The 72,089-nt window shown below is 44.4% G+C and overlaps 1 protein-coding gene across 1 annotated transcript; it reads left to right on the forward strand.

Annotated features, from left to right (window-relative positions):
• Positions 1–9,621: 9,621 nt before the first annotated feature.
• Positions 9,622–50,948, forward strand: LOC147641453 (protein THYLAKOID ASSEMBLY 8-like, chloroplastic). Its single transcript, XM_086821692.1, has 2 exons — positions 9,622–10,013; positions 50,181–50,948. The coding sequence occupies exons 1-2, from the start codon at positions 9,648–9,650 to the stop codon at positions 50,559–50,561; spliced, it is 747 nt and encodes a 248-aa protein (XP_086677818.1). The 5' UTR covers positions 9,622–9,647; the 3' UTR covers positions 50,562–50,948.
• Positions 50,949–72,089: the final 21,141 nt, after the last annotated feature.

A 72,089-nucleotide genomic window follows, 5' to 3' on the forward strand; every position in this document is an offset into this window, starting at 1 on the left:
GCCTGATTTTAGTTAGGAAAAAAGCGTTGATTTCTTCAAGTTAAGTCTGTAATAGTCTTCCTTCTATCTGGTTTAATCAGGTGAAGGATAGATTAGTCTCTTGACCCCATTAGAAAATTTGTTAAGAAAATCAAAAAGGTGGAATTGTCGCAAATTTTTGGGCAAGGAAAATTTTCCCAGTTTTCGTTTCGGAATGACCACCAAATTAGTCTCGTGTCCGGACATTCGTGGACGAGGCCCTGAGTGGGAAACCCTGCCTCGCGCAAGAGGAAGCTACTTCCGCTGCTAACAACCAAGAATCCGGTGCACGGAGGGGGCAGAGTCTCACAAAGTATATTTTAAATCCTAGCCATATTCTTGACTAGGATTTGCTCTCAAGAAGTATATTCCAAATCCTATTCATATTCTTGACGATGAGCAGATAACTCTTCCAACTCAAAATCAGATAGAGCTTGAACCTCAATATATTTAGGACGTTCGAGATAACCCTCTTAGAAATAAGATTATACAAGGATATCTTTTAAAGTGAAAATTTTACCCAGTTGAAGATGTAACTTGGGAAAAAGAAGAGAAATTATTGAAGGAATACCCTAGTCTCCGAGATGAGGGCATCTCGAATCTTAAGTGGGGGAGAATATAAGATCCCTATAGGTGTTTCTTAAGTGAAAATTTTATGTAGTTGAAGATGTAACTTGGGAAAAAGAAGAGAAGTTATTCAAGAAATACCCTAGTCTGCAAGATGAGAGCATCTTGAATCTTAAGTAGGAGAGTATAAGATCCCTCTATAGGTATTTCTAGTAAGATCCCTCTATAGGTATTTCTAGTATTTGTAAATAAACTTCTAGTAAGATCCCTCTATAGGTATTTATAGTATTTGTAAATAAACTTCAGTTCTAAAATATTTTACTGAGAGAATATTCAAAATATGTCCATATTCTTTCACAGTTGAGTTGGAAAATTAAGTTGGTAAGATAGATAAATTAGTTTATAAAAGTTAAATGTGGCGGAGATTTATGTCTAGGTCCCATGTATAGATGTGTACCCTAGGAACATTGTAAGGGTAAGATGATTGGCATATAGTCAAACTTTATACAAAGGCTTAAGAAAAATTAATTAAATAACTAGGAAGAACCATAGATAAAAAAATTAGACATGAAGGAGAAAACCTAAATGTGTAAAGATGTGAAAAATGTGCATATGTGCACACTAGTGACACATGTGACCATGCCAAATGTGCATGAAAGTAATGTAATCATGTAGGTACATAAAAATTAATAAAAAGAAAATTAATAAGCGATAAAATCAAGGTGAAGAATGTTTTAACACATGTGAATTTTACCATGCATGTGTATACATATTCATACATACATACATGGACTAAAAATTAATTAGAGCATAGAAAATAACTTAAAATGGGCATGGTCAAGTTTAGTTAATTTTAACATAATATGTTTCTCTCAATGGAATTTTATTATTAAATTTATTAATTTTATATAGCTTTATGGTCTAAACTTTTAGCAAAGGATATGCATAAATGTTTTAGTATGAGATCTCAAAAAAAAATTTCTCCTGGCAAGCAGAGCATACATGGTTGTCATCGTCCTCCATGCAAACAAAGGGACTCTCTCTCTCTCTCTCTCTCTCTCTCTCTCTCTCTCTCTCTCACACACACACACACACACACACTTTTAGCAAAGGATATGCACATATTTTTTTAGTATGAGATTGAAAAGAAATCCTAAACTTTTAGCAAAGGATATGCATAAATGTTTTAGTATGAGATCTCAAAAAAAAATTTCTCATGGCAAGCAGAGCATACATGGTTGTCATCGTCCATGCAAACAAAGGGACTCTCTCTCTCTCTCTCTCTCTCTCTCTCTCTCTCTCTCTCTCACACACACACACACACACACACACATGGTTGTCATCGTCATACAAACAAAGGGACTCTCTCTCTCTCTCTCTCTCTCTCTCTCTCTCTCTCTCTCTCTCTACATGGTTGTCATCGTCCATGCAAACAAAGGGACTCTCTCTCTCTCTCTCTCTCTCTCTCTCTCTCTCTCTCTCTCTCACACACACACACACACACACACACACTTTTAGCAAAGGATATGCACATATTTTTTTAGTATGAGATTGAAAAGAAATCTCACTCATGGCAAGCAGAGGGTAGATGGTTTGTCGTCCATGCAAAAGAAGGGGCTCTCTCTCTCTCTCTCTCTCTCTCTCTCTCTCTCTCTCTCTCTCTCTCTCTCTCTCGTCCATAAATTCTCTTTTTGTGTGTTTGTAGCTCGTAGCTTGCAGGATGCCTCTCTCTTTCTCCATAGCATATCAATCATAGCTCTCTCTCTCTCTCTCTCTCTCTCTCTCTCTCTTTCTCTCTCTCTCTCTCTCTCTCTCTCTCTCTCTCTCTCTCATATGGCTCACAAATTCTCTGTCTGTGTGTGTACAACTTGTAGCTTGCAGGATGCTCTTTCTTTCTCTATAGCACATTAATCAAGTGGAGGAAACAAAATCATATGTATACTTGGGTATTACCTTCAGTAGTAATGGGAGCCGTTTCTCCATGAGACAAGCATCACAGGATAGGCTCACCTGAGGTCATGTTACCCTGACATTGATGGAGAGACAGTGTCATCAGGCTCACTTCCAGGAGCCTTGCAACTAAAGGATGGCTATTTGACACCTTAGTCACCCCAGCTAGGATGTATGCAGCACCGGTATGGGTCCTTAACCTCTCCACATATGATTGGCATCGAATGGATTGATCATAGATCCTCATGATCTCTAACATAATTCGTAGCAAATCATCACTACCACATGAGATTGCTAGGGTAGAGCTTGCAGTGCCCCCCATATGATGGTAGAGACTCTATTTCAAACTATAGCCTACATCAGACGCATCAGAGCCATGGGTCAAGAGAGACTGACCCACTTAGCCACGGAGTCCTTGTTGAAATTTGAGCATAATGATGAGCTATGGTGGATCAAACACTAGAATCAACATCATTAACAAAGTGATTAAGAAATAATTAAGACGTAATTAGTGGGTAATTAGCAGATAGATTAATGTAGGCATGGATACTCAAAAACCAGCAAATTCTCATTAGGGCTATGCCTCAATTTATAGAGTTTACATCAAGCATCAAATCCCATTGATTTCTCCATGATTCACTCCCAGAATATCTCCACCTCTTGCCTGATTCTCTCCACCTCTTCTCTTTTCTCTGAATATCTCCCAGAATAACTCCACACTCCTAAATTCTCTCATGCTACCCATTATTCTCTCCCAGTAGATTCTTCTCACCTTTTCACAGGTTCTTTCACAATTACATCTTCTCTTTTACAGCCTCTATCCAAGAGCTTGTTCCCACACACACCCTATTCACTTGTATATTTCAACACCTCCCCTCAAGTGAATAATCCTAGCACACCTGGACCCTGTATCAAGTTTCCCTCTTACTTGATAGCCCGCGACCAGTGCCTCAAGTCCCTAAACTTCATAGTCCTTGACACTCTCTCTCTCTATGTGTCCAAGGCTACTATAAGTGCCCGCGACCTTGACTAAAGTGCTCACACATACATCTACCACTTGGCCTACATCATCGGTGGCTCAGAGGTGGTTTTACTTTGTTGGGGCAGGTTACATTGGGTTGTGGGGTCTCTCTCTCTCTCTCTCTCTCTCTCTCTCTCTCTCTCTCAGAAAAGATGATCCGACTCCACTTCCCTTGGAGCCTCCATGAAGTTTGCCGATGTCGTTCCTTCTTCACTGGGTTTGCTGTAGCAGTCTCTCGCCATGTGTCCTGGCTTTCCACATTTGTGGCAAGTGAAGGTCCTCCCTCCTACTCTGCCTCTTCCTCGTCCTCGTCCTCGAGAGAATCCTCCTCGGGTGAAGAATGCTTTTTCCTCTCCTGCTGTTGAGTCGAGCCCTTTCTTCTCTTTGCCTCTACTCTCTTGATCTAGTAGAGCTACTTCTATCTCGTGTATCTTCAGTTCAGGTACATTCTTTAGTGTTGCTACAATGTTTTCATAATCTCCTTTGTCCACACTCTTCAAAAGTACAGCTAATGCTTTATCATCTTCTGCCTTTTTGCCAATAGCTGCCAGCTGTTGCTTAATGCTTTTATATTTGTTCAAGTGTGTGATTAAAGGTTCACTTTCCTTCATGTCCAATTTGTAGAATTGCATTAATAGATTTATCTTGGAATTTTTTGCTTATGTACCAAATAATTTATTGAGTTCATCCCATGCATCTTTTGCCCACTGTATCCCTGTGATGTGATGAATGATTTCATCATTTAAACTGAGTGCAATAAGTCCCAATGCTTTTTCATTCCTACTCTTCCACTCATTTTCTCCTCTCTCTGGGCATTCATCTCTCCCTTCAACTAATCCCCACAGATTTTTCCTCATCAGCAAATACATGGTTTTTGTCTGCCATGTATAAAACTGTTCCCCATTAAATTTGGCTATTTCCTGTGCTGAACTCATGGTGATGTGAAGGGGGTCTTACCTCTTGATCCGAATTCAAGATTCAAGGGCAGTGTCTACCCTTTTACAACTCAATCTGGTGTTTAATAGATGATTACAATAATTTTATCAGCATAAAATCACCAGAAATTACACTAAATTAAGGGTAACCAATTTGTACGGGATGGTTAGAGTATCAAACCAACTCCGATTTACAATCTGAAGCTTTAGGGATCTGTATTAGAGACCTAATGGTTAATTTGAACCCTCAATTGCACCAAAATATAGTGATTAGCACTGATTAATCATTGATTAGCAAATTAATGCTCTGTTTTGTGTGCAAAAAACAGAGTATGCGGGGAGTCCAGATCTGGTGCCTTCCACTTCAAATGAGCTCAAATGCTTTCAAAGGCATAAATAGCAATGAGTCTAGTAGAGGATTAAGCCAAGAAACACAAGATTTGACGAAATATTGAAAGCTTAATCTCTGTTTTACCAAAGTCACCTATAGATTTGATGAAGAGCTTTGATCTCAATGTAGACTTGATGAAATTGAATTCTGTCTTCACCAGCTTGTAGAGCATGCTTGATTACCCCTTGGGCTAGGAGGAATTGAAGCAATTTGACTTGATGAGCACAAGATCTGCAAAACTGTCAGAAAAAATTACGTTGGAAAAAACGTCGATTTCTCCTGATAGCACCGGCGGTTTGCTGCGTTTTCTTGATGGGCTTGTAGCCAAAGAAGTTAGCTACCATGTGCTAGAAGCTTGTGCCCTAATTTAGAGTGTGCAAGGTGCTAGAGATCCTCCACCACACTGGCTGGGGGTGAAGGGGAGAAGTGAAAACTCACTAAAGTTTTGATTTTTTGCTAATCTTCTACTAATCCTAATTAATTAACTAATGGGCTCATAAATCTGATTGATTCTAGGCATGGCTCTGATACCATGTTGAAATTTGAGCATAATGATGAGCTATGGTGGATCAAACACTAGAATCAACATCATTAACAAAGTGATTAAGAAATAATTAAGACGTAATTAGTGGGTAATTAGCAGATAGATTAATGTAGGCATGGATACTCAAAAACCAGCAAATTCTCATTAGGGCTATGCCTCAATTTATAGAGTTTACATCAAGCATCAAATCCCATTGATTTCTCCATGATTCACTCCCAGAATATCTCCACCTCTTGCCTGATTCTCTCCACCTCTCTTTTCCCTGAATATCTCCCAGAATAACTCCACACTCCTAAATTCTCTCATGCTACCCATTATTCTCTCCCAGTAGATTCTTCTCACCTTTTCACAGGTTCTTTCACAATTACATCTTCTCTTTTACAGCCTCTATCCAAGAGCTTGTTCCCACACACACCCTATTCACTTGTATATTTCAACAGTCCTCACAGAGTATTGCCATAGTAGAGGGCCATCACCCATCATGGTATGCTATAGTAGATGAGTGGTTCTTAGCACATGGGGTCGACATGGATAGATTCTTGCCCTTCTAGTATGATGATGACTCCCCATACTTCACACTCTCCCAAGATGAGAGGAATAGAGTTCTGAGATAGGATTTGATCCAGATGCACACCAAGGAGACTTGGTCGGGTCCCCTTCTAGTATGATGATGACTCCCCATACTTCACACTCTCCCAAGATGAGAGGAACAGAGTTCTGAGATAGGATTTGATCCAGATGCACACCAAGGAGACTTGGTCGGGTCCCCTTCCCACCAAAATGTAGTACTACAAAGATCATTTCCTTAGATTCACAGAAGATGGATTTGTCAGACGACCAGGCTACATGGATGTACACATGTCTCACGCTATGTGGATGACTATTGGTCAGATCAGAGTTTCCTCTCACACTCTGGAGATTGAGGCAAGGAGAGCATCACAGACCCCAAAAGAGGACAAAGTATGCAAATTATGCCATAGAGAGGTAGAGTTAGAGGTATGTAGATGTCCTGTATATTATGAGGTCAGAGGGAGATACCACTTCTTGTTCAGAGAGGGTTTCAGCCCACTTAGCCGGGTGATGGTGTATCATGATCAGAGATACCTAGGCCTTTTCCTCCTTGAGCTACAATGACATAGAGAAAGGCTTCTACAAGTGTAGAGCCAAAGATTCTAGCTTCTTCAGGCCTATCACAACAACGAGCCACATCCCCCTCCCCCTGTATCATCTACCTCTCGACGAGGGCTCACACTACAAAGAGCCTCGGAGATTAGAGCTGCCAGGAGACCACGACTACCCAGACGCAGACCACCACTACTCCATCAGGCCCAGTCTGCCCAGATCTATGCATGATACCGCAGAGCTATGGAGGAGACAGCTCAGAGGCTACACTAGGGGACAACAGATGTGAGAGTCCTCCTCGCCCCATGTATGATGTACTACACTAGGTGGAATCAGTGATATACCACTTATCATGATTGTACATCTATAGCATGCTAGATAGTGACTGCATAGTAATATACAGTAATATATCCCACCATCTCCCCACTGGGGTGGTGGAATTAGTAATATACCACTTATCATGATTGTACATCTATAGCATGCTAGATAGTGACCTACATATGACTAGGTTTAGCTTTTCATTTGAGTTTTACTTTCCATGATACTCAGGACATGGACTTGTTGTATACAGATTTGTCTCATAGGCCAATCCAGCCTTCCGTAGATGTTAATATATCTTCTCTCTCTCTCTCTCTCTCTCTCTCTCTCTCTCTCTCTCTCTCTCTCTCTAATTCTATTGTGAAGAGACGCGTGCTGTGCCAATGGGGGGTAGGGGGCCACAAGGGCACCATACATATATATTTTTCTAAGCAATGTCAAAAAAATGTATGAATTTAAAATCATAAATTTTATTAATAATAGAACCTTAGGTTAACTCCTCAATCTCCTAGTCAATGCATGCTCAACCCATTGTATTGAGATGTCCATACCCCTTTCTCCGCATATGGGGAGAGAGACAAAGAGTGCTTCTTTACCTACGGGGGGTAGGGGGCCACAAGGGTGCCATACATATATTTTTTAAGCGATGGCAAAAAAATGTATGAATTTAAAATCATGAAATTTATTAATAATAGAACCTTAGTCTAACTCTTCAATCTCCTAGTCAATGCATGCTCAACCCATTGCATTGAGACGTCCATACCCCTGGGCCAAGGTGTACACAAATACACCTTGAGGTTTGGAACCTTAGGCTAACTCCTCAATCTCCTAGGCAATGCATGCTCATCCATGGCATTGAGACATCCATACTCCCCCTCAAGCCAAGCTATCCATTCGAACCTCAAGCTTGGGTGAGAGGATCGATCAATATATGGTCCTATAACCATGATACGCCCTTTAATCTCTTGTAAGCAAGTGATTGTGTACATGAGTGAGAGAGGTAGAGTAGTTACATACTGTGTGAGCACAGAGAGGTAGTGACAATTATGTTATTAGTAATTTAACTATATTAAGTTCAATATCCTTCTAAGTATGCCAGTTTATTAAACTTGCATTTGTAAACTAATCAATTATTTTTGGTATTATTTTATACATTATCATAGTGTTTACTAATGCTTAATGCCTCTAGGATTTCAAAAAATTCTTATCTCCCAAATAGCTATAGCTATGAGAAATCTACTCCAAATATATATTTTTAAATTATGAAGAAAATTCCTATAAATTCAAAAGCGTTATTCTTGTGTCACGTGCATTGCATCTCCCTAGCTCCATCAAAAAAATGTTTGTGAAAAAGCTATGGAAGAATTTCTTTTAAACTATAAACCCACTTATGTTCGTTTGCTATTTGGAATCACTTTCTTTTTTTAATGTGTGTGTGTGTGTGTGTGTGTGTGTGAGAGAGAGAGAGAGAGAGAGAGAGAGAGAGAGAGAGAGAGGTTACAACATTTTAATTACGAATTAATTTTTCTATAATTAAGTTGAACAAAGACATTAATATCAAACTTACCCAAAAGCCATCAATTAATCTAACGAGTATCCATTTGTACAAACATTTATACATTTAACGAGTATCCATTTGTACAAACATTTATACATTTACTCCTTTTATCTTTTCTCTTTGTATAATAATTTACACTCTCTTAAGACTTAGTTTGTATAATAATTTATACTCTCTTAAGACTTAGTAACCTTAGTTAATGACCATTCAAAGAGGTAAGGTTAATGCATTTAATAAACTCTTTTACTTATATGCTTTGATCTTAAAATTGCAACACTTCTTCAGCATGACAATATCTTCTCACTATAACGGACGAAGCACGTTGCCTCTATGCTCTTAGTAGCAATGATGGCTTCTTCCCAAGGCACCGATATGTAGAGGCCTTCTCTCCTTGCAAGGCTTGGTCCCAAGCAGCAGCCTCTCTGCTTTTGGTAGCGATGTTGTCTTCTTCTCAAGACACCTTTATATGTAGAGGCCTTATCTCCTTACAAGGCTTACTCCCAAGCCTTTGATGATTGAGGCCTTAATTACCAGGCACTTCTTTCAATGATGCAACATGGCTTCTTCTATGCCTGCCCATCTCGTTTACATTGCCTGATACATTAATGAATTTCTCTATTATATTGCACAACAATCAGGATTGCATTACATAGGCACCAAGATACTCCTAATCCTCTAACTCTCTTCGAATGGGCTTGGCCCTGATTATAGCCAGGCGATTCTCAAGCGGCCATTGTGATGAGAGAGAGATATCGAAGTTTTTAAATAAGAGGGTTGTAACCTTTCAGTTACTAAATGTAACACTTAACATCTCAGCAAACCATCACAATTAATCTGATGAATTACCATTTTCTACAAATGTTGGGTCCCTATTGTGTGTGCACAGTGAGGTAATGAGACGATTGTGTTATTTGTAATTTAACTAGATGAAGTTCAATTTGCTTGTAAAGGTATGCTAGTTTATTGAAGTTTTTTTTTTTTTTTTTTTTGTAATGCGAGATTTTTTATTTGTACCAAGGAGTGTCCTTACGGATGAGAGCTGGAAGTACTACTAGATCACGAGACCTTACCCCAAACAACACACAAGCTTCACCAATTGCTCTAGCGCACTGCTGGTGAGTTTATTGAAGTTGCATTTGTAAACTAATCAATTCTTTTTGGTGTTATTTTTCATGGTTGCCCGTGTAAGTGTCCTAGGAGTTATCTTTCATCAGGAGGCCACCATGTCTTTGCATGCTTCCATCACATCTCCAGCGAAACTGGACACTGGTGGCCTATCGATCATACCCCCGAGACTGCTGGGATGGGATGAGAAGAAGGTTTGCACGCGGTGGAGGCGCCCTCCCTTGCAGGTGGTGGTGGGCAGCTCGCGGAACCCCGGGCGACCGAGGGCTCCTATCTGGAGGGGCAGAATCCTCTCCAACGAGGCCCTGCGGGTGGTGCAGGAGCTCAAGAGGGCCAGAACCAACGGCGGCGACGACCGCGTCTCCGCAGTCCTTAAATCCAAGGTGGCCCGCTTGCTCAAGCCCGACATGGTAGCCGTCTTGGGCGAACTGCAACGCCAAGACGAATGCGAGCTCGCCCTCAAGGTACACATCCCACTAATTAAAATGCATGCATTTCAAGGATTGCATGGTGTGTGCTTCCCATACTACAACGGCATACACTTCGAGGAATACATGGCACATGAGTAGAGCGAGCTGATCCTTTTGATCGCGGGAATTGGGCATGATTTTACTGAAACATATGGTTTCCAAACTATTTGACCGCCCTTGCAGCATAAATGGTTTCTACTACAAATATTTTTAAGTGGCAAGATGATATCTTATCCATAAACTGGCTCCAATGACATGAACAGGATGCCATAGCATGTCCGACATCATGAATTGATGGTTCAAAGTCTTGTAATTCAATCCCAAAAATGTATTGGCCAGCAGAAGTCTCAATGGCGTTGTAGTGCAGAGTATTTCAAATTATTTAAGATGAGTCAAGAAGGCAAAAGAGACATACAAAATACTTCTACTGGATAACACCTTACCTTGAAAGTAGAGCTCTCAAGATGCTTGTTGGAACAAAGTGAAATTTACTTGCGAATGCTTAGCTGAGTGGGAGGTCTAAAATGCTGGAATTTGGGCTCGAGGGACCCTTTTTTTAAGGTTAGGCCATGCTAGCTAATTTACTGAAGTAGGCTGACATGGTGATAAGTCTACTTCAAGTAGCTCTTGGCTTCATGAAAGACCTGTTAGGGTTAGGGTTACACACACACACACACACAAGAACACAAAGAATCAGCCAGCAAGCAGGAGATGGTGATTGATGCTCACACAAAACGGATTGCATTGGAATGTGTGGAGCTTGGGACTCAACTCCATAGTATCAAAATACAATAAAAGTGATGGTGACCTTTCACACCAAATATTCAAGGGGAAAACTCAAAGGGAGAAAAGTTCCCTTGGTTAGCCCATGTTCACATGTGGCACTACTAATAGCATATATGCCAATAAATCTCCCTTGTAGTAGCAAAGTGAACCTGGACAAGGTCGGCAACAGATCACTCTCTGTAGGAGAGTAAGCCTAAAGCTTTGCGGAAAGCTTCAAACTTCTTTTTAGGCAACGCCTTCGTGAACAGATCTGCAACATTGTCCTGTGTAGAGTAGTAAGATAATGAGATCTCCCCTGCATGAATCCTCTCCTTGACATAATGATAATGAATCTTTGTGTGTTTAGTACGCACGTGAAACATTGGGTTTCGTGCCACGGCTATAGCACTCTGGCTGTCAGTGAGTATGGTGGTGGGTGTCTATTGACACTCACGAAGATAGTCATTAATCTCCTCATCCATACACAATCTATTGTCTATAAAGGCTGCCCCGTACTCAGCCTCACGAGTAGATGTGGCAACAGTGGGCTTCTTTTTACTCAACCATGATATGCATGAATGCTCCAAAAAGAAACAATTCCCATTGGTGGATTGCTGTGTATCATAGTTACTAGCCCAGTCGGAATCACTGTAAGCATGTAATTGCAAGCTACCCCCTGTGGGATATACCAATGCAAGATCTAGGGAGCCCTGAAGATAGCAGAAGATCCGCTTCACTGCTTGCCAATGCTTTGTACTTGGGTTGTGCATAAATTTGCTACACTGGGAAACCCCAAATTGAATATCCGAGCGTGTGTTCCATAAGTATATGTGGCAACCCACTGGTTGGTTGTAAACACTCATATCAAAAGGTTCTCCAACATCATACATGCTCAATTTCAACCCTGGCTCCATTGGAGTAGAGATGGGCTTACAATCTTGAAACCCAAATTTGTGCAATAGATTTTCAATGTATTGTGATTGGTGTACATAAATCCCAACCATAGTTACCAGGGGACGGGGACGGGGACGGGGACGGGGACGGCTAAAGGTAGGGAACGGGGACGGGGGGTGGGAACGGCACTCAAAATTGTTAATTTTAGAGGAGTAAAGAATCAAGATTAATCAATCAATAACAACAAGCTTTCTAACTCCAAAAGTTATGAATCATGATACACATTACATTTAAAATTAAATTACGCTACGAGGTGCAAGAATCAAGAGTCAAGACTTGCAAAGTCGGAAAAGAAAGACTTTAAAGTTGATAACATTAAATAGATATACTCAAAAGATGTTGGGGCCTAGGCCATACAAAATATAAGTCACTCGCTCTCATACTCTGCGCTCCCAATAAGAGAGGTGCTAGCCTCATGATTATGAGTGCGTGAAGTGTGGATGGGGGTTGTGTCATCCGATGAAGGCTCATGATGAGAACCATCTGTCCCACCCTCCTGTGCAATAGTTGTAGCTGCCTCCTCTTGTTCCATCTCCCACTGTGTAAAAGTATCGGCATTGCATCTTGCACTCTTGCCAAGCATGCGCAAGTTTGCGCTAATGAAGACAAGATCATTAGCTCTTTCCACCCCAAGCCGATTTCTTTTCTTTGATGAAATGTGACTGTAGGAGGACCATAATTGCTCTAGGCAAGAAGAGCTAACGGACTAGCTCAAGATCCGGATCGCCAACTGTTGTAGCTCTGGTCCATCTGATCCGAAGTCCTCCCACCATAATGCTGCACCAACCTTGAATCTGTCCTGCTGCGCATCTGCACATCCATATGAGCCTTGAAATGCCCTGTAATTAGAGAGCTGGTCTCTAATTTTGCGCCTGATTTCTGCATCCGGCGTGAGGCGATCCAAGATGAGTCTCCAACCGTTGCTCACCTCTTTATCACCCTCCTGCCCTTTTCCGTGAAATTTTGGGTCCACCATTAAAGCAGCTGCATGTAAAGGAGAGGAATATGAGCTCCATCTCGCCACACAAAGCGAGTGGATCTCCTCATATCTATCTACGTCTGGCTCAAGCTTCTCAAGACTCTCTATCATCTGGTCCATGGCTTCATATACTTTGCCGATGCATGGCTGCATAGCATCAACAATCCTGAGCAAGTGGACAATGGGATGCACCATGGCGTCAGTGCGCTTGAGGTCCTCCCAAAAATCAGCATCGTCGACCTTTTTCTTGCATGAAATCCCTACCTGTGTACGTGCAAAAGATGAGGAGCAAAACTCATCACTGATGAATAGTTGCCGCACGGCACCCTGACAATCCTTCAAGCGATGCAACATAAGAAAGTTGTATGCAAAGCGAGTGTCCGAGTACTTGAGAAGGACCTTTGTGGACCTCTTCCCAAACTCGGATCGAAGGTATGTGTGATTGTTGATGAAGGTCACAATTGCACATGCATCATCAATCACCGATTCAATCCATGACAATTTTCCAATATCTTTCAAAAGATTATTGAGACAAGTGTTGGGATCCACTCCACGCACCCTTTGGCTTGCATTCAAAGCTTGATGGGCGGCAAGCTTTGCAAGAAGCTCCTTTCTTATCTCCGGTGTGACCCGCTCACAAAATTTCACCTCATGACCGGTTTCATGCAGCAAATGGGCCCTCACCCTATTGGCCCCACCCACACGCTTATATGGGCAAAGCTTGCATGTCCATGGACGTGCACCCCCCGCATGAGTAGGAGGCTCGAAGTTGACCTCATCCCACCATGACCACCCATCCGTTCTACTCCTACCGCCCGCACGAGAAGAGGATGCCATGAATAGTTAGTAACTTAGTAGTAGTCTAGTAGAAGAGGGTGGAGAGAGCTTAGAGGGTAGAGTAGGAGAAGAGATAGAGGGAAGATTGAAGTAGTCTAGTAGAAGAGGGTGGAGAGAGCTTAGAGGGTAGAGTAGGAGAAGAGGTAGAGGGAAGATTGAAGTAGTCTAGTAGGAGAGGGTGGAGAGGAAGCTGGAGGAGTAGGAGAGGGTGGAGAGGAAGGTGGTGGAGTAGGAGAGGGAGATAGTGGAGAGGAAAGCTTGAGTAGGAGAGGGAGATGGTGGAGAGCCTAGAGGTACATCATGGAAGGCTTGAGCAATGAGTAGAAGAGGAGTAGCATAAGCCCATTATATTTTTAGAAGTCATCTCCTGTCTAGATTTATACACCAGGGCCTTTGTTGTGGGTGTGCCCGCCCTTATGAGGTGTTTTTCCATTTTTTCCCCACTCTCCGTATTTTTCCCCTATTTTTTCCCATTTTTCTGAGGCTTGGGAGGGCTGCCAGATGATGCCGGGAGCACCCCAGTGCTGGCCGACTGGATCTTCATCAGTCGTGGGCTTCAGGGCTGCTGGCCGACTGCCTTTTACCAGTCGTGGGCATCAGATAGCTGGCCGACTGCATTTATGCAGTCGTGGACCTCTTTCTTCAGTCGTGGACACTTTTAGTGCTGGCCGACTGCCCTTCCAGGGAGGTATATATAGGTCCTCAACCCCCATGCCTTATTTGTATCATATCTCGGGATCTTCTTGTGTATATAGAGCAGAGTTACACACCTACATCTGTCTCTCTCTTGTGCTGTTTTTCTGCCTGCGTTTTTGCTTTTGCTCTTGTGTTCCCAGATTTGGTCATCATCTCCGCTGCATATTCTGACATGGTATCAGAGCCTAGGCTCTAGATAGGTCTTGGGATTTGTGTGAGCAAGAGGGGGACTGTTTTTGTGGCTGATTGGTGGACTGTTTTGGGCTGATCGGGAAGAGGAGAAGCAAGAGGAAGGCGGGCTGATTTGCTGGACAGCCACTTGCAAGTTTTAGTTCTTCTTTGTTCCCACCCACCCACCCTTTTCAGAGTACATCCCCGCTATGGTAGATCTGTTTGAGATGGCCGAGAGACATGTGAAGATCGTGACACTCCCCACGTTCCCGGTGGACCGTCAATTGGACGGGAGCAACTACGGCATATGGAAGGTGATGATGGAATCCGTTCTGGAGTCTTACGACCTCGCCGATTTCGTCGTTGTTGGTGTTCCACGGCCGGAAGTAGAGGAAGGGGAGTTACCGTCAACCCGAAAGGACCGGGAGGCTCAGACACAGATGTGGGATCGTGTCAATGCCAGGGTCCGTTCGTTTATTTTCCTCAACTGCACACCACAGGTAATCAACCATGTAAAGCACATGATGCTGGCCAGAGGTATATGGCAGCATTTGGCCTCACTTTACAACAGGGTATCGCCCGTAAAGAGGATTTCCTTGGAAGTACAGATGCGGGTTATGAGCCCTGCAAAGTCGTCGACGATGCGGGAGCATATTAACAAGCTGCAGGCTCTTCAGCAGGAAGTTCTTCAGGCTGGGAAGGAGATATCGTCAGAGGACATGGCCATCACGTTGCTGTCACATTTGCCCTCTTTGTACTCAGCATTCTACTCGTCGTTGATTACCAGTGGCAGGCTCAGTACCATCACGTGGGAGGAGCTTGTGCCCATGGTCTTGGACCAGGAGGAACGATTCACGAACCCTCCTCAGGGTGGAGGTTCGGAGGCCTTTACTGGCCAACGGTCGACAGGCCGAAACTCGGGCAAAGGGAAGGCTTCATCGGAGAAGACTTCTGAGAAGAAGTCCGACGTTGACCGCGAGAAACTGAAGGCAGAGAGGACCTGTAATGATTGTGGCGAGAAAGGCCACTACTGGAGGCAGTGTCCCAAGCGGAAGACCGAGAAGGGTGAAGACTCCTCAACAATCATGAAGACTCCGGCTTTTGTGCACCTGGAGGTGATGGACACCGATGCTTCATTTTCTTCAGGCAGGGAGGAGATTGGAGGACTCTCCGCAACGGATACTCGGGAGTGGATTCTCGATAGTGGTGCTTCCAGGCACATGACTCCTTCCCGTTCCGGTTTACAGGATCTCTGCAGGCTTTCTGGTCATATTCTTACTGGGGATACGTCCACTATCCCAGTTCACAGTGAGGGCAGGATGGAGATAGTTCCCGATGGCAGAGAGGGGAAGCATTCCTCCCAGGTGTTGTATGTTCCGGCACTTGGTTTTCATCTGTTGTCAGTGCATCAGGTTTGCAAGACTGGCGTACGGGTGGAGTTTGATGAGCATTTTGTTGCTCTCCGGGACAAAGCAACATGCCAAGTGGTTTGGGAAGGTGGAGTGGAGAATGGAGTTTACAGGCTTTCATCACTCTCTCCCCCAGGTCCTCAGGGTTGTGATGAGTGGCAGTGTGGTAATGGCTACTCAAGTGTGGATACGCTGCAGGTGCGGGCTTTCCGAGACCAGTTGGTGGATAGCTTGCCAGTAGAAGGCAGCAGTTGGCAGGAACTTTCCAGTACTGATGTTGGTAGTTCTTGTGTTCGTGAGTCAGAGGAAGCTGAGCAGGTCACTTATGCTCTGATGTCTCGACATAGAACTTCCAGTAGTTGACGATGTTCTTTCCACGGGGACCTTTCGGAAAGCCAGGCAGGTGACAGGTGCTTACTTGCAGAAGGAGGTGGTTTCTCCAGGCTTTGTGGTTTCGGATTCAGAGGGGGTGGTTGACAGGTTTCATCAGGTTTCCAGGACTTGCTTGTGCACCGTAACAGGTGTTGATCCTTGTGAGCAGTGTGATGTCTCTGTGACTCAGAAGCTCTATGGTTCATCGATCTGGTTGATGGACACCGGATTGGACGGGAGCTTCCTGATGAGGCAGTTGAGCTCTTGGTTGCAGATGTCTCTTTGTGAGGCAGGATTGCGTTTCTTGTGGTTTCTGCGGCATGCGAAGGATCATGGACTCTTGTACACAGGAGGGGGATTGTTGGATGGAGTCCGACTCCGCGGTTGGAGTGACTCGGTTTGGGGACGAGATCCGGACACGAGGGGATCTACTTCAGGCCCAGGAGCAGTTTTCCGGAGCAGGAGGAGGTTGCATTGCAGGTTTGGGCTTCCACTGGAGGAACCCATGGTCATCCCGAGGCACGTTGTTCGTGAACAGATCGTTGCTGATGACATCTTGCTGGAGTTCTGTTCGACGGAAGACAGTACGGTGGACCTCTTCACGAAGTCGCTCTCTCAGGACTTGCTCAGGCGGCACCCTAGCTCCCAGTGGTTGGTCACACAGCCAGGAGCTGAGAGGGGGTGTTAGAAGTCATCTCCTGTCTAGATTTATACACCAGGGCCTTTGTTGTGGGTGTGCCTGCCCTTATGAGGTGTTTTCCCATTTTTTCCCCACTCTCCGTATTTTTCCCCTATTTTTTCCCATTTTTCTGAGGCTTGGGAGGGCTGCCAGATGATGCCGGGAGCACCCCAGTGCTGGCCGACTGGATCTTCATCAGTCGTGGGCTTCAGGGCTGCTGGCCGACTGCCTTTTACCAGTCGTGGGCATCAGATAGCTGGCCGACTGCATTTATGCAGTCGTGGACCTCTTTCTTCAGTCGTGGACACTTTTAGTGCTGGCCGACTGCCCTTCCAGGGAGGTATATATAGGTCTTCAGCCCCCATGCCTTATTTGTATCATATCTTGGGATCTTCTTGTGTATTTAGAGCAGAGTTACACACCTACATCTGTCTCTCTCTTGTGCTGTTTTTCTGCCTGCGTTTTTGCTTTTGCTCTTGTGTTCCCAGATTTGGTCATCATCTCCGCTGCATATTCTGACATATATAGCATATGGCAGCTCTCTCTCTCTCTCTCTCTCTCTCTCTCTCTCTCTCTCTCTCAAACTCTCAAACGGCCAGCCGCCAACGGCTAGTAGCCGTTGCCCGGAAAAAAAACGGCTAGATTTTTGTAGCCGTTGCGCCGTTGCAGGCGTCCCCCGTCCCCGGCTGACAACGTCCCGCCGTCCCCTCCGACGGGGACGTCCGTCCCCTTGCCACGTCCCCTCCGTCCCGTCCCCTGGGCCGTCCCGCTTCCGTCCCGCACGTGCAGTTAATCGGGACGGTGTTCCCACGTCCCACGTGGGCATCCCGCCGTCCCCCTGTCACTATGATCCCAACATCTGTTTGCACAAATTGTATGTCCAAATAATAATGCAGCAATCCCAAATCTGTCAACTTAAATGAGAAATATTCTCCATATCATCCCAATTAGCAACATGTCATCCACATAAAGAATGAGCATAATCAAAGTGCCATGATCCTCTTTCACATAGAGAGTGCTCTTTGTTGGACTATTGCAAAAACATTTGGTCAAATAAGTAAGTATCTTCTCATACCAAGCTTGGGGAGCTTGTTTGAGACCATAAAGTGCTTTTCGAAGCTTGCATACTTTGTTTTCATGACCATGCATCACAAAACCAATGGGCTGATTTACATAAACTTCTTCTTACAAATCCCCATTGAGAAAAGTTGATTTTATGTCCAACTGATGCACTTTCCATCCATGATGGGCAGCCAATGCAACAACACATCTAACTGTGGCTATACGAGAAGTAGGTGCGAAAGTCTCATTGTCATGTGCACAGTGTGTATCTACCGTGTGCTACACGCACGCAATACTAGTTTCGAGGCTTGGGGAAGCTTGGAGCTAGGCAGGCTGATTGACGAGCTGAGTTAGGGATAAACTAACAGGCGGGCACCCAAGTATGGACGGGCGGGCGCCCAAGTGTGGACGCCCGATGATCGGCCAAGAGCCTATAAAAGGGTGGCCAAGGTTAGTTATTGAGATATAGAGAGTCTCGTGAGTTTGTGAGAGCTCTATGGTCTTGGAGCCTGGATCTAGTGCAGATGTGCACCTGCTTTACGCAGCCGAGGCCGGCAGCAATCTCGAGGCCCGCGAGGGCAGCTTTGTGGCGGTATGGGACGTCGCGAGGAGGAGATTGGTCGGTACGTCAACCTAGTTAGCTCAGCTCGTGGCTCGGTGGGGACAGCCAAGACTGGGCCTGTGGGCTTGCCCACGGCTGTCATGGTTGGGAGGTGAGTCAGGCCTGCTCCCCCTTGTTTGTTTGTTTGTTCGTTTGTTCGTTTGTTTGTAGGATTCGAGACTAGTACCAAGAACGATCACGAGGAGATCCGTGGGGATTTGACAGTGGTATCAGAGCATACCTCGTGAACAAGCAAGTCGGTAGGTAGAGAAGATGAGGTCGAAGAAAGGTACGTAGCCAGGCAGCCAAGCCTACGCAGGCGCCTCGGCCAGGCGGGCAGGTGCCTAGGCCAGGCCGGCGCTCAGGCCAGGCAAGGCAGGCGCCCAGGCCCACGCAGCCAAGTGGCCAGGCCTACGCGAGGCTGGTGCAAGCGCAGGTTGGCGCAAAAGCGCCGGCAGAAGCAGGTGATGGCAGCAGCACGCCGGCGGGTTAATCCAGGAGGGGAAAAAAAACACGAAAAGCACTCGTCGATTGGGCCTGCTTTCGTTTTTTTTTTTTCAGTTTATTTTTTAAAAAAAAGTTTTTAAACCCCTCCTCCAAGGTTTCAAGGTGTTTTATTTTTTTTTAAAGAAAATAGCATCTATATATCCATGTGTATATATATGTATATATGTATATATATGTATATATGTATATATATATATATATATATATATAACACAAAAGCAAAAGCCAAAGATAGCTTTTGGGGGCTTTTAGTTTTTGTGGAAACCTTTATAAACCCCCTTAAGTGGGCTTCTTGCCACACATCTCTCAAGTTTTCAAGCTCTCAAGCTCTCAAGTTCACTCGCACTTTTATTGTGCAAAGATCGAATTTTCTCTCCACGTGCCCTCTTCACGATGTCGACCCAAGAATCGGAGTTGGAGCCCCTTGTGGAACGCGAAGGCTTGCCGGCTACGGAAGGTACCGATGCCGATCTTTTTGACGATTTTGTGTCAAAATCAGATTTCCAAGAGTTCAAAGTAGCTCTCGAAGCTTCTTCGACGGAACGTCAGACACAAATCGCAGCCCAGATGCAAGCGTTGCAGAACTTCATCGCTCTATTGACCACTACCCTCTTTACTCTATCGGGTATGGATACCTTGGCTTCTGCTTTAGGCCCCAACATTGCTCCGGAACCGTTCGGGGGCGAGCAAAAGCAGCGCACCAAGGAGATCGTGGACACATGGCTACATAAGTGGCAAGTTCACTTTCAGTTTCATCCATATGATGACGGAAAGAAGATACAGTTAGCAGCAGGTTTCTTGTCCGGCAAAGCTTTGCTTTGGTGGAAGGAACTCAACTCTAAGCCAACGACTTGGGCACAATTTGAAGACGTCTTCAAGAAGGAATTCCTCAAGAAAGAGGATGATTATGATGTTGTTGCCCGGTTTTCAGCTTTGACCATGACCTCGCAGCACCTCACTTATGAGGTCTACCTCCAGAAGTTTCGAGACTTGCAGATGAAAGCTACAAAGACGGATCCTACTACTCTGTTGGGGTTTTTCGTAGCTGCTTTACTAGACTCGTACCGATTATAGGTTAAAAATAACAAATGTAAAATATGGATGAGGCCATTCATTCAGCTTGTATCTATGATGATAGAATGGTCTCTTCCAAGTCGAAACCCGTTACCGAGCAGGGGAACAAGCATAAAAGAGAGTTCTCCGCACCTATAGCTAACACGACTGAAGGAAAGTCTTCGGACCAATCTTCGAAGAATTCAAGTTCGACACCAGCGAAGAAGAAACGACTCCTTAGGGCTTTAAAGCTCAAGAAGGAAGGACGTTGTTTTATCTGCAAAGAAAAAGGACACATGCGTATCGAGTGCCCAAAGCAAAAGGGTACCAAGACAAACGCTGGACCCAAGCCAAAGGCGGCTAACCAGTTGTCTTTGACAGGTACGTCAATTATTGTACTTTCTCGCCTAGTACTTGTTCTGATTGTCTGTTCAATTCTAAAGTATTTGGCTTGCATGATCTTCTCTGAGTTTATGGAGAAGTGAATGGCCATAAGATTCACATTCTTCTAGACCCTAGTAGCTCACACAACTTTGTTAACTATAAACTTGTGCAGAAATTGAGTCTTGATACAACACCCAGCGATCATACTTATGAGGTACGCCTACCTGCGGGAAGGCAAGTATGGGATCGAAAGGTGGAGATGCTTCCAATCCAGATTCAGGACTACAAAGATACTCTGGAATGCTATGTAATGCACCTAGAGAATGTAGACTTGTTATTAGGGATTGAGTGGTTTAAGACTCTTCAAGTCCAGATAGATTGGTCTAGTCATATTTTTTCTTTTCAGCATAGGGACACCCAGTATAGTATTTTAGGTGATTGTATTCATCCCTCTCAGGGATCTCTTGTAAATACAATTGATTTTGGAAATATAATGGATTCTTCTTTGTATACCGCTTTCCATTGTGTCTTGATTTCACTTTCTTCATTTCTCATACCTTCCATGGATGTAAATGAATTAAGTGTGTTTGAAAGCAAAGAATTACAGAAGATACTTGATTCGTTTCAAGACGTATTTCCTAAGGAATTGCCATCGGGTTTACCACCTGAACGGGCAGTAGATCATCGTATTGACTTGATCCCTGGTGCTCATCCTGTCAGTATTCCACCTTACAGGATGAGCCAAGCTGAGGAAGATAAGTTGGCTAAACAACTCGAAGATTATTTGAGGATGGGCCAGATCCGTCCAAGTAAATCACCTTGGGGTGCACCTATGTTGCTTAGGAGAAAGAAGGACAACACCTGGAGAATGTGTATAGATTACAAGAGATTGAACAAGCTGACCATTAAGAACCGTTATCCTCTCCCTAGATCAGATGACCTGATTGACCGGTTAGCAGGAGCGAAATATTTCACGAAGATAGATTTACGTACTGGCTATCACCAGATACGTATTCATGAAAGGCATGTCGAAAGAACCGCCTTTCGGACTAGGTATGGCCATTACGAGTTTCTCGTATTACCTTTTGGGTTAACCAATGCTCCAACCACTTTCCAGCAAATGATGAACGATTTTTTTCGTGAACATTTGGGGAAATTTGTGGTGGTGTTCCTGGATGATATTTTGATATATAGTCGTACTCTTGAGGATCATGTTAGACACCTCACGATTGTCTTATCTATTTTAAGACAGAATCGACTATATACTAAGTTAAGTAAATGCGAGTTCTTTATGACCGACATCATTTACTTGGGACACAAGATCACTCGAGATGGATTGAGCATTGATTATGACCGAGTTCAGAAGGTTTTGGACTGGCCTATACCGCGAACAGTGAAACAACTTCGTTCTTTTTTTTTTCCGAGAAAAGATCCTTTCATTAGTTATAAAAAAACGCCCGCTGGGCTACAAAAACTCTCCTGCTCATAAGAAGGCAGAGCAGAGATCCAATCAAGGCAGCTAGGGAGACTCTCCCTAGGTGCAAAAAAGTACAAATATCAGTACAAATAACTGAGAGGCTATATCATACAATAGGAGGGGGGAAAATCCAAACAGGTGGCCTGTAATGCCAGCGGGGGTACCCGCGTGTAGGGTATAGAAGGGGCCGCTGCGCAAGTGGTGTTAAAGGCCTGGCGCCGCAAGATCGCCGCATCCGAGTCGCCCTGGATGCGGTCATACTGTCCTCGCAGGGTGTGGATCAACTCCTGCCAAATCCCCCGAACAGTCTTTGCTGGTGGCTCCAGTCTTCCCTCAAAGGCCCTGAAACACCGGACTCTCCAGGTGAACCAGATGGTGAGGCTGCTGAGGAGCTCCCATCGTAGATTCCTCTCCTGTGTCCAGCCGGCGGATGAGAAATCCAGTGAAGGAACAAGGCGAGGCTGGCCCCTAATGAATCTGATGGCCTGGCTGTCCTGCTCCGTCTTCTATCCCAGAGCAGGCCCTGACGAAGTCGACCAACCTCTGGAGAGAGGGGGGCCAAAATGCGCAGCATCCGCAATCAAATCTGCTGTGCCTGTGGACAGTCCCATAGGCAGTATATTCCACAACTTGTAGCCAGGTGCTGATGGCAGGAGGACGGGGGCCGAGTTTTGAGTTGACCAGATCAGTCCGTCAGGGGTGTCCTCTCGCCCCGTTTCTTTTTCTTTTCTTTGCTGAGGCTATGAGCATGTATCTGACGGCAGAGGAGGTTGGTTTGAGAGGACTCCAGCTCCCAGTCCGGGGGGAGGACCTGCTCGATGCTGAGTTTGCTGATGACACGGGTTTATTTTTGCATGGCCAGGAGGCCAATCTTCAGCGGGCAGAGCAGTCACTTCAGGTTTTTAGTGCAGCTTCAGTAGCATTGATCAATTGGCGCAAGACAGTGGCCTTTTGGATCAGTAGCGCTCCCACTCCGGCATGGAGCCCAGACCCGGGTTTTAGATGGATTCCTCCTAGCACAGCAGTGCGGTATTTGGGATGCCAGATTGGACTAGATTTGTCACCTGAGCAGCAGATTGCCCCGCTTCTTCTGAGCATCTAGAAGAAGCTTTTGTATTGGAGTACAGCTCGGCTATCCTTGGCTGGGAGGGTGGTGGTGGCAAATCAGGTGCTTTTAGCGACCATGTGGTACATCACGTCTTGCTGGATCTTCTCGAGCTCTTGCATCAGCCAGGTACAGAGGCTGATCAGGAACTTTCTTTGGTCTGGGCGGGATGGTCAGCCAGCCCGGGCTAAGGTTGCTTGGGCAATTATTACACTTCCGCTGGCCCAGGGGGGCTTGGGCATTATAGATTCAGTTGATCAGAGTAGAGCCTTATTGGGGAAGCTTATTGTTCGGGGGCTGCTTCCAGGTGCTGAGCCTTGGAAAGAGCTTCTTTTTCAGCGGGTGCAGGCTCGGGCTCCCCCAGCAGGGGGCACTTGGGCACCAGAGATACGATGGATCTTCATAGAGATGAGGAGGACAGATTTGCCTTGAGCATCCTGCGAGCTTGGGAGTTGCTGAGACCGGTACTCTCTCAGAGACCTCCTTCTTGTGATGAGGAGCGGGCCAGACAGCCGCTCATCTGGAGCCTAGCAGTACGCACAGAGCAGGGTCATATGCTGGGTTCTCGGGCTCGTCTAGCCTGGGGACCATTGGCAGCAGGCCCAGCCATAGTTACCAGGGGACGGGGACGGGGACGGGGACGGGGGGTGGGAACGGCACTCAAAATTGTTAATTTTAGAGGAGTAAAGAATCAAGATTAATCAATCAATAACAACAAGCTTTCTAACTCCAAAAGTTATGAATCATGATACACATTACATTTAAAATTTTACGCTACGAGGTGCAAGAGTCAAGAGTCAAGACTTGCAAAGTCGGAAAAGAAAGACTTTAAAGTTGATAACATTAAATAGATATACTCAAAAGATGTTGGGGCCTAGGCCATACAAAATATAAGTCACTCGCTCTCATACTCTGCGCTCCCAATAAGAGAGGTGCTAGCCTCATGATCATGCGTGCGTGAAGTGTGGATGGGGGTTGTGTCATCCGATGAAGGCTCATGATGAGAACCATCTGTCCCACCCTCCTGTGCAATAGTTGTAGCTGCCTCCTCTTGTTCCATCTCCCACTGTGTAAAAGTATTGGCATTGCATCTTGCACTCTTGCCAAGCATGCGCAAGTTTGCGCTAATGAAGACAAGATCATTAGCTCTTTCCACCCCAAGCCGATTTCTTTTCTTTGATGAAATGTGACTGTAGGAGGACCATAATTGCTCTAGGCAAGAAGAGCCAACGGACTAGCTCAAGATCCGGATCGCCAACTGTTGTAGCTCTGGTCCATCTGATCCGAAGTCCTCCCACCATAATGCTGCACCAACCTTGAATCTGTCTTGCTGCGCATCTGCACATCCATATGAGCCTTGAAATGCCCTGTAATTAGAGAGCTGGTCTCTAATTTTGCGCCTGATTTCTGCATCCGGCGTGAGGCGATCCAAGATGAGTCTCCAACCGTTGCTCACCTCTTTATCACCCTTCTGCCCTTTTCCCTGAAATTCTGGGTCCACCATTAAAGTAGCTGCATGTAAAGGAGAGGAATATGAGCTCCATCACGCCACACAAAGCGAGTGGATCTCCTCATATCTATCTACGTCTGGCTCAAGCTTCTCAAGACTCTCTATCATCTGGTCCATGGCTTCATATACTTTGCCGATGCATGGCTGCATAGCATCAACAATCCTAAGCAAGTGGACAATGGGATGCACCATGGCGTTAGTGCGCTTGAGGTCCTCCCAAAAATCAGCATCGTCGACCTTTTTCTTGCATGAAATCCCTACCTGTGTACGTGCAAAAGATAAGGAGCAAAACTCATCACTGATGAATAGTTGCCGCACGGCACCCTGACAATCCTTCAAGCGATGCAACATAAGAAAGTTGTATGCAAAGCGAGTGTCCGAGTACTTGAGAAGGACCTTTGTGGACCTCTTCCCGAACTCGGATGGAAGGTATGTGTGATTTTTGATGAAGGTCACAATTGCACATGCATCATCACTCACCGATTCAATCCATGACAATTTCCCAATATCTTTCAAAAGATTATTGAGACAATGTGCCATGCAAAAAGAGACGGTGATTTGAGGATACATACTCTCAAGAATAGCTCCCGCTGCCCTATTTGTCGCCTCACCATCCGTGACGAAACCGATCACACATTCGGGGCCGATAATCTCGACAGCACTACTCCACTCAGCAGCAAGTACATCCGCACTCTTTCCCATCCCTGAAGCATCATGTGAGGAGACAAAGTACATCTCCCCCCGTGAGTATGCCACAAGGCCATGGATAGACCTTTTCCGCGTGTCACTCCATCCGTCTGCAATCAAAGAGACTCCATTGCGAGCCCATTGTCTCTTTGTGTTTGCCGCCGCTTGCTCAACAAGGCGTTTCTCCTTGTCAAGCATAGTGGTCCGCAAGGTTTCGGAGGATGGAGGTGTGTAGTGAGGACCGTACTCGCCAATCTTCTTCACCATCATTTTGAAGTAGTCGGACCTATTTATCATTTCAAAAAAAGAGAGGGTAAGTAATTAGAATGGCAAAATGGTGACCCGTGAATCGTGACTCGTGAGACATGATGATGAAATCATGTGAGTGAAATATGTACCGTGCCACACGAAAAGCAATGTGGTAATGAAAAAAGAAGCGGGCAACCGCGGCATCAACCTCCTCCTCCTTTTTGGGATCCCAACTCCCCTCAAGAGTACTTTGCCGACGAGAGAGAGAGGGTGGACTAGGTTGCGGCATTGAGAAGGCGGCTTGTGTGAAGCCACGAGCAGTGCCACGAGGAGGACGTGGTAGAGGGGTAGATGAAGATGCACCACCACCCGATGTAGAACCTGATGTTTGGGTTGGAGTGACATAAGTGTTGGGATCCACTCCACGCACCCTTTGGCTTGCATTCAAAGCTTGATGGGCGGCAAGCTTTGCAAGAAGCTCCTTCCTTATCTCCGGTGTGACCCGCTCACAAAATTTCACCTCATGACCGGACTCATGCAACAAATGGGCCCTCACCCTATTGGCCCCACCCACACGCTTATATGGGCAAAGCTTGCATGTCCATGGACGTGCACACCCCGCATGAGTAGGAGGCTCGAAGTTGACCTCATCCCACCATGACCACCCATCCGTTCTACTCCTACCGCCCGCACGAGAAGAGGATGCCATGAATAGTTAGTAACTTAGTAGTAGTCTAGTAGAAGAGGGTGGAGAGAGCTTAGAGGGTAGAGTAGGAGAAGAGGTAGAGGGAAGATTGAAGTAGTCTAGTAGAAGAGGGTGGAGAGGAAGGTGGTGGAGTAGGAGAGGGAGATAGTGGAGAGGAAAGCTTGAGTAGGAGAGGGAGATGGTGGAGAGCCTAGAGGTACATCATGGAAGGCTTGAGCAATGAGTAGAAGAGGAGTAGCATAAGCCCATCATATAGCATATGGCAGCTCTCTCTCTCGCCAGTTCGCTGCCCAGTTCGCCTCTCTGCGCCTTTTTCGCCCACCAGTTCGCGTTAGGCCTGGCCCCCTCACCAGTTCGCTGCCCAGTTCGCCTCTCTGCCCGCCAGTTCCCAGTTCGCCTCGCTGCCCACCAGTTTGCGTTAGGCCTGGCCCCCTCGCCAGTTCGCTGCCCAGTTCGCCTCTCTGCGCCTTTTTCGCCCACCAGTTCGCGTTAGGCCTGGCCCCCTCGCCAGTCCGCTGCCTAGTTCGCCTTGCTCTGCGCTTTTTTCGCCCCCTTTCCCCACCCACCCTTGCTCAGGCTCCCAAGGCAGCAACATAACTCTCTCTCTCTCTCTCTCTCTCTCTCCTCCCTGCCTGTGGGAAGGACTGCAGAGTGATTTGGAGGAATGGCCCCGAGTCTCCAAGAGAAACTCGAGGCCCTCGAGATGGCAATGAAGGCATTAATCAAGGAGAACAAGAAGACATCCGATTCCAACCTCAATGAGGTGGAAAACAAACTACACAAGCACATCATAGCTCTCGAAGCACGGGTCACGAACCTCGAACAAGAGAACACGGCACTCAAGGAGGAGGTGAGTGCATTGAAAGTGGAAATGGTAGCCATCAAGAATGCTGAGAAGGAAGAAGGGGAGATCAATGACAACACTCTCATGGCCATCAAAGAAGAGATCTCCAAGGAGATCACAAAGGACATGGAGGGAAAGCTCGAAGCCAAGCAGTCAGGATGGGTCGAGGTGGTGAAGAAGAACATCCGTAAAGAAGTGAGGGAGGAAACTCAAAGGGAAGAAAACCAAATCATTCACACCACCATTGAGGAGGAGAAGATGAGGCATGCCCGCCGCCTCAACATTCGAGTCACAGGTATAGCCAAGACACCCGACTCCACTCCCGAGAAAGATGGACAGCTTCTATGCATGAAGCTCGGCTACAAGGAAGAGCACTCTCTCCCCTTCACCAAAGCATGGAGAGCCGGGAAAGACTCAACACGCAAGAGAGCCCTCATCCTACAGTTTGCAGGAGAGACGGAGAGGGTCACCTTCATGAGGAAGAGGGTCATACTACGGGGTTTAGATGGAGCTCCTATTTTCTTGGATGATGATCTCACGAGGATGCAGCTTGAGCATAGGAGAACTTGCATGCCACGAGTCTTACACGCGAGGAGAGAAGGCAAGGAGGCCTTCTATCGAGATGGTCGGGTCATCATTGATGGCCGGCCCATGGATTAGCGGTTTGGGGCCTATGGGACACAGACCAGGCCACTGACAGAGATACACATAGCAGTATGGAACTGTAATGGTTCACTATGGGTGCAGCCTGGACGACTGGAGCATGTTATGGTGGGGAGAGACATCATACTTCTGACAGAGACACATCAGAGCCCAGAGAGAGGGCTACCTCGAGTAGAGGGATTCCAGTGGGAGTCAGCATACAGGAGGACCACACGCCAGGGTACCTCGAGAGGGTCGGGGGGAGTAGCAGTCCTATTCAGACGGGAGCTACAGGGGAGACTGAGAGTGGTAGCATAGGATCCAGAGGCCAGATACATGTGGATCAGCTTACAGCTCTCATAGGACAGGGTTATATACATAGCTCTATGTTACTTTTCTCCATCAGGATCCTCCTATGTCATTACAGAGGACATGCCACAGGAGGAGGAGATAGGAGCCTCGCCATACACTTGTCTGTCAGAGGAGATTATGCATTATTCTACACTAGGGGAAGTATTTCTTACGGGCGACTTCAATGCCCACACACAGAGCAGACAGTGTGAGGTGTATGACTATGATGACATGGAGATCCTCCACCCTGTGGATCCAGAGGAGATAGGGGCTAGTCGGGCATCAGAGGACACTGGACCAGACAGAGGACATTATGGGGACCACTTACTAGAGTTGGGAGCCAGGCATCGTCTCGTTATTTATAACGGGATGCTACAGTGGCCGGGATCAGGAGGGCTGACATGCTTCCCACATGGGGGTCATACACGGACCGGAGGCACGGTGGTAGACTACATTATGGGGTCTTTGGAGGCATCACAGCTTGTCACCTCATTCTCCATTCCACCTCGTCCTATTGGGGTAGATCATACATACTTGGCATTTTCACTAGCCGGATCACCAGTATCACCAGCCCCCCACATACCGACGCCACACACTACCATCTACTTCACACATGACATGGCAGACGTATACACTGACAGAGTAGAGGATGGGCTCCTACTCATGGATCCCCTGGCATCTATGGATACCATTACAGCCCAGCTCGCATCACTCCTACACACGGCTGCATTACAGAGCTTCCCACGTGTACACTCAGGAGAGTGTGCGAGACCTGGGACTATGCCCCAGAACAGATGGTATGATGACGAGTGCAGAGCCCTATACTCACGACTCCGCATACAGAGAGCCTTGGGAGCCATCACAGAGCAGGAGTCGAGGAGAGAGATGAGGAGACTTACTCGCCGCAAAAGGCGGGCCTTCGCAGAGATACAAGAGCTAGAGATCTTTCATTTCTTCATGAGTAGAGATAGCCCTGTCTCATGGCGGCACTTCAAAGAGCCCCGGACCCCGACACCTATTGCAGACCCACAGACATGGCACACATATGCAGAGGGTCTATACCATGCCCCACAGCAACCACCTATACCTCAGCCAACAGGAGCCTCGACCTACCACAGCTAGCTTCTTTACCCACTCGATGGTACAGGAAGCTATCCGCCGCCTACAGCATGGACGGGCCGCCGACCATATGGGCCTGCAGGGTGAGCATCTCATATATGTAGTAGATTCTTTAGCTCCTTTTCTTGCACACCTGTTTAACAGGGCACTAGCAGAGGGTTTGCCTGCGGAGTGGACGATGCACACCATTGTGCCGATTCACAAAACAGGGGATATGCTCGATCCGAGCAACTATAGGACGGTTATGGTTGGCCACGTGCTGGCCAAACTCTATGGTGCAGTGCTGGAGCAGGAGCTTAGCTTATATGCTGAGCGAGCAGGTTTACGCTCATCAGGGCAGGCAGGCTTCAGGAGAGCTTTCTCTACCACTGACCATGTATTCACTTTGAGATGTATGATTGATCAGGCCAGAGTGAGGAAGAGAAAGCTCTATTGCTGCTTTGTGGATTTCCGCAAGGCATTTGACACAGTACCACGAGAGAGGCTCTTTCAGCGCCTGCAGTCTCTTGGCATACCAGCAGATATGACATGGGGCATCTATGCATTATATGAGCAGGTTTTTGGGCGAGTCAGATGTCCAGGAGGTATGTCCGAGACTATTGCTAGCACCATTGGTGTGAAGCAAGGATGCCCACTTTCCCCCACGCTATTTGGGTTATACATTGATGAGGTGGCTGACTTCATTACACGGGGAGGCGGAGATGGAGTTGATTTAGCAGGTACCTCAGTACATATTATGCTCTATGCTGATGATATTGTATTAGTGTCTGAGTCCCCAGGTTGTCTACAGCAGCATCTACATGCACTCCATGATTTCTGCACACAGAGGGGTCTTACTGTGAACCTTGGGAAAACCAAGGTTATGGTCTTTCATACATCGAGACAGGGCAGGAGTCAGCTGACATTCACTCTCGCAGGATGCCAGGTGGAGGTGGTGACATCATACGTGTACCTAGGGGTTACCTTCTCTGCAGCAGCCACACGCTTTACCATGGGTTCAGCAGCCAGAGCTAGATTGACACGGGGATATGCAGCATTGGCTATGCTAGAGAGACAGTGCCACCAGGCGCATTTTCAGGAGCCCCGGACGAAGGGGTGGCTATTTGACACATTAGTCACACCGGCATTGATGTATGGAGCAGCAGTATGGGCGCCAGGCCTTGCTACCCATTGGTGGACACAGATAGAGAGACCACAGGCCCTCATGATGGCACGCATGATACGCAGCAAACCGTCAGTACCTCATGACATCAGAGTTTGCTGCGCCTCCTATGATGGTAGAGGCCATATTTCAGACTATATGCCTGCTAGACAGATTCAGAGAGATGCCACAGGACAGATTATCATACAAAGCTTTTCAGGCATCTAGACAGTTGGCTGAGGCAGGAGACAGAGGATCATGGTATGCACAGGTCACACATTGGTTCTCACAGCATGGCCTAGACATGGATCATCTACCACCATTCCAGTATGACAGGGATGCACCACATATCCGTCTCTCTCATAGTGAGAGGAACAGAGTATTGAGACAGGATCTATGGCAGCTCTATACACGAGAGACATGGATATCGCCTACACAGCCTCTTCCACCGAAGATGCTATACTACAGAGATCACTTCATGAGTATCACTGATGATGGATTTATAGAGAGGCCTAGATACATGGAGGGCTTTTTACCACACGGCTCCCGAGTGGCTATTGGTCAGCTCAGAGTTTCATCACACCGATTGGAGATTGAGACTGGCAGAGCAGCACGGATCCCCCGAGAGGAGAGGGTATGCAGATTGTGCAGAGAGGAGGTGGAGAGTGAGGAGCATTATGTATGCAGATGCAGAGCATATACAGCCATCAGAGAGAGATATCCCATTTTATTCAGAGAGCCACATTCCCTACGCCAGATCTTTGAGACAGCAGACCAGCGCATACTGGGGAGATACATTCTAGACATACAGCGCCACAAAGAGACATTATTACAGGCTCAGACAGCTCCAGAGGGGGGGCGACAGACACAGATTACTACATTTTTTCAGAGATCCATACCCCTCCCAGCCCCTACACGGCAGGGAATTACTCTCCAGAGAGCAGAGACACTTAGAGCCCGCAGGAGACAGAGGACACCTGGCTTTCGGACACCACGCCTATACCAGAGAGAGATGACAGAGATCAGAGCTCAGTTTCACAGAGAGGGTGCGGAGCGACTGGCTCGCTTCAGAGCACACCCAGGCATGTTCTTCAGGGAGCTGTGGACACCCCCTTCACTGATGTATACCATTTTATACCCCCAGTATGGTACAGGATGGAGCTAGCTAGGTTGCATATCATGATTGTATACTCCATGCATATAGCTTTGCATTCTCCTAGTAATAGAGCTCCATCCCCTGCACACCCAGATTCAGCTTTTTTATTCAGTACTTTTTCATTTTGTTGGGATGACAGAGGATACCCCATACAGGTACTCCGATTTGTCTCATAGGCCGAGTTCGGTCTTTTGGAAGACGTTAATAAAATCTTTCTTTCTTTCTCTCTCTCTCTCTCTCTCTCAAACTCTCAAACGGCCAGCCTCAAACGGCCAGCCGCCAACGGCTAGTAGCCGTTGCCTGAAAAGAAAACGGCTAGATTTCTGTAGCCGTTGCGCCGTTGCGCCGTTGCGCCGTTGCAGGCGTCCCCCGTCCCCGGCTGACAATGTCCCGCCGTCCCCTTGCCACGTCCCGTCCGTCCCGTCCCCCGGGCCGTCCCGCCTCCGTCCCGCACCTGCAGTTAATCGGGACGACGTTCCCACGTCCCACGTGGGCGTCCCGCCGTCCCCCTGTCACTATGGAGAAAACTCGTCGATCATTCGACTGCCAAAGATCAATCTGTGCCTCAGTCGCACCACCGGAAGCAAGGGTGGGAGGGGTGGCATTGGCCGGCGTAACAAGCCAATCCCAAAGATCCACGCCACGCAAGGCCGATTTCACCTTCACCTTCCATAGGGTGTAGTTGGAACCATCCAACTTTGCAGACTCAGCAAACATATGAAGAGAAGTCGGTGCAGCTATCACAAAAGCTTGTGCTCAATCTCAAGAAAAAAACGCACAAACTCTGAAGTAGAGGAGTCCTCCACAGGTACCAAAAGTGCCACCAAAGCCTGAAACACCACAAACCCCCTCTGCAAAGGGGAAAGCCCACTGGAGAGGAAAACACAGCACACAGAAGGCTGCTGTCCTGAAAAAACAGGCTGCCTATGTCCAATCTCCACGTGGAAAAGAAAACGCTGATCAAAGGGTACCTGATGACTGTGTCGGTGGAGCCAAACTGTAGGCGAAAAGACCAGCAGGTGCTATCCAGAAAACACAGCAGCAAAGGGCTGCAAATCTGAGAGAAAACGCAGAGGAGAGGGTGCTGAAAACAGTGCTGAATCTGGGGCAGCAAAGAGGTTGCTAAACCGGGAGCGATGATACCATGAAAGAGTGCACAGAGCGGAAGCAGAGTGGCACTAGAATGTGCTGAACAGAGAGTGCAAGAGAGAGAAAGATATGGAGAAAACTATGCTGAATATACTGAAGCAAAACAGTCCCAAGCAAGAAACAATACAAGTCTCGTAAGTGAGGGAGCAAAATATGTACTAGACTGAATGAACAATGAGAGGCCAGCACCCACTATTTATAGTAGGGGTAAGCTGGCCGACTGGAGCTACTGGACAAGGCCGACTGGAAAATGTCATAAAGGTTGGGAAAAATCCCAAAAAAATACTAGAAAAAGGGGTGGCCAGCCCACAAGCAAGGGCCATGCAAAAGGGACCAAATGGGAATCTGGGGATGAATGTGCTACCCCCCCCCCCCCCCCCCCCCCCCCCCGCGCGCGCCCCCCGCAGGGCCGCTTGCAAGCAGGAGTATTTGCTTATATTATTCTTTGGAGAAGTGCTTAGTTATATAGTCTTGTGGGTTGACTACCATGAGCATATAACATGCATGTTCCTAAAAGGTGAATTTGGGCATGTTCCTGGATTCATCTAGGTGTATTATTCAGCCGTATTAGCGGACATGCAGATTTCACATTGTGAAGTTTTCGTCCGAGTTGCGGTGAGTTGATATTGTGCTAATTCTTTCTATCCTTAGCAGTGCATTTTCCCTATCAACTACTTATTTGTTGTACTAATTCTTTCTATTTGCTACTTCCCTTAGTGCTAGGCTTTATTGTGGCTGAGTTTGCCTTGCATCTCCGGAGCTTTGACAGAAACTCAGTACGAAGGGCTGTGTGTGAATATATGCTTGTATGTGTGTGTGTGTGTGTGTGTGTGTAGTGCGCTTTTGAGAGCATATCTTGATACAGAGTTCTACACCCACTATTGGGCACTGATGACGTTAGTGGGGATGTTGTAGTATCTAGTCCATACTATGCATAATGGAGTTGATAGCTGTATAGTCTTGTGGGTTGACTACCACGAGTATATAACATGCACGTTCCTAAAAGGTGAATTTGGGCATGTTCCTTGATTCATCTAGGTATATAATTCAACCGTATTAACGGACATGCAGATTTCACATTGTGAAGTTTTCGCTGAGTTGCGGCCAGTTGATATTGTGCTAATTCTTTCTATCCTTAGTGGTGCATTTGCCCTATCAACTACTTATTTGATGTACTAATTCTTTCTATTTGCTACTTCCCTTAGTGCTAGACTTCATTGTGGCTGAGTTTGCCCTGCATCTCTGGAGGTTTGACAGAAACTCAGTACGAAGGGCTTTGTGTGAATATATGCTCTTATGTGTGTGTGTGTGTGTGTGTGTGTGGAGTGTGCGTGTGAGCATATCTTGATACAAAGTTCTACACCCACTATTGGGCACTGATGATGTTAGTGGGGATGTCGTAGTATCTAGTCCATACTATTCATAATGGAGTTGATAGTTATATAGTCTTGTGGGTTGACTACCATGAGTATATAACATGCACGTTCCTAAAAGGTGAATTTGGGCATGTTCCTGGATTCAACTAGGTATATATATACACTAATGATATGAATGCCCAACGCAAGGACAAGGAGGCCCAAACGTCGGCAGAGTATCCAGCTATCCCGAGGCTCTGCTGAAGACTCTCCTTGGCCACTGATGCAAGTCTAGATGATTGAAGGACCACACATATGCTGGCTGAGATGTAGAGTACTTCCCCAGGAGATCCAGAGGGCTCTCGTTGGAGGACCCATCGATATCCTTTTCATCCAGGAGCACCACCTTTCTGCTGGGCGTACCCGCACCTGCGGGAAGATCTTGCCTGGCAGGAGTCACACTTTTTGGTCACCGGCATATGGCTCCCAGGGGAACCAGGGTGGAGTATGCATCTCAGTCAGCGAGCAGCTTCTATCTGAAGTTGTGGACTCTGGCATTCTGGTCCAGGGTCGTGCGCAGTGGATCATCCTTCGGGTTGGGGAAGACCGCATTGGCTTCCTCAACTTCTACGCCCCTAATGGGGCGACCGGGAGAGCCGAGTTCTGGAGCACCATTAGGCAGTCCCTCCCCTTGGCAGACCACTGGTGCCTCGGAGGGGATTGCAACATCCCCTCAAACAGGAGTCGGCTGATGCATGAAGCCTCCACGACTGGGAAAACCTAGTAGGCTGCTGTAAATGCTCCTCACGACCGTGAAAAGCTAGTCGGCTGGCTCATTAAATGCTCTCACGACTGCCCATAATACCTGGTTGGGTGCTCCAGCTCCTGTCGGCTGGCCACAAGATAGCTGGTTGGGCTGTTGCACAGCTGTCGGCTGCTGGCCGACCACTTGGCAAAGCCCTTGGATGCTTTTGCAAGGCAAAGCCCAAGTATGGGCTGCCTTGGGGCTAGCCTTAGGGCTGACCCCCTTCTGTTTGAATGCACTTAAAATGCTTTACATGCATCTAATGCTAAGCTTGACACATACATGCTCCTGAATGATGCTTTTTCCGAGTGGGTTAAGAGGACTGACAACTGACTGACTTATAAAGCTTATAAAGCTTGACACATACATGCTCCTGAATGATGCTTTTTCCGAGTGGGTTAAGAGGACTGACAACTGACTGACTTATAAAGCTTAGTGACTGACCTACATAGCTTGTGCATGACTGTCCCTGGACTGAGGGCTCACAATGGGGTCACGGCGCATGATAAATAATCCTAGAAAAGGTTCTACTTCTGCACAAGTGCTGCATTGAAGATCATGCCAGTGTGTCACTGTGTACCCCAATGCAAGGTGCACGTGACATTCCCTCCTGCTTAACTTGGCGGTAGGTTCAGAGCTTCTAAGTTGTCCGCCAACAACTGGGGGTACTCCTGAAAGAACTCTTCGTCGAGCCAAATTGCTTCATGGGTTCCGTGGTCCTTAAACTTCGTATAGAATTGTCGTATTTTTACACCGGATCCATGCTTCCATATGTGGAGGAGAATCTGTTCTGGTGCTATAACTTCAGCTTCGTCAATCATATCTGGTTGTTGCTCTTCTGAAATATCTTGCAATGCTAGACCTACATGTTGGGGTAAAGGCATTATGCCCACCCTTGTAGTGTGTACAAGCCCATAAGTTTTATAGTACATAGTACACTTAGTACTTTTAATGTACTAAGTGCACTATGTGTACTGGAGCAAATATACATGTGTGATAGGGGAGTCACACACTCATACTATGAGTTGACTTATCTCCACATGTCTCTCTCTCTCTCCCTTCTTCTCTGTGTATGTCTCCCACATGAAACCCTAACTCTCTCCCTTCAACTGGTATCAGAGCTCTGGTTTTAGGGTTTTGTTCTCAAGGGTGCAGAGCTTGAAATCGACTGTAGAAGAGCTGCAAAACGAGCTGAGTGTGTGCGCTTACAGAAGCTGGTGGACATCATACGCTTGGAAACTGGCAAGGATTCCTCAAATTTGACTGTGCGCTGCTGTCAACAAGCAACAACACGTGACAGGCTGAGGAAACCAGCCATTGGAAGAGAGAGCGAGATGGCGCCAGCTAATAGAACTGGGAGAAAAACGCAACGGGCCAGGCTGGACGAGCACAACCCGCCACCATCTGTGTGCAGCCAACCACTGCCGCCGACCATCAGCCTGCATACGACAGCGCACCACCAAGGCTGTCCAGGGGTACTTCAACCGGAGCCCCTTCCGGCGAGCCCTCTTTGGCGGCATCTCACTGCTGGGCGGGTTCTACGTTGCGCAGACGATCTCACTCTCCTTCGGGGCCTTGGGCGTCAACGACGTCATCGCTGCCGTCCTCTGCGTGCTCTTCACCGAGTACGTTACCCACTTCTACTACACCCGCCCTCGCCCCACCTTCTCCGTCGCCCTAGTGCACCTAAGCCCAACGTCAATTTTCTGCGGCGGCTGACGACCTGTAACCACACTACTCGACACCTGCTCAAGATACTGTACCTGCAATTGCAACAGAAATCAGAAATTGTACGAGGTATTTGCTTCAATTTTGGGATTTTGCATGTCCATTATCATCAATTGAGCAGGTACAAGTCCAAATGGCTCAGATTTTGAGCAAAATTGGCAACATTGGGTGACATTGGTCACATTCCGGGTCAATTTGCAGGAAATTGTGTGTCAACATTTGGGGCTTTTGATGTAATTGTGCCATTGGGCATTCATACATGCTGTATGATGTGAGCAATCTCACATTCGGGGCTAAATTGCAGGAAATTGGAGTGTAAATCAAAGGGCTTTTGTGCCAATTGGGCTGATTTGCATGCAGGCACTGGCATTTGATGCTTTGGGTAATGTGTTGATGCCTGTCAAGCACTCAATGTGCCAGTAAATCAAGGGGCTTTTATGTATTGGATGTATATGTGGCCAGGGGGAAGCATTGTGAAGACTTTGGATGCCTTCATGTGCATTAATGTACCATTCATGATCAGAAATTGATCTTGAATCAAGGGGCTTTTCAAGATTTTGTGCTTGTTGAGCTTGGCAAAGCAGCAGGGAAGACTTTTATGCCTTGAACCCTTAGAAATCCACTTGCAGTCAAGGGGCTTTTGCTCACTGTCCGGGACTGTTGTATGCAGTGGTGGGGACTGTCAAGGTCTGATTTTCACTCATTTGGACAGCCAGGAGAGCATTTATTGCTGCTGTCCTTGTTGGTACAGATTTGGTACAACTTTGTACAAGTTTTGGCATGGTTGTACATTGATTTGAGTGAGGAAAAGGTTCATTTTCAGCTGCTGTACTTGTCGGTACAAATTTGGTACATCATTGGTGAGCACTTAGTACTGTTGTACAATACTTTGGAAGGGGAACAGAGCACATCTAAGGTGCTGTCATAAATCTGCAGCAACCAGATTTTGGTGATTTTATCACATTCAGTGGGAGGAGAGTTGCATTCGTGCTTCCGCAGTGGGAGATAAACTTTGGGAGAACAACTGTGAGCACTTTGTGTGCTTTTGGTGCAGTGTTTGCACATCTTGCAGGGAGTCAGGCATTGACTGTGTCAAAGGTTGCATATTGCTATGGCAACCACACAGGTGAGAGCTCTTCATTGCTTCACATCAAAAAGCTTGAAGGCTCACATAATTATGACATTTGGCAAACCCAGTGCTATAATGTGTTGCTCCAGAAGAAGCAGCACAAGCCCATCAAAGAAAGGGGTGTAATGCCCGCTTCTCTTACTGCTGAAGAATGGGAAGATATGGATGAGCTAGCAAGATCCACCATCATGTTGTCTGTGTCAGACACTTTACTTTCAGCATACGTGAAGAGAAGACAGCTTGGGGAATGTGGCAAAGATTGCAGGACTTGTATGCCCAGCAAAGTGCCTCAAGCAAAGTGTATTGGTTGAAGAAACTCATAGGTCTTTAAATGAAGGAAGGGGCGTCTATGACAGCCCATCTAAATGAGTTTAATGGTGTTGTCAGCCAGGTCATCAATCAAAAGTTGGCAATGGACGATGAGTTCAAAGCCACCTTTCTCGTATGCACTTTGCCAGAGAGTTGGGACACATTCAGGGCAGCCACTAGCAATTCAAATGCTATGCTGTCATATGCAGATGTGGAGGGTGCTCTCCTTTAAGAGGAGATGAACAGGAAGAACAACTCTGTTGGAAAGTCCAATGCAATGAATGCACGTGGGAGATCCCAGCAAAGGGGTAAAAGCCAAGAACGGGGAAGGAGCAAGTCCCGCTCCAAAAAGGACTTGGAATGCCATTATTGTGGCAAGAAGGGACATTTCAAAAAGCAATGCTACAAATGGAAGAATGATCAAAAGGAAAAGGGCAAAGGAAAAGACAAAGACAAAGATGAAGCCAAAGATGCAAAGCCAAAGGGCAAAAGTGGAGTCAAGATTGAAGAAGTCAATGTGTCACATGTAGGTGACAGTGTGGATGAAGTCCTATTCACGTCTTCACTTGATGCCCATTCACTCCTTGCAGGAGATGGTCATGGTATGCACTCGTGGATCATTGATTCAGGTGCCTCCTTTCATGTCACAGGTTGCAGAGACTTGTTTGTGAGGTATACTGCTGGCAATGAAGGAGTAGTTTATTTGGGTGACAACCATGCATGCCAGATTCTTGGCAAAGGTGATGTGAGGCGTGTGTTTTCAGATGGCTCACAGCTTATGCTCCATGATGTCAGGCATGTGCCTGAGATCAAGAAGAACCTGCTTTCTACTGGACAGCTTGATGATGCTGATTATGTTACCACATTTGGTCATGGAAAGTGGAAGATTAGTAAGGGCTCACTGGTTGTTGCCAGAGGCTCTAAGGTGGACACTCTTTACTTCATGCATGCTAATGTTTGTCACCATCTTTAAAGAGACATCACTTAACTTCTGAATGACTGGAAATGGGCCGAAACTTTGGAATGAGAGTTTAGGACAACGCTTGTCCACTTGCTTTAGCCGTTGTTTCATGATGCGGAGATATACCCAATCCCCTTCCTTAAAGTGGACATCTCGCCTAGATTTGTTGGCTTGGAAGGTCTATGCTTCCTGAGCCTTGGCAAGGCGCTCCTTAACGGACTCCATGATTTTCGAGAATGTCTCGGTGCTCTTATTGGCCTCAAGAGATGGTGACACCTGTCTCGTCAAAAGAGATGAGAAATGGCTTCCAAATGATGTCTCATACGGCGTCCGGCCAATACTCGATGAGTGAGTATCATTTAGAATTGCCTGTACCAAAGGAAGATATTGTTCCCATTTTGACTACTGGCCATGGCAGTATGATTTGAGAATGTCGAAGGCCAATTGATTGTAAATTTTTGCTTGGCCATCTGTTTGAGGATAGAATGCGTCGGACAACTATTGAGGATAGAATGCGTCGGACAACTGCAACTTAGTCCCAAAATTGTCAAACAATGCTCTCCAAAAGTGGGACGTAAATTTTGGATCTCTATCTGATGTGATAGTCCGTGGCAAACCACCAATGGGGTACCAAAACCGAATGACCAAGCGAGCTATTTCCTTGGCTGTGGCGGTCTGCTTGCATGGAATGAGCATGCAAAACTTACTGAATCTATCAACAATGGTCATACTGTGATATGCAGCGGAAGTCTTTGTATTGGTTGATCCTGTCACACAATATGCTCACACCGTCTTCTGTATCCTGAGTTTCGTGAGTTTAGCAATCCATTTCATTTACTTCAAACTTTAAAGAGATGAGAGAGAGATATGAACACTGTACACCAGATTGGGTCCCGAATTACCCACTGAAGGGCCCCCTATCCCGATAATGAGATAGTATTTGCTTTATTACTTTAGAGAGAATGACTTTGGACTGTAGATAAGCCAAACGCAAGATCTCGGAGGATCAGAGTAAGGCTGATCTGTACACTGCTGTAGAAACACCTCAATGACTGGATCTTGAGCCTATGCACTCCTCCCAAGGGCATGAGGAAGGGCTGCACACCTGAGGCTCAAAGAAGAAGAAGGTGGACTGTTCTACACAGTGTTAGAATGCTGAAAACACATATGAATGCTGAGTTACCTTCACCAGATGACTGCTGAATGTGCTGATGATGCAGAGAAGGCTGGACACTGATGCAAACAACTGTTTCAATGCTGGAAACTGTTGTAAACTGTTGCTTCAAGGCTGGATTCTGCTGTAGACAGAAACGCAGGTGTCTAGGGGTGTTGATGGACTGAAACGCAGCAGCAACAGATGATTTCAGGGCTGGAACTGTACAGCTGGAGCAAACGCAGCACTGCTGCTGTGCTGGACCAGAAAACGCAGATCTGCAGGCTGAATGCTGCTGGTTTTCAGGCGTGGAACTATGATGAACTGTGGGCTGAATATGGGGGACTGTAAGGGACTGAATCAGGGCTGCTTTGGTGCTGAAAACAGGCTGATTGAGGGCTGAGGACAAACACCTAGGGCTGGACTGAAGCTATGGTTCTCAAGGGCTGGAGAAGAAAGCTTATGGGCACTAGGGCATGGATTAGTCTTATGCTGAGAGCAAGAGAGAGAGGAGAGCTCTTAGCACAATGAAGACTGAATGAGCAAAAGAGGCTCTAGGCAAGCCTATTTATACTAACTGGGGGTTGGTCATTTAATAAACTTAATATTTATAAATGCCCAATAATGCAAATAATGATAAATAAATACTAATAAATATGGGAAAAATACCAGATAAATCCCAGTAAATTCCCTAAGGCTTTGGGGATGTTCTAAATGATGCACAGGCATATGTATGCATATTATGCAAGATGCAGAGTGCTTTCTGATGCAAACCCTAAGGCTTCTACTGACTCTACATGCATGAATGATTCTCTCCAAGTGGGTTAAGGGACTTGACTGACTGACTGACCCACTAAGGCTAAGGAATGACCTACGTAGCTCGTGCCTGACTTATCCTGGACTGAGGATGTACAATGGGGTCACGGCATACGACAAATATCATCCTACTGGGTTCTAAAACTGTACAAATGCTGCACTTCTGATGATGAGCCATCTTGTCACCATGCACTTAGTGCAGAGTGTATGTGACACATACACTGTGTTTCTAGATCCAGTTGAGGCGGGAAGAGGGCCTACGAAGTCCATACTGTCATGAAAGGGTCCCTCAAGAATAGGCAAAGGCTGTAGCTGTCAGAATACGCAGCGGAGATGATGACCAGATCTGGGAACACGAGCAAAACGCAATGCAGAAAATAACAGCACAAGAGAGAGAGTGATAGAGGATTTTCTACAAGATGATCCTTCACATGCCGCAGAAACCACAGGATACGCGATCCTGCCTCCCAAAGAGTCATCTGCAACCATGAGATCAACTACCTCATCAGGAAGCTCCCGTCCAATCTGGTGTCCATCAACCAGATCAATGAACCATTCTGCTTTTGAGTCAAAGAGGCATCACACTGCTCACAAGGATCAACACCTGTTACGGTGCAAAGCCTAGTCCTGGAAACCTGTTGAAGACCACGCAAGGCCTTCTGAAACTTGTCAACCTCCCCCTCTGAATCCGGAACCACAAAGCCTGGAGTATACACCTCCTTCTGCAAGTAATCAACTGCCACCTGCCTGGCTTTCCGAGAGGTCCCCGTGGAAAGAACATCCTCATCTACAGGAGTTTCTTTGTCCCGAATACTACGAGACATCAGAGCATAAGTTACCTGTTCAATTTCCTCTGACTGACAAACACAAGAACTACCAACATCAGTACTGGAAAGTTCCTGCCAACTGCTGCCATCAACTGGCAAGCTATCCACCATCTGGTCCCGGAAAGCCTGCACCTGCAGCGTATCCACACTTAAGTGGCCATTACCAAGCTGCCACTCATCACAAACCTGAGGACCTGGGAGAGAGAGTGCTGAAAGCTTGTAAACTCCATTCTCCACTCCGCCTTCCCAAACCACCTGGCCTGTTGCTTTGTCCCGGAGAGCAACAAAATGCTCATCAAACTCCACCCGTACGCCAGTCTTGCAAACCTGATGTACTGACAACAGATGAAAACCAACCAAGTGACGGAACATACAACACCTGGGAGGAATGCTTCCCCCCTCTGCCACCATCGGGAACTATCTCCAACCTGCCCTCACTGTGAACTGGGATAGTGGATGTATCCCCAGTAAGAATGTGACCAGAATACCTGCAGAGATCCTGTAAATCTGAACGGGAAGGAGTCATGTGCCTGGAAGCACCACTGTCTAGAATCCACTCCCGAGTATCCGTTACGGAGAATCCTCCTCCCTGCGTGAAGAAAATGAAACATCGGTGTCCATCACCTCCAAGTGCACAAAAGCCGGAGTCTTCATGATTGTTGTTGAGGAATCTTCACCCTTCTCGGTCTTCCGCTTGGGACACTGCTTCCAATAGTGGCCTTTCTCGCCACAATCATTACAGGTCCCGTCAACGACTTTGCAGGGCTCATAACCCGCATCAGTACTTCCAAGGAAATCCTCTTCATGGGCTATACCCTGTTGTAAAGAGAAGCCAAATGTTGCCATATACCTCTGGCCAGCGTCATATGCTTTACATGATTGATTACCTGCGGTGTGCAGTTGAGGAAGATAAACGAACGGACCCTGGCGTTGACACGATCCCACATCTGTGCCTGTGCCTCCTGGTCCTTTCGGATCGACGGTAACTCCCCTTCCTCTACTTCCAGCCGTGAATCCCAACAACGACGAAATCAGCGAGGTCGTAAGACTCCAGAATAGATTCCATCATAACCTTCCATATGCCGTAGTTGTTCCCGTCCAACTGACGGTCCACAGGGAACGTGGGGAGTGTAGGGATCTTCACATGCCTCTCGGCCATCTCTAACAGATCTGCCATTGCGGGGATGTACTCTGAAAAAGGGTGGGTGGGTGGGAACAAAAAAGAACTTACACCTGCAAGTGGCTGTCCAGCAAATCAGCCCGCCGTCCTCTTGCTTCTCCTCTTCCCAAACAATCCCGAACAGTCCACCTATCAGCAACACAACAGTCCCCCTCTTGCTCACACAAATCCCAAGAACAATCTAGAGCCTAGGCTCTGATACCATGTCAGAATACGTAGCGGAGATGATGACCAGATTTGGGAACACGAGCAAAATGCAATGCAGAAAATAACAGCACGAGAGAGAGAGAGAGAGAGAGAGAGAGAGAGAGAGAGAGAGGCGTGTAACTCTGCTCTATATACACAAAGAAGAATCCCGGAATGATACAATGGAATGGGGGCCATGGGGCCATTTTATATGGCCCCAAATACCCAGTCAGCATGTGCTAAAGGCAGCTGACTGCCTCACGACTGGTGTCATCCAGTCGGCCATCATGAGAGAGGTCCACGACCTGTATAATCCAGTCGGCCTGCTGCAGAAGGTGAACACGTGCACACTAGTGCAGTCGGCCAGCCATTGGGTCATCCTGCCATCATAGGGCAGCCACCCAAACCATGGAAAAATAGGAAAAAATGAGGAAAAAATATGGAGAGTGGGGAAAAATGAGAACAACACCTACAAGGACGGGCACACCCACAACAAAGGCCTGGTGTCTACAGAAAGACAGGAGATGACTTCTCACAGTAGCAACCCTGCTTGTTTGGTATGAGGTACTTTCACTTTTTGGCATATCTGGCATGATTGGACATGTTGGTAGACATCCCAGCGCATCTTAGGCCAATAGAATGACCTCTCTAACTTCCCCAAGGTACTGTTGATACCCCTATGACCACCCAACCAGAGAATCATGGGCATCATGGAGAAGGACTTGACGCTTGTCTTTGAGTACACAAAGGCGGTTCTTGAAAAACAACCATCCATCCTGTATACTATAATGGCCTGGGTCGGAGCTGAGGGCCAACTGATATTGAGTCCCGAACTCTGCCGAATCCGGATACTGTGCCTTCATACTGTCTAAGTCTTTGCCTTGAATTTCAAGCACAATGGACTCCTGCAATGTCTGAATAGTGCCCTTGCGACTAAGAGCATCGGCAACGGGGTTATGCTTGCCCGGAACGTATTCAATCATTCCCCCAAATTGTTGGAACAATTGACTCCATTGGGACTGCATGTCACTCCATTGAGCACTTTGCAACCATTTAAGTGCCTTGTGATCTGTCTTAACTATAAAGCCCCTCCCGTAAAGGAAGTGCTTCCAATGTTTAAGAGCGGTCATCACCCCCAAGAGCTCTTTGTTGTACACCGAATAATTCTTCTCGGTGTTCTTCAACTTGCGGCTATAATAAGTCACTGACCTACCATCATGCTGTAAAACAGCTCCAATGGCAAGATTACTGGCATCGGTAATTACCTCGAAAGGATCATCCCATGATGCTCACTTCAAAACTGGAGACTCAGGGGCAACTTTCTTCATGGCCTGGAATGCCTCTAGAGCCTTACCCGGTGACGGACACTTTCTGACAACGAGTCTTCACGCCCTTGAGCAAGTTAGTAAGAGGTGCTGCAAGGTCAGAAAACTTGTCCATATGTGTGCTGTAGGCCTGACAAAGACCCACACATGAGCAGATTTCCCGGGCTGTAGTGGAAACATCCCAATTGAGAATGGCCTGTACCTTTTCAGGGTCGAGGCTAATACCTAAAGATCTGATGATGTATATCAGGTAATGGATTTCTTGTACTCCAAACTCACTCTTCTTGGCATTGATAAACAACTCATTGTCCTCCAAGAGTTGCAAAACCTATGCCAAATCTTGTTCATGTTGCTCTGCAGACCCTGAGAAGATAAGAATGTCATCTAAGAAGATGACGCATTTGCCAATGAGATCTCGAAAAACCCGAGACATCATTTTGTTGAACGTCGCTGGTGCATTGGTGAGACCAAAGGGCATCACCAGCATGCTTGGTCCTAAAGGCTGTTTTTGGAATGTCGGCCTCGAAGATCCAAACTTGATGTGGTAGCCACTCTTAAGAACTATCTTAGAAAAAATATTTGCACCATTGAGTCGTTCTAGGATGTACTCTATTCCGGGCATGGGGAACCTATTCTTCAATGTTAGCTTGTTGAGCGCCCTGTAATCCACACATAATCGTGCATGGACAAACAAAATGGGAGCGGCAAATGGTGAAGAGGATGGTCGGATAAAACCGGACCGGATTAACCGAGCTAACTGTTGTTCTAGCTCGCTCTCCAATGCCTTAGAAAGGCAGTAGGGAAACTTGCTGGGAGGTTCTGAACTAGGAACCAACTCTATGCGATGGTCCTGAGGTCTACTAGGTGGGAGAGTGGGTGGGAGGTCGTCTTGCAACATGATGTTGCTGTATTGAGACAAAAGACCAGCCATCTGCTGCTCCCATGCGGGTGCTACTTGAACTGCATTAGACTGAGAGTGGATGTACAGTAACGCACACTGTGCTCCTTTTCTGATCGCTCTTTGGGCATGAATGTGGGAAATGAGTGGAATACCAGGAATGCTCCGATCTCCGCGAATCATGAGAGGCTTAGGAAAGCCTTCAATGATGGTGAAAGTCCTACCTCCAAGAAGGAATGGGTGCATACTGTCTAAACCACTGGGTCCCGAGGATCATGTCACATCCTAAGAGAGTGGAGACAATGAAATTCCGTTGAAATGTGGCCCGTTGAACCTAAAACTCAAATTGTAGAGCTTTATAAGTAATGTGCATACATAGACCAGGGGTAAACCCGTCCACATCCAAATGATAAGGAACCAAGGTACAACTCATCTTGGTAGCCAACTGCAGAGAAATGGCATCCTTAGAACTACCCATGTCGAAGAGGACAATGAATTGCTTTCCCTTTGAAGTGCCATAGGCACGGATGAGAGCCTTTGTCTTGCCCTCAACCCCACCCTCTTGCTTATCATCAAATACCACTGGTGGCACTGAATTCAAAGAGGGTAAAGGCTGAACGACATTCGAGGCTAATGGTGGAGGTGTGGATGATTCTACGGTGGCTACTGTGGAAGTGGATGCCTTGGCAGACTTTTCTGCCTGGAGTTTAGGACAATCTTTCTTCCCGTGTCCCACAGTGTGACAGAAGAAACAACGGTTCTCTGTCCGGTATTGTGTCTGTTCATCAGGCTGGAGATAACCTCCAGTTATGCTCTCCTTAGCTTTTTCCTCAAGAGTCTTCTTGGGCGTAGAATCTTTCTTATGGTCCGATTGACCCGAAGAATTTTTCTTTTGGTCCTTTTGGTCTTTGCTGTTTTGAGCCCCCTTACCCTAGGTAGATGACTGCTGTTGGGGCTTTGGGGTAGACTGTACTTGCTTGGGCTTATCTCCGTTTAGCATTGACTCCTGGTTCTGAGCGAGAGTCAGTGCCCGTGCTTAAGTCTGAGGCTCAAAATTCCACACTGGGTACCTAATGGTAGTGTCTAGACCTCGAATAAACTGCTTGAGCTTATCTTCTTCCAATATGCCCAATTGTTGGGCTAGTGTAATGACCTTGTTTGAATAGGTCAAAACAGGGAAACCACCCTAAGTGAGTTTGTAAAACTCATCCTCAAGATTGGTCATGTACTGTGGTGGAAGAAAACGGGCTTTGAGATCAGCCACGAAGGTGTTTCAATGAAAACGGACTTGGCCTGTGATGGGGTCTTTGTGAACTGAATTCCACGGAATTCGCGTACTTGTGCTTTATCTTGTCTAGTCCTATACCTGCAAGGTCCATCCATGTGGATTGGATGTGGGACATGGTTCCTTTCCTGCTCAAGGTGTCGGCCACTGGGTTAGCCTTGCTTTATCTTGTCTAGTCCTATACCTGCAAGGTCCATCTGTGTGGATTGGATGTGGGACATGGTTCCTTTCTTGCTCAAGGCGTCAGCCCACTGGGTTAGCCTTGCTCTCGAGCATTCCACCAAACTTCTGGAAAATCTAGCTCCAACGGTATTGACGGTCACTCCAATTCGTGCTTGGCATTGTCTGAAACCAATGCAAAGCCTTGTGATTTGTGCGAACCCCAAAGTCGCACCCATAAAGGAAATGCTTCCAATGCTTTAGGGCTTGTATCACCGCGAGGAGTTCCCGGACATAGTCTGAGTACGTTTCTTCAGCAGGAATTATCTTAACGTGACATGTAAGCGATTGGATGCCCTATTTCATGTCAGCCTTCTTAAAAAGTATATACCAAGCCCGAATCATGTGCTTGATGATGAAATCTTAACTTCTTCTATTGCAAGACCGCTCCAATAGCAATGTTACTCGGATCGGTGATCACCTAGAATGGGTTATCCTAGGAGGCTAATGTTAAACAAGGAGCCCTAGATAATCCAACCTTAAGGTCCTTGAATGTCACATGCACTCTGCACTCAGTGCAGGGTGACAAACTGGCTCATCATCAGCAGTGCAACATTTGTACATTATAAGAACCTAGTAGGATGATATTTGTCGTATGCCAATTCTGCTAGACAAAGGAGCTGCCAACTTACTGTAACACGCAGAAGCTCTGGGAGTCTTCTTTTAGCCCTAAACACCACTGAGAACATGCTGATGCAAAAACGCAGACAGAAGGGAGAGTAGAGAGAGAGAGAGAGAGAGAGAGAGACAGAGAGAGAGAGAGATGCTGGAAAATTCAGTATATTTATATGGTACGAAAAGGTACTCGATCTACAGCCCTAGGCTGCCTTGCTAAAAAGGTGTAACACACCAAAATCTGTCCTAGTGCTTGATCACTCCATAAGGGAGAGAATGACTAATACAATGAGCACTTGTGTCTTATATAAGCCCTTTGGACACTTGGAGAACTGGCCGACTACTGTCGGCCAGCTGAGTGGACATTAAATTGAATAAATTGATGCACCTGTAGTCGAAAGTATCGCTGGTACAACCGACTCTCATGTGTGCAACCGACATCCCCTTTGGTACAGCCGACAGGACTTCCATATCTCCTTCATGCACGACAACATCCTCTTCATGTCCTTCTCCTAGTCCACTACTACCACATCTGCACTTTATGCTCCAACTTTTGGTTCTTATCATCTTTTTCTGGCTGCCCCTTCTGGACTAGCGTCAGGATATGTCCATGGGCAAACATGCACATGACAATCCCTCCATTAAACAAAGGTAGGAGCAAATCAAACATTTTTTAAAGTCGATCGTACCTCTATCCAACTTATTTTTCTAAAATAAAAAGTCCCGTACCGATACCGATTTTTCATACCTTCGTACCTGACAACTATGAATCTATGCAAAGTCGGGAGAATCCATCCTTCTTTTTAACAGAAAGGATCAAGGCTGCGAATGGGGACACACTAGAGCATATAAAACCACATTGTAGTAACTTGTGGAGTTGACAGTCCAACTCCATCTCCATGGCCTTGCTAAGGCGATATGGAAACTTGCTCAGGGGTTTGGAACCCGGGAGGAGTTCAATTTTGCGGTCCTCTGGTCTAGATGCGGGAGGCTAGGAGGAAGGTTGTCCCAAAGAAAGATCTTCTAGAATCGGTCATGCAAGGCCTTTTACTTCTCAGAAGCACTAGTAACCGTCTGGGTGGTCTCAACATAGATCACCGCACACTGTGCATCTTTCTGAATCTCTCGTTTAGCTTGGATATGGCTAATGACCGGAAAGTTAGGTATCCTTGCCACACCTGACTCACATTTAATGAGCCTTGGATACATTTTGGGTAATCCGGACATGTATTGCTCCCAATCAACATCTGGAGTAAACTTGTGAAACCACTAGATCCCTAAGATAATGTCTGGAGTAAACTTGGACACACCTACAACAGGGGCAACCATGAAATCTCACACAAATTATGTGCCTTGGATGACTAATTTAGCACGACGCGCGTCAAACTTGATGCTCGTTGTCATGCATGTGCTAAATCTGTCCACTTGCTTATCTACCGAGGTAAACGGAAAACGAGCTTGTCGAGCGGCCTGTTACGTGACCACGTCCTCTGTACTGCCGTTATCAAACAAGACAACTCCTCTGTGGCCACCTATCTTGTCATGTGCATCCCACACTTGGATGCAACATGGACATATCTGAACAGAAGGTGCAGAACTTGGAGTGGAAACTGGTCCCATGTCAGCCCAGTCCGGGATGAGTCAGCCAGGGTTCCACTCTAAGCGTCCAAGGTCAGGTGTACAAGTCTTGTACATGGTCTTGGTCAGGTGTGCATTGTCCTGCACATGAAGCAGTGCCAGTTCGTACTAGGGTAGACAAAGAGGGTGAATCAGATTTTGGAGGATATGCTTTGTGCATATGTCTCCAAGAGACCATTAGACTCGGAGAGGTACATCCGGATGGTTGAGTTTGCCCATAACAGTGCTAAGCATTGGTTACAGTCCGTTTATGCTGATGTACGGATACCAATCTAGATCTCCAGTAGCTATGGGACGTAAGGGTATTTAGAATGATGCGGCTAGGGATTTCTTGGCAGATATGCAAGAGATGTTAGCCAGAGCTAGAGATTCTATCAGGAGTGCTCATGATAGAGCACGGTTTTATGTTGATAGGCAGCGCTGAGGAGTTATCCGAGGGAATGCTGATGTATTTGTGAATACCCAAGAGTTTAGAGATGTTACAGACGGGGAAGGTTGGAAAGTTATCCGATCCACACTGACCAGCAGGGGAAGCTCATCAAGAGCATCGTAGTCTAGCACATCAAGTGGCAATCTGGAAGTGAATGAGCCAAGGCGTAAGACCCTTGCCACCATCCTCGTGGAGGGCTCCATCTTTCTCTTGTGGTGGTAAGATTTGATTTTTACTACCTATTATATTGTTGCTATTTGTGATAAAAAGTAACTTGAACGGCTCACAGAACAAATATAGTGGATGGTCTCCATTGGTGGGGTGATTGTGCCTTTGATGGCCTCACTGTACTGCGCCCGCTACTATCATCACAGCTGAGGTCATATTGGCACCCTAAACTCCAGACCTACACTGACCAGCAGTGGAAGTTCATCAAGAGCATTGTAGCGTAGCACATCTGGTGGCGATCTGAAAGTGAGTGAGCTGAGGCACGAGACCCTTGCTGCCATCCTCGTAGGGGCCAATCTTTCTCCTGTGGTGATAAGACTTGATTTCTTCCTACCTATTACAATGTTACTATTCGTTTGTGCTGTTCCAGTTACAGTTTCCTGGTTTTTTATCACAAAAATGAGGCTGGTCATCAATTCACTGCCTTTCATGTGCTAACATTTGTTGGTTGTGTTGTGTACTGCTCCAGATTTTCGATGTTATTAGAAAAGAATTCTGGTACAAGCCTGATGAGGGTCTTTTCTCGGAACTGGTCATAACATTGGCTCGAAACAATTTGATTGAGGAAGTTGACAGGCTATATTCCTTAGCAAAAGAAGAAAGACTGCAGTCGATTGTACGCTTCTATTCGGAAGTTATAGGTGCACAAATAAGGTCAGGAAATACACACAAAGCAATGGAGGTGTATGATGAGTTGAAAAAGGCAGGTTTCTTCCCATGTGACCCAGCATATGGTATTTTGCGACAAGGCCTGGAAATCAATGGAGAACTGGAGCTTGCAGCTGCTGTTGAACAAGAATACAAGGAAGCCCTAGAGGCAGATGTGGTGGAACATGCGGTGTACAGTTGATTTATTCTTTGTCGTTATCCTTTCCTCTCTGCCTGCACCTGTACCTTCAGTGGTTTGCGAAGGTAAACAGCAACAAGGCCTTGGAGTTACATTTATGAGTGCACCAGGTGCAAATGTGGACTCTTAAAACCTGAATTATGTATGTTGAGGTCAAGGATCACACCCTAATGGGATTGGTTGCATTTTTAGTGACTTCATTTGCACACTCCTTATTTGAAATCTGAAGAGTTTAGAGAGACAAAAAGCACAACAATGATTTGTACAGATGCTGTCAGTTATGCTGCTTAGTGGTGCAGCCTGTTGACATTGTGTTAATTCTTTTTGTCTTTAGTGGTGCATATGCCCTATCAACTACCTTTTTATTGTAATAATTCTTCCTATTTGTTACAATCCTTGGTGCTAGGCTTCATTATGGCTGAGTTTGCCCTATATCTCCGGAGCTCTGACAGAAACTCAGTACACAGACCTTTGTATGAATGTATGCTGTGTGCGTGCGTTGGGGGGGGGGGGGGGGGGTGGGAGCATATATTGATACCAAGTTCTACACCCACTATTGGGCATTGATGACGTTAGTGGGGATGCCATAGTATCTAGTCCATACTATGCATGATGGAGTTGATGGTTTATTGTCTTGTGGATGACTACCATGAGGTTATAAATTGCACTTTCTTATAAGGTGAATTTGGGCATGTTCTTGGATTCATCTAGGTATATATATATATATACTTAGTTTTGTACTGTGCTTCAATAGTATTTATAACACAAAAATATTAGCTCGACTTTTTTTTAATGCTTCTTTCTTTGTTTTGAAATGGCATCTTTTTGCATGTTAAAACTCATTTCTTTTATAATAATGGATATTCAAACTTACGATGGTTGAAGAGGAGGCAAGCTTGTGCAAGAAACTTTGCATCATGATTGTCTGCTACCATGTTTCCATAGTTGCTGTTTGTATACTCGTAGTTTACTGTCCTGAAGGGTGTGTGTTATTATATATACTTATGTCTATGTGTATGAACCTTTGCTAAGTGTAACCCAAGGCGTTATAGCAAGCTTGTGCTATGCCACATGGTATATTGAATTCTTAGTTCGACAGACTCACTTTTAAGTGCTACAAAAGCTTGAGACGAACTTTATCATCCTCATGGTTCTATATAGCTGCTAGTTACCTCTAAGACAGTAAAGAGCTTGATATTGTGAAGCAGACTGGTGTATATGCTAACTCAAGCCTAGTCTGCTACTCTTAAAGCCATGCATCCACTGTCTAAAGTGTGCATGCTCCTCTTTTCTTGTAAGGTGTTTTCAGAGCTATTGTGTAGTTATGCCTATGTACAATGTAGGGTCAGTTTGTGTTCATGAGTTATCATAATTTATATATATTGGACGTGGAGTTTTTATGTTCAATGATTAATATTGTAGAACACTTTGAATAGCATAACATTATAAAGTTTTCCACTCAATAGCTCAAATATACATTGCATTCTTCTAAGTTAATTGGTAAAGTTGCCACATCTAGTAAATTATGTGTAAATTTACTATGCAACTGAATCTAACCTAGAAACTTCTCTAACTCCTTGATATTTTAGGAGGATTTACCATCAAAATTTTGGAAAGTAAAAGCTTTGCGGCTAATCTTCTTCTCTTTTGTAGACTCTTGAGCTCGTACGGTTCTCTGAATTTGATCACTATCGGAATCTGAAGATGTAGCAGTGACATGTGTGTGTCTCTTTTTGCGGAATAACTTGTCTTCTAAATTCATCCTCAACTTCTTCTCAACAAGAATCTAATTTTGAAGCGATTGAAGTTGTTTTTGAATGGTTGGGGATAGAGGATAGGTTGCCATTGTAAAAGAATGAAGCAAAATAATATGAAAGTGTGGAAATAAAATAGAGAAAGTAACAAGCTTATATGACTCTTGTATAGTCCAAAGAAAGCCTTGTTGAAGAACTCAAAGTTAAAGATCTATATTTTATATATCTCAAACTTCTAGAGATCACATGTTTCAAGAGGATGTTGCTTTCCACACATCTAGCCAAGTTAAGGCTAAGCCGTGAAATTGTTACTCAAGACACATGCTCATTCAACTTGTTGAACACACTAAAATCATTCATTAAAACCCGTATAAAGGTTTTGATGAGTTCATAGATCTCCTACGCTATTCGTCAAAAGGTTGTTGAAGCATTCTTTTAGCCAAAAGTCCTCACATTAGATGTGAATGCACTCCATTTAGTCACAAGAGTTGTTTTCTTCCTATCTTTTAGAGCCAACAAAACTTGATTATATCCATTGAATTTGTCAAGGAAATAATACCTTTGATGTCTTGCCACAAAGAACCGAGAATGGGATCTATCTTTGTGGTTGCATTCAATTTCTTAAAATCCACACAAATGCTCAACTTTCCATATTTCTTAGGAATGATCACAATGTAAGATAAGTAGCTCACCTTGTCCATTGGATAATTGCTTGCTTTGCATAAGAAGGCTTCATCCGATAACATTGTTGTTGAATTGGTGCTACATCTTCTTTTGAATTAATGTGATGCTACTAAAATTAGAGATCTACTTTCATTTCCTTGTAATTCTATGCAAAAGCATCCATATAGGAATCCAACTACCATAAAGTCTATTAACCACAATGGTTAACATTATTTCAAGTGTGGTTACGCTTCATTTATGCAAAACCATGCCAAGCGCTTCATGTAAAAGATATATGGGATGACCAAGCTTACGACATATATAACATCGGCCATGAGCAATAAGTCTAGGTGTACATAGAGCTAGAGAACCAATTTTGGGCCCCCAATTGTTAAACGGGCAGCTGACCATTGTAGAAAGAGAGCTCATGAGCAATAAGTCTAGGTGTACATAGAGCTAGAGAACCAATTTTGGGCCCCCAATTGTTAAACGGGCAGCTGACCATTGTAGAAAGAGAGCTCATGTATATAATTTACTTATGAAATATGAAAAGGATATATAATCCCATTATCACAATTTAGTCTTTCTCTCTCTCTCTCTCTCTCTCTCTCTCTCTCTCTCGTGCTATGGTGGTGAGCTTGTGTGTATGCATGCTTGCTTGCTTGATTATATGTGTGTACTTGTAGGTGATGCTCCCTTTGCTTGCCTCTTCTCCTTCTTCTTGATCTCTCTATCTCTTTTACTCTTATACACATTAATTCATTGAGATAGGAGTTGAGCTCTCCTACTTCTCTCATTGCTCCCTACTACCTAGCTCAAAGAAAGCTCCACTTGGGTGACACAAGTAATGGTGGAGTGATCCCCTAGTTTCTTCACATTTAGGAGTCAACCCTCATTAGGATTGGCTAAGTGCATGATCCTAGACCGACCCTTGCATTGTCTCTTTTCTCTTCTCTTCTTCTTCTCTCATGCAAGGAATTTGTTCATTTAGGTGAACATCTTTGGCGCCATTGCCAGGGATAGCACTTAGCTTAGGGTCCTCCATAATCTATTCCTAAGCTAGAGTCTTGATTTGCCCGGATGGACATTACTAGCACCACTATCAAAGTACCAAGCATCCGATTCTGCCACCACTGACATGCATACAGGAGCAACAAAAGCCTTGTAGATACAGGAATCTTTTTCTATGATCATTTCTACCATCTACTCAACAAGAAACACAATCGTGGCTGCTTGGAAGAGCTACCTTTGCAAGCTGAGTGGAACTACATGGATTGGCCTATCCCAGACCCCTCAGTGAGTCAGTAAAGAGCAAGCTCTTCAAGGATGTGTAACGCTCCCTACGAGGAAGCATTCCAACTCGTGTAGTAAAAATTATTGTTTACCTACCAATTACTGTGCTTGTGGAACTTTTTAGCTTATTTCAGGTGAAGATAGCGAGAACCATGCTTATCTGCAAAGATTTGGACACATTCCTCTTAGCAAGACTTCTTGATGAGGGATGGCCGAGTAACGTTTTTGATGATATCCATTGTAACATTGCACTGGAAACAGTAGTTGCGAAGTACATGATTGCAACTCAAACTTTTATTTTGTCCTTCTGGTATAGCAGGTCCTATTACATCAATGGAGAGTTGGTACCAATGGATCAGGAAGCCGCAAGTGCAATGGACAACAAAGTCATAGACATTGAAGTGATTGATGAAGCTTCAACACTGGTGACAATTGTTTCTATACGAGAAAAATGTAATTTACAACAGCTACGAAAGGATATTGTGAAAGAATCCTTGCAAGACACGCCGGCACACTTTAATTTCATTCACAATGGAAGAAAGGTCCAGAAGGGAGCGACTAATACAATGTAAAGAATTGGGTAACACAGTCAAGATCATTCCTACATGACAATACCCACTCCAATGTACTCTTCTGACATAATTAATCAAGTCTATCTTGTTAATGACACTCCTACTTGACATTACAAATTTGAATGTACTCTTTTAACATAATTAATCAAGAGCCTTTTGTTCGATGGAGTACTTTCAAAAAACAATACAATGTATACTATTTTCCAAGACACATTACTTGAGTGAGAATAGAACAGTTGAAAACATTACATTACAAAAAAAGATTTCTCATTACATAATCTTATACAGAGTCTTTTGATTTGTACAATCCATCTAAATATGGAATTAGTTGTTCTTCCAAATAAACATCATCTGCATTACCTTCGAAAGGAAAGGGTGATATCCATGTTTCCATGGGATTGTACATAGCCTTCTCAAGGGTATCATCAATTAATAATGTATTTGTGGGATTATATGGGTGTTGGATATCCACATAGCGCTTCATACGTAAGGGCACCCCAAGTTTGGGATGAAAAACACAAGGGTCAATGTAACAGTGCCTTTGGTCATATACGAAATACAATTCTGTTTCCTCAATCTTAGATTCTCTTAAAACTAGTGTGACAAGAGGCCTCAAATTATGCGTCATCATTGAGGACCATATGGCCAATCGAAAGTGCTTAGTTACAAATTTGATAAATTGATCCAGTTTGAGCCTTAGCATGACATGCATTTCTCTGACTTTCTAATTCTCTGTAGCAGTTGGTCCAAAGCTCTTGGGTTGTCTTTGAGCAGCAATCCATTAACATCCAGGATAATAAGCCTCCTCGGTGTCTAGAACCATTATTGACATGATTCTAATTAGTCTAAATATGATTGAAGCTTATAATCATTGTTAAGGGACAAAAAAAACTAATAGAAACAATTCTTAAAATTGAGTTGGTTACATTACATCAGGTAAATTAGGCTTGGGATCTTCATCAAAGCTTGGGATCCTCACACTAGCCTTGGCATCCTCATCAGACTTAGGTTCTTCATTGTTTGCATCCCTACTCGCCTCGGTCTCTGCAGTCTGCTTCTCGTCATCTGTTTTCTCTTCAAGCTTCGGCTTTGCCTCTTCAGCTTGCTCTACCTCATCAGCCTTGGGATGTTCAATGTTAACCTCCACATTGGACCTTGGCTCTGCCTCTATGTGCTTAGAGGGCTTTGCCTCATCCCCTTTGACCTGAAGGAGCACCTCGACGTCTGTAGGATCGGGGAATTCCGGCTGGTTCTCCTCAGACATCTGTGTGCTATTCTTTAGTATTAATCATATCATGGTCACTCTGTAGTACTGCTCCACATAGTTACTATCATAATTCTGTAATGCGGTTTGAAAAAACAAAATTCACAATGTCAGACCATAAATCTAGCTAGATCAATGTCCACCCAATGATTCTTCCACTTACGTTGGACATGAAGGGACTCATGGAGAAGAGACTCTGGAGAATATATTCTACATGTATCGTCGATCTCCATCCAGGAGTGGAGTCTCCTTGCTTGGGCACTTGAACAAGCTTGACCTCTGATTTGTACAGTTCATTGTCTCCATATAGGGAACCACGAACATGAAGAAGCCTTTTTATACACCTGTATAATAAATAAGCTTTCACAATAAGATACATTGCTAACTTCAAGGAGCCATAGATACTAGAGAAAGGTGCTTTGAATGTTTACTTACAGGCCTAACTCAGGATGTGATCTTGGTACTGAATTAAGAGTCCACACGATTCTCTTATCCAATTCTATAACGGCAAGGCTCCAATGGTTCCTGCAAAAGCAGAAATATCTAAAACTAAGGCATCCCCTATCTATTAGATGTATATAACTAACAAGATAGAGGAGTAACATACCCTGATTCATATGGAAAAATTAATACGGTAACCTCCAGCATGTTCAAATAGGTGAACCACTTTTGAATCTCTTGCTGGGAAGTACTCCTCCTTCGTGCAGTGGTGCCAGCTAAGAGTTGAGAATAAACACCTTAGAGTGGCTCTCACGTGGAAGGTGGCACTTTATTAAACTGCAAAAACAAGGGTAAGTCATTAAGGAAAAAGGGAAGAACTAAAGACGGAACTACCATATCATCAGAAAATGCAATTCGGATACCTACTTTAAACAGACGTATAGGATAGTATCTGTGATCTGTGATGTCCTCTCCATCAAAGTTCTGACATCCATGATGTCAAGAGAGAGTTGTCGCTCACCATCTTCCATATTCATGAAGATAAAAATGCCCCTCTGCAAGCTCCTTAGTATCTCCAAGTTGACTGACTCTAACTCTTCTGTTTCTTTGATGTACTGTTTGTGGAGATTCTTTGGGTTCGATTTTACTTATTGATCCTTATCTTTTCTTACCTTTTGCTCTTCCTCCTGTCTGGCATCCTGTTCTGCCCTGGCTCGTGTTAATATCATGTGTAATATCTACAATTTTATCCCGAGGAGCTCTTGCTGGTGGAATCATGAGGATGTTTTTCATTTTTGGGTCTGTAATCTCTGCAGGGTGTAGAAGCTTCTCATACCGCCGCCTAAGCCTCTTCAGTGTCTCACTATCCTTGGGCATTATAGTCATCCTATGTGCATGGGCACAGACAACACATAGGTCATTGAAGTACTACGAGAAAGTCTTCAAAGCAGCCTCCTGTAGATAGAGCAAGGCTGTCCTCTTCCACCTTACGGCGGATAGGCTCCAGTTCTCACATATAGACCTACACACCCGCTGCTGGAACGAGAGCTTGGGAACACATAACTCCACACAATTTTGTGCCTTCTTGACCTCCTTCAGAATGTAAAAGTTCTGTGAGAATCTCCTTATTCTGGCCTGCTTCAGAATATGAATAGGTTTTTTCTTTCCTTGGCTTCTTCTGAGAGGTAGCCTTTGATGCCAATCCAGGCCCCTTACCCTGTCTCCTTGCAGTGGCCTTTGTTCTCGGCATGATCTACCAAAATCAACCTGGTAGAAAGAGACATAAATCAACCTCTGTGTGTGTGTGTGTGTGTGTGTGTGTGTGTGTGTGTGTGTGTGTGTGTGTGTGTGTGTGTGTGTGTGTGTGTGTGTTTCTGTATGTCCAGTGTTAGACTGCACCAGCGAGGCCTCTGTAATAATAAGTGCGATTTGGTGCGATATCAAACAAGCGTTAGACATGCAAGCGCAATATCGGCCAAACTGTAAAAATACCTCTCTCTCTCTCTCTCTCTCTCTCTCTCTCTCTCTCTCTCTCTCTCTCTCTCTCTCTCTCTCTCTCTCTATAGCATTACTAGATGTGTATTTCTGTGTTGTATGTGTTTTTCCTTGTGTGTGTGTGTGTGTGTGTGTGTCCCATTGTGTGCGTGCATGAGTGTGTGTGTGTGTGTGTGTGTGTCTCTGTGTGTTCCTGTATTTCTGTATGTCCAGTGTTAGACCGCACAGCGAGGCCTCTGTAATAATAAGTGCGATTTGGTGCGATATCAAACAAGTGTTAGACATGCAAGCACCATATCGCGCGCCAAACCGTAAACATACCTCTCTCTCTCTCTCTCTCTCTCTCTCTCTCTCTCTCTCTCTCTCTCTCTCTCTCTCTCTCTCTCTCTCTTCTATCCAACGATGATTAATAAAAGTCTTTTGTTCTCTCCATTTGTTTTGTTCTTCTATGGCATCTGAGTTTTTAAATGCTTTGGAACACTTCAATCTCTTTCTTTCCATATGTCTGAGTATCTGCATCAGTTTGGATGACCTTAAGGTTTCTTTTTTATGTAGTTGCAATATCCTTCTATAGAACCATTGGAACACTTCTTGTAGGCTGTTTGCGTTACTTTTTCCACCACCATGTTGTGTGCCTGTAATATGCATTTCGGGCCACATAGTGTGATTTCTCGAGTCCTTGTGTGTTTCAAATGCTAGGATCTCTATACTTGTTGTTGATAAAGTAAGGCATGTGGCTGTAGAGAATATGCTACATTAGGAAAACATACAATGCAAGTTAGTTTCGATGGCTAGGAAACAAGAGTAAGCTAGAAACATACCATATAGTGTGTAATGTTGGTGTCAGTCCAAGCAGCTCTGAATGCTTTTTTGAACGCTTGTAAGTTGTCTTGAAAGCTCTTTTTGTCTTGCTGGGAGTAGATGACTTTCTCACACATTTGGAACAGAGTATCAATTGAACACCAAACATCTTATTTAACATTGCTTGAAGCACCTTCATGGTCTTTAACTATATTATGAAGCTTTTTCCAATGTTGGTATTCGATTCGACTTGTGTAGGTTGTTGTATATTGCTTTCCTAACTTTGTAAGTTTGTGTTACTAATTATTCATTAGCTTGGAAAGAAATCTTCTTGCCTTAACACCTCAAATGGAGGGCTTCATTGGAATTTCCTTTTCATTTGATGACTTTTTAGTGTCCTTCAGAATCTGGACATTACCTCCATGTAGTCCAATTTCTGATAGCACCTTCTCCAATGCACTGATGGGCTTCTTTCCTCTCTGCTACATTTTTTATCTTCCAAGCGAAACCAATGTCGAGATATACTAGTTTCTCTATGATACAACACAAAGCATGAAGCGTGCATATATGCACATTGGAAAGAGGAATCTCAAACACTGGTTTAAAGTTCTCATCCAAAACTTGTCTGTTGGGTGGTCGTCTCCACCACTTAGAGTCCATCACCCTTGCGGAGTCCATGCAGTAAAGGCATGGAGACTTTGCATTGACCCCTTTGCTACAATTAAATAAGCACTTGAGAGTCTTCAAATCACCCGCAAGATGCCATTGGACTTGAAATTTCCCCCTTTTCTGTACATGGAGCATCGTGTTTGCATTCATCTGTTCTTTGATGAGATTAGGGATATGTGTTTGATGAAATACCCAAAACAAGGATTCATGGTCCTCTTTCTTGACCTCAAATGAACCTAGCCACCAGATGTTTGTCTCGGACTACACACTAAAATACTTTGGATCATCCCTACTGCAATTATAAAGAGCCCTATTCATAAGTGTTATTGTGACCCTTTCTGTCTTTTTCTCCTTGATAATCTCGCACTCATCAAGCTTGATAACAAACTGAAGTACACCTCCTATCTCCTTAAATGTAATATCATAGAACTCCACCATTCTCTTTTGCAAGAGGTCCAAGTCCATGAATATATTGTTGTGTTCATTGTAGAATATGTTGCAACCTTCTCCCTTAAACTCTCCTACAATGTGGTATGAGTGACCAACATAGTGAAGTTGTTCTATGTTTAATTCCTCCCTATGTCTCCAAACTTTTGTAGGTCTTGGAAGTATCTTTTCTTTAATGCCTTTGGCCGCAAGGAGGGATGATACTGACTTCTGGATGGCACTATAACCCTTACGACGACTGACTCCACTTGAATCCATGGCATATTGAATATCCGCAGAGCTGAAACTGTATTATTGGTTACAAATTCATCCACTATATCTCGTTGAACCACCTTGAACTTCTTCTCTTTTATCATTTCTCTTGCCATTCTTGATGTCACGAACGATTTTAGTTGCTTTGCTGGATTGAGATTGGGATTAATATTCTCTTTGTCAGGATGTATGACAACCCTACAAATACAGCACTACTCATTACTAATGTAGAGAACATGTAAATCCCAAAGAAGCCCAGCAAATAAAATAATATTAATTGCTAACACAAAAGACATGTGAATGGGAATGCATTCAGTGCAATCTTACCTTATGGCTTGGATTCTCTTCTTCAGGCCTCCAGAACCGAACCTCAAGTTCTCGATGTTTTTGAGCTTTCTTTTCCGTATGCGTCGTCCAGTGATTGCGTCTTTTTCTCTATATTTGTGGAGGTCACTTCTTAGTTTATTGATTTGACATTCTAGTTCTTCCAATCTAACTTTCTGTGTCTTGCATTCACCAGACAAGCCAAGAAGCTCATTTGCTAAGTGTTGTGAATAATGCCTTTCTCTTTCTTGTATGTAAGAAATTGACTTGCAATATCCTAGTAAGCCTGTGGCGCCATCACTTGCAAAACGTAAGAGATTTGTGGGATTTGAAAAGGGAGGATATGAAGCAGTATATGGGTCAATAGGATAGTTGGAGCCATCACACCAAAGGTCTATGTGTTGCTTCCCCGACAACCTCATATGATCTTTAACATCTGATGAGAGCAATAGTTGTCCACTTCTGCGTTTTTGAATGGGCGCATACCCACTATGTAGATCAATGTGCAGATGGTACTTTCTCTTAATGCTTTCATGATTGGACTCTTCAATAGAATGAGTGTGTACATGGTTGTTCTCCATTATTGGAGTGTTCTAGGAATGAGTAAGTATACTATATAATGTAGAGTGAAAGAATAGGACTGGTTATGGTTAGAGAAGGCTTGTATTTGTCTTTTGAAATTGGAGATGGAGGTTCTAATTCCCTCTAAACTGTCTTCCGTGCAATAATATCCGCCTGAACTAACCTTATTCTTGCAGTTTCAAATGTATCATTTCAAAGAAGGTTCCAATGAACTTTAAGACAACCGCATAGGAGAAAATTTACCTCTCTAGCTCAGAGACTACACTTTTATGACTTTTACATCCTCTTTATTTTAATATTTCAAGATTTTTTCTAGAAAGAGAAAATAAGAACCGACCATTTTCTTACAAGGCCCTACGAATGACCTCCAAAACGTCCTAATGTGGCCTCGTGTTGCATACATAAAGAAGGGATCCAACAGCCTGCTGATACAAAATAACATCAAAAGAGTCTCCTGCATCTTGAAGACTAAGTCGAGTACCTGTCTCCATAGGTGTAGCCATAGGTTTACAGTCTTTAAGATTAAACCTCTTCAATAGCTTCTATATATATTTAGACTGCAGCATAACAATGCCATCATTACGCTGCATAAACTGAATCCCCAAATAATAATGCAAGGGTCCCAAATCTGGGATCTCAAACAATGACTGCAAATCAGCCTTAAAGGCTGAAATCTGATCTATATTGGGTCCCGTGAGTAACATGTCATCAACGTATAGAACGATGACCTCCTTACTCCTCTTCACATAGAGGGTACTTTCTGTTGGACTGTTGCAAAAATCATTTACAACTAAGTATGCATGAATCTTCTCATACCATTCTCTAGGAGCTTGCTTAAGGCCATAAAGAGCCTTTTTCAACTTGCATACTTTAGACTCTTCCCCTTTCACATCAAAACCAAGACGCTGTGGCGGATACATACACCTCCTCATGTAAATCACCATTCAAGAATGTAGTCTTAATGTCCAACTGATGTACATTCCATCCATGATGTGCTTCCAAAGCAATGAGACACCTAATGGTAGTCGTACGAGATGTGGGTGCAAAGGTCTCATCATAATAAGCAATGTCCTTTTGTTGGGCATACCCCTTTGTAACAAGTATGGCCTTGTAGCGATCAATGCTACCATCTGCTTTGTGTTTTAACTTGTAAACCTACTTAGTACCAATGGTCTTCTTGCCATAAGGTAGATCTGTCAAATACCAGGTGTCATTCTTGAGTATAGAGTTATACTCATCATGCATAGCATGCATCCAATGATCATTATCATGTGCTTCCTCAAAGGAAGCAGGTCCCTCCTCATTACATAAAGTAGAAATAAGAACATGATCCACATGAGAATAATCTGCATGATGAGAACCTACACGGGTTTTGCTAGGTAAAGGAGTTTCCAACTTGCTATCCCTCAATGTCTGCACAAGCCATTTTGGTATGAGCCTAAATTCTTCTATGGCTGCTCTCTCCTCATCCAATACATCCTCAATAATTGCCTCATCAAAAGGCTAATTTTCAGGCTGATTTTGCACCTACAAAGGCTGAATTTAAGCACTTGGTTGAGCATTCAATTACTCTACATATGGCTGCCCTCCATAAAACAAAGGCTGAATTTAAGCACTTGGTTGAGCATTCAATTACTCTACATATGGCTGCCCTCCATAAAACAAAGGTAGGCGCGAATCAAACATGTTGTGAGCATAAAGCATGGGTTGAACTGAGTTTTCGACAAATACAACATCTCTACTTACCAAAATCCACTTTGAGGCTGGATGAATGGTAGAGTCTATATCCCTTGCTTTTTGAACTGTAGCTCATAAATATGCATTTAACTGCCTTATCATCAAGCTTATTCCTTTGTTGCTCAAGCAGAAGAGCATAAGCAAAACAACCAAAAACATGCAAATGAGCCACAGAAGGCTTCCTGCCATGCCAATCTTCATAAGGAGTTTTAGACTGCAAGGCCTTGGTAGGGCATTTGTTCAACACATAGTTTGCGTATATAGTTGCCTCTAACCAAAAACCATGAGGTAAATCTTAGGCTTTCACCATACATCGTGCCATCTCCATGAGAGACCTGTTCTTCCTCTCAGCCATACCATTTTTCTGAGGTGTGTATGGCACTGTACATTGATGCCTTATGCCTTTTCCCAGCCATATATGCATGAAATTCCTTGGACATATACTCCCCCCCTCGATCTGAACAAAGGGTGCCAACTTTACATTCACATGCATTTTCAGCCATGGATACGAAGTGCTTAAAGCACATAAAAACCTCTGACTTCTACTTTAATGGATACACCCAACTATATTTGGAGTAATCATCAATAAGAATGACGAAGTAGAGATATCCCCCAATAGATGGTGTCCTCATAAGACCACATACATCACTATGTATAAGCTATAATTTCTTAACAGCTCTCATAGATCTATCCTTTGGAAATGATGCCTGATGCATTTTACCAAGAATACACCCCTCACATACATGTCTAGTAGGGGTCTCAAGAGTTGACACCATATCATGGCTTTGAAGGCATAACAATCTACCATAATTCAGATGGCCAAATCGTGCATGCCATAATTCTGCATCACTCATAGAACTAGTCGTAGAGACTGAGCAAGCATCATGCTGCAACTTCTCAAATACATCCATCTTATATAGGCCATGAAACAAGGTACCTGAGAGGCAATGATAGAATAACCATCATTTCTATCCTGAACTATACATCTGTCATTCACAAATTTCACCGTCAAGCCTAACAAGGCTAAGGCTGAAACTAACAGAGCAAGTTCTTCTTAATGCCTGGCATATATAAAACTTTTGAAAGAGTAAATGCACCCCCATTTGCAGCAGTGTGATGAGCACAACTCTACAAAAACCTTTGACAAGATATAAGGAACCATTTGCTTATGTGACGGTTCCTGCACTTGGGACAAATTCCAGAGATGAGAACAAACCTTTTTGTGAAGTAATGTGCTTACTAGCACAATTGTCAAAGTACCAGGCATCCAATTTTGCCACTGACATCCATGCATACATCATCATGAACAGAAGGGTCATAACTGCTGTACAGTCCATGCCCAATCATCTTGAGAAAAACTTGCAGATTCCTTCTTCTCTGCACTTTGTGCACATGCATCAGCCCATAGCCATGCCCGATTCTTTCTTATTCTCCTTCTCTAGCCTTTTCTTGCACTCATGTATGTAGTGCCCTAGTTTCCTACAATAGTGACACTTGCCCTTCTTTTTAGGCTTATCACCTTCTTTCTCTGCATCCTTACCTGAGGATTTTGATTTTGGCTTATAGCCACCATGCGAAGAAGCTTTACCTTTGCCTTTTTGATTGGCAACAAAAGCTTGGTCACTCACCAACTCGCAGATTAGATCTGTTTTGCCTAGACTACTTTTCTTACAAGAGTACTGAAACGAGCTCATCAAATGTAAGGGCATTTGGATTTCCCTTCATCACGAGTCTAAGGGTAGAGGCAAAACTCTGATAAGAATCCGCCAATGCATTGAGAACTGTGGGCACCAATGTACTGTCATGATATATCTCATAAAGCACTACCAAGTTGCTTCTTAAAATCTTTGATCTTGGTCAAGAAGATGTCCATTGAGTCTCCCTCATTCATGTGCTTATACTCCAACTGTTTGCATAGATATGCAACACGTGCTTCATTGCGCACCTGGTATAATAATGCAGCAAGTGCATCCCATGCCTGTTTTGAAGTCTTAAATGACTGAATATGAGGAATAATGCTTCGCTTCATAGAAAGTGCAGGTAATGCATGTGCCTGTGCATCTCTTCCATCCCATCTCGTTTGAGCAGCAATCAAGTAGTACTACAATGATGTCAATGACCCGCTTGGGTTATAGCTTGTGCACTTATGCCACTAGCATGGTTGGTGAGATTATGGTTGATATGCTGCCAGTCAATGAGAGGCTGTGTGACAACCACTTTGGAGTACTAGAGTTATGGCATAGTTATAGTGCCAGCTCATATAGTCAGGTTCACAGTATGGACCGACCATTTGTATGTTATTGTAAGAGATTACTAGAGTTATGGCATAGTTATAGTGCCAGCTCATATAGTCAGGTTCATGGTATGGACCGACCATTTGTATGTTATTGTAAGAGATTACTTTCCCATTATGTATGTACTCTTATCTTTTAGTTATATGGTTTGAGAAGAAAATAAGATAGAAGAAAATTCAGCCATCCATATCTCTTGTGTCTTGCTCTCTCTCTCTCTCTTGTGTGTGTGTGTGTGTGTGTGTGTGTGTGTGTGTGTGTGTGTGTGTGTGTGTGCTTGCAAGGAACTCAAGCTCTCCCTCTCCTCCGTATTCTTGTTTACTTTGCCTTGCATCTGGCTACGAATTGGTCCCGGACCATACTGCTTCACCTTGATGCTAGCTTCATGGTATATGCTAGACCATCCACACCTTTCTCCCTTAGAAGAAACTTCACCTCACCGACATGGACATGGGTGATGCAAAGATGTAGTTACCATTCTGAAGGGGGGTTATATTTGATTAACATGGTTTCACCCACCTGACTTGCCATAAGGTGCTTTACCATCTTGCTTGCTCAAACGGGCACTTATCTGTTATAAGACGGTGCTAGAATATATAAAGCTCCCCTACTTAGTACTTACTGTCAAATAGGGAAAGTCTATAGATTATATATACATAGTTGCTTAAGACTAGTAATAATGGAGTAGCCTTACCTAGTGTTTAATGTCAAATAGGAAAAGTCTACGGACTCCATGTATGTAGTTGCTTAAGACTAGTTATAGAGGCTGGACCATTTTTAAGCTAGACATTGGACACCTCAAAGTGTTTGGTAGCATAGGTTATGTGCATGTACGAGATGAGAGAAGGAAGAAGCTAGATCCTAAGGCAGAATAGTGCATTTTTGTTACATATGCATAGGATCGCAAGGCATATAAATTTTACAATCCACATACTAGGCAAGTGCTTATTTCATGAGATGTGGTGTTTGATGAACTTGCTAGTTGGTACAAGGCAAAGCATGAGGGTGTCATTGATTCCATTGATGCTGCTGTGCATGTGAACTTGCCACAAACAAGTTCTACTATGTCTGGGCCAGCAAAGTTTGAGAGTGGCACTATACGTCCATGGTCAGGACGTTTGAGACATGATAGTGCAAGCACTAGGAGTAGTGCTATGGATAAAGGGAAAAAGAAGGTTGAAGGAATTGGTATTACAGGTTATGAGTCGTCAAGTTCAGAAAGTTTGGATGAGGAACTTAGCATACCAGTTTTATGCACACCAGGTGCAAGGCAGGATAGATATGTGCCTCCACCTCCACATGCTAGAGTAATAGGTGTTCAGAGTGATCCACATGCATTGTGGAGATCCCAAAGGGTTAGGTATCCAGTTGATAGGTTGACATATCATGAATTTGCTATGTATTACACATATATGACCTCTTTTCGGTGAAGCATGTGGAACCTATATGCTATGAGAAGCTATTGGTGGGAAGCATGTATGGGAGAAGGCAATGGATGTTGAGATGGACGCATTGGTCCATAATGAAACTTGGGATTTGGTTGCCTTACCACCACAAGGCAAGAATGTCATTGGTTGCAAATGGGTTTATAAGGTAAAATGCAAATTAGATGGTTCCATTGAGTGCTATAAAGCGTGGTTGGTAGCTAAGGGTTATGCACAAACCCAAGGCTTGGACTATGATAGGAACAGTGAGAGGATTCATTGCTATGGCTGCAGCAAATGGTTGGGAAATGCATCAACAAATGAATGTGAAAATTGCATTTCTAAATGGAAGAGGAAGTTTATATAGCACAGCCAGAAGGATATGTACACTTGAGGTACCCCACTCATGTATGTAGGTTAAAGAAAGCATTATATGGTTTGAAGCAAGCACCTCGTATCTTATCTCCATTGGATTTCAAGTTTCTTCAGCAGATTCTTCACTCTATCTAAAGAAAATAGATCATGGGATTGTCTTGTTTATTGACATCTATGTGGATGACTTAATTGTTACAGGAGATCATGCTACATATGTTATGCATGTCAAGAAGGCATTGAGTGGGCAGTTTGATATGAAAGACCTAGGTGAATTGAGGTATTTTCTTGGGATTGAAGTGATCAAAGACTATGCAGGAACATGGTTAGTGCAAAGCTAATATGCATTGGATATGTTGGCAAGATATGGGATGACAGGGTGTACGCCAATGAGTACACCTTTGGAGTAAAATGTGAAGCTACGGGCTGATTTTGGTGAAGAGTTAGATGATCCATCTATGTATAGAAAGATGGTTGGCAGTCTTATTTACATGACTATCACACGACCAGATCTAAGTTATGCTGTGGGGCTAGTAAGCCAATTTATGCAAAGCCCCAGAAAACCTCATTTTGATGCAACGAGACGCATTATGCGCTATGTAAAGACCACTGCACATTATGGTCTTCTTTATGAGCATGGTACAGGCTTGGATGTACACGGCTATACATAGACGCAGAGATTGGGTAGGTAGCTCGTATGATAGGAGGTCCACTAGTGGTTATGCCTTTACATTTGGAAGTGCAGTGGTGAGTTGGAGCAGTAAGAAGCAACCTACTGTTGCTTTATCTAGTATAGAGGCTGAATACAGGGGTGTGCACCCCTATATTCAGCCATAGCTGCATGTGAAGGAGTATGGTTAAAGAGTCTCTTGGCTCATTTGGGTGAGCCTATTGATAGCAAGGTTGTCATTCATTGTGACTGTACTATATATAGGGGTAAATCTGCTCCTTAAATGTGGCTGTGAAGTGACAACGTGGTGTATGTTTGTCCATGAGCTGCAACTTCCTGGACTGCCCCCACCACTTTGGAGCTGGTGTGTCACATATTCATAACGTCGCCATGGCACTATCTCTTGGTCACTTGCATCAAGATCTACCATCCGTTAGATGTGCAAGTGAACCACATGATGTGCAATTGCTCTCCACACAAGGCATCATATGGAAATGGGCATCCTCTGTGCATGCACACAAAAGAGAGTGGATAAAATCACGAGCACTATGAGGCAACTCTCTATGCCCACTAAGAGAATGGAACACATCATAAAAAAGTTGGAACTCAACATGGTAGCCACAACAACATGTGTCACACTGTCGTGAGTACCTCACAAACCAAGGCTTACACCCCTCAAATGACCTTTGCCCAATTTTAAGGTCTAGGTATGCTACCACAAACTGAGAATAGAACTTTGTTTGGGTCATTTTGAGAAAGCAAGCATCGTGCTCAATGAACACTTCTCTTGTCACTCTCTTACGCAAAGCTCTCTTGAAAGTTGGCGAGGCACGGCAATTTTCCTCCCAAAACTTTCTATCAAGGCTCTAGTGGTTTCATCTAGTAAGCAATCATGCCTAGCTACACGACCACTAATCGCCCACAAAGCACCAACAACATTGGCGTCTAAACTTTGCCATCATCTAATAGACCCAACTCTAAGTGCGTGTGTGGTGCTACGGAAAGGATGCAAGATGTGGCACTCACCTTACTTTTCATTTGGGAGCTACTTATGGCTACCACAAAAGCCCGTCGAGCAGCCAAAAGCATCCCAAAGTTCTTCTTATTGTTAACTGTATAGGAACGACAAACCCTTTGTAGCACCGCCATGCCAGCTCTCCTCTCTCTTTGACCTCAGGTGTCAGAAAGCACCCTACAATTGGCCATGTTGGGCAAATCGATCAAAGCATCAAGCGCGCATGCCTGTGATGAAGGCGTGATGTCTTTGAAACAGGATTGGAAGATTGCATGGGCACGACGATGTACCCCTGACTTTGATAGTTCTTTTCTATCCACACTATGGGCGCCCAAAGGACGGGGGTGGGTTCTTGTGAAAGAGAAGGGGGCTTAAGAAGGGCGGGTTCATGTGGATTATCTAACTAAGGGATAGTGGAGGGGAAGAGGGTGGAGGAAGAGGAAGTGGAAGTGGAAGAGGAGGAGCAAGGCTTGGATCATCACACCAACAGAAGGTGTTGCTCTCGTTAATGTGCTCTCCACTCTCTTTTTCTCTCACGAGCTACCCTTTTCCTCTCCTCCTCTTGAACTTGGTGGATGGGGGAAAGTCTAGTCCTATCATGCTTTCGACTCCTACGATTTTGAGAGCCCATTCTCAAGGAAGCTAAGACAAAAAAATATGAAGGCTCAATGACGGGATAGTACTAGAGATGTGTGTTTATATAGAAAAAATTGGTTATCCACTTCAAATCTCATTGGATTTCCTATCTAAGATTGATTGGATAATTAAGATAAACATTAAAATAAAAAGAAAACTATTATCCACTTTAAAATCAATATTATATTTACAAATCTAAATATTTATCATTACTAGATATATAAATAAATCTTAAAATTTATCTTTTGTTTTATAATTATATAACTATATTTTCTTTTATAATGTATTTTTTAAATTTTATTCAAAGTTTTTTCTTACACATAAAATATTTTCAAGAAATATTAAATTTAAAAAAATAAAAAAATATTAACTTAAATAACTTGAACTTTAAAAATAATATTATTTATCTAATTTTAAAATATAATCCTTTAAAATTAGTGATTTTGAATTCTTTTATATCAATAAGTTATAAATATTTTATTATTTAAAATTCTATATTTTATTTCTCTTTTTTTAAATACTAAAAATATACTAAATTAAAAATTTCAAAAATATTTTTTTGAGAAAAATGGGAGAAGGAGGTGCCACATGGCATTTTCTTGACATGTGGTACTATTATGGCTGATGTGGCATGCCATGTCATCAAGTGTGAGTTGGCAAGCAAAGGTGGCAAGAAGATGTGGCATTAATGATGACTAGGATGATGAGGTGGAAAGTGACCATGTTGACATGGAGGGTGGAGGTGGCAAGGTGCTTATGTGGATCCTCTCGAAGTTGATGTGGACATAAAGTGACATGCATATATAAGATTTGTGCCTACCCAAGCCTCACACATGGCATGATATCTAGGCTTTGAAGATTACCAAGCCTAGATTTCCAACCTAACTAGGATTGGTTTTAGACTTGAAAAGGGGAGAGTGGACACAATATGGGAGTTTTCGCTTGGGAGGACTGAAAATTGACCTTCACATACTTAGATTAATCTTTTTTAAAAAATAAATTCACGGTAACAAGTATATTTATCCCTAGAGTTTTTAGATTAAAAGATTCAATATTTAATTTTCTAGAATTAAATTACAATTAATTTGATGGACCTCTAACAGTCATAACAAATTTTCCATATAGTAAATCTATAAAAATCAAACCGTTAGATTTATTATTTTACCTTAGATCTACATTCTACTAATGTTGCCCAATCTAATCATCACTAGATCCATACAAATTTGATGGGCCTCTAACAGTCATAACAAATTTTCCATATAGTAAATCTACAAAAATCAAACCGTTAGATTTATTATTTTACCTTAGATCTACATTCTACTAATGTTGCCCAATCTAATCATCACTAGATCCATACAAATTGAGCATTTTAAATGGTAGATATGGTGGGAGATGTTTTTAAACAATTCTAATGCTTTTTAAATAATATAGAAAATAGTAGAACACATCAAAAATTACTCGATAAATCAAGTTAAGCTCTATGTTATTTGAATTTGTGATATGCAAAGTAGGAACATCATATGAGTAATAATGTAAAAGTTATAGGTAATTTACTCACATTTAGTGTACTTGTCCAAACCTCCGACAACACCTGTATACAAATTTGGTTCCCAAAGAAAAGGGGCTTTGCAATTATTGGATATTCGATCAAATTATAGTTTTAGTTGTCCAACTTTGCATATGATGTTTCATTAGAAGACCTTGAAGTGAAAATCCTTGCCTAACTAGGAGAGATTGGCTATTCTTCTTGAAAAAATGCTTGTTTTCAGGCTAAATCCAAGGGTGCCCACTAAATGAAACTAGATAACGTCATCTTGCGAATGCTGATTCGGAAGAAAAGCAGAAGCTAGAATAGTGGGCAGGGCAGTAGAGAGTCGGTTCGAGAACAAATCACTAAACTTGTGTAGAGTACATAAGGAATGGTACAAATGATGTAAGAAAGTCTGCTTTTGAATGAGCATGCTGACACTAATCCAGAGAGGACAAGCCTGGTCAGGAAGAGACAAGACATTGCAGGTAAAAAGCCACTAGGTAGTGTGAAGATGACTCAAGAAGGGATGCAAGAGTGCCAACTAGACCCTACAACAGTCCAAAGTAGTTAAAGCATCTTGCAAAAAGAATCTAGAGCAAGTCTGAACAAAAGAACTGATAGGGGAAGGTTAGGAGAAGGGGAAAAAAGCCAATAAGGAAGAAGGAAAGATGAGCACAAGAAGCCAAATCATCCCAAGTCAAGAAGTGAGAAGCAACAACCCTGAATAGGAATATGACCTATGGGAGGATCTCAGCAAAGCGAAGCTAAATATAACACTATATCAAATGCTAAATCTAGTACCTAACTAGAGGCGCAAGTTGCTCCAACCCATAGTGCTAAGTGAAAAGTTGGTGCAAGTGCCCACTTAGGAAATAGAGAATCCGACTACAGAGTGTAGAAATGTGGAAACAGTTCAGGACTGTGACATAATTGTTCCTAAAGAGAGACTATAAAAATAAGAGGACAGATGGTGTCACGAGTCATCTTGGATGGGGGATCTAGAGTCAACATAATATCAGAAGCTAGGAATCACATAAATGTAGCTTGCTCCATTCTAGATCAAGATGGCTGACCAAAGGAGGGTTCGATTAGTTGAAATTATTAAAGCAGAACGCAGATTGAAGTGGTAGGATGTGTGTTAAAAGTTGTATTCATAGTTTTGAAGATGACTGAGATCACAGGAGCATATCTCATGTTGTTGGGAAGACTGTGGCGGCTCAGGAGTGGAAAAATCAAACACAATTGGGAAACTAAGAAGATAACAATCCGCAAGGAAAGAAGAAGGTATGCATATCGGTT

The sequence above is a fragment of the Cibotium barometz genome, chromosome 2 (assembly GCF_041138505.1).
Source record: "Cibotium barometz isolate CiBa-2024 chromosome 2, ASM4113850v1, whole genome shotgun sequence".
Lineage (NCBI taxonomy): Eukaryota > Viridiplantae > Streptophyta > Polypodiopsida > Cyatheales > Cibotiaceae > Cibotium > Cibotium barometz.

What these genes read in the sequence shown, in the direction of transcription:
- LOC147641453 (XM_086821692.1), top strand. Translation starts at nt 9,648, where the DNA reads ATGTCTTTGCATGCTTCCATCACATCTCCAGCGAAACTGGACACTGGT. An exon ending in AATGCGAGCTCGCCCTCAAG is followed by an intron (nt 10,014 to 50,180) that starts GTACACATCCCA and finishes GTACTGCTCCAG; the next exon opens with ATTTTCGATGTTATTAGAAA.